Source organism: Myodes glareolus, chromosome 14 (genome assembly GCF_982192425.1).
Source record: "Myodes glareolus chromosome 14, mMyoGla1.1, whole genome shotgun sequence".
NCBI lineage: Eukaryota > Metazoa > Chordata > Mammalia > Rodentia > Cricetidae > Myodes > Myodes glareolus.
Genome location: NC_142039.1, coordinates 60,311,013 through 60,383,101, shown reverse-complemented (window position 1 = coordinate 60,383,101; position 72,089 = coordinate 60,311,013). Strand labels below are relative to the sequence as shown.

Sequence of the window (72,089 nt, the reverse complement as noted above, 5' to 3'; positions counted from 1 at the left end):
GGTCCTCTTCCCTCCGCCTCTCTAGTGCTGGGATTACAGCTGTGAGCTACCACCCCAGTCTTATGTGGTGCTCAGGACCGAACCCAGAGCCTTGTGCACGCTGGTAAGCCCTCTACCAATTGAACCATTCCCCAATCCAGGAAACTGGCTCTCTTGGGGATTCAATAACAGAAATCTAAAGTCAAAAACCTAATTATAGGTGAAGCTTACAATCAAAATGGGTCTGGCCGATGCAAAAGGCCACTACTCACCCTTCTTTCTAGAACTTGGTTTCCCATTTTAGCAAAGTGGGTCACTCTAGGGTTGCAGCCCCACAGAGGACACCAGCCCTGAAATCTGAGAACATTGTCTTATCCTAAAAAGAAATGTTGCAAAGGCAAAGAGGTTTAGAACCTTAAGGAGGCCATCGTTACGAGAAAAAGACAAGGTATCGCACACAGAAGAGGCAAGGATGAGGAGGCAATAGTAAGATGAAGACAAGGAATGGAGAGCGCTGCACACAGAACAGAAAGCCTGGAACCATCAGAGACTCGAGGAGGCGTCTGGGAAGGATCCTCCCTGAGTCAGAGACTGTCAACGTGGCGCCCAATACCTTCAGCCTCCAGAACTGTAAGAGAATATATCTTGTTTCCCACGCTCCATGTGTTAGACTCCATATTTACAGCAGACACAGAGAAATCCTGCTACGTGAAGCTCATGGTTCATTTCATGTCTCGTATACAATCATGCTGTGCTGACATTTCTGGACCACAGTCCAAGAATCATTAGCCTCTCATCCCAGCCAGATCACTCCAGCCCCTCTGAGCTGTCGCAGACCATGCTGCCTGCAGACAAAGCCTTGGGCAGCATCAGGAGTCTGAGATCAGCAGGACTTGGGCTGTCCAACTGCAGACAGAAAAAAAGGCAGGGGTGGCTGACGGCAGGGATGCAGGCTGGCAGACACTCCACATCTTGTTTTCTAACCTGCAAGATCCCTCACCCAGCCTAGGGGATTGAACCTGAACAGGTCCCTGCCCTTACTCACTGGAAGAGCATTCACCATCTTGGGAGTCAGGCTGTAACCTTGGGTTACCCATGGCATATTTACTGGAAGGAGCCACAATTGTGGACAGAGAAACATCTACAGGAATGGGACCGCTCAGAGTCAGCTCCTTATTATTTCTCAGAAGCCCATAAAGGAGCCCAGTTTCCAGGCACACGTACAGCTACGAACGACCCACGCCCTCAGTTTCCCAGCACTTGGTGCCTGTGATTCTTTATAACGCCCGAGCTTTCTATGACAGCTTATCAGCCTTTCTGTGTATTGGTGGGGGAGGCATTCCTCCCCTGACTCAGACGCATCTCTCCCTTTTAAAGCTTTCCCCTTAGCCCCGTGTGCTCTTCATTCAGACTAACAATAGCCCCGGCAATAATGAGGTGGCGGCAGGGAAGAGCTATGGTTTAATAAAGCTGAGGCCTAGCAGCCTCCCACTCCCCACAGTAAGGCTCTAATAAAGCCTTTTCATTGTTCCAGGGCTGTGGTTTCCACCCTGGCGTTTGTGAATGGCTTTCTCCACTGAAAGGACTCTTTATTTGTTCTGTAGGATGCAGTTTAGAGTGGCTGCAGATTTCAGTTGCCTGGCAGGGCACCAAGGGGAGTCAGATGTGGAAACTCTGGGGTAGTCAGACAACAGGTCACACTGGGATGTCCCAGAATCTGGAAGGTTCTAGAAGTTTCTAGATCATGTTCTTGAGTAAGAAATCCATGTGAGTTTTTATCCCTAGCTTAAAACATAGCTAATGTATTACTTGGTACTCTATATAAAAGTAGCCTTTTTACTCTTCCATGAAATAATGGGCTAGAACAAAGCAGGGACCCCTTAGCAACAAGTCTTTCTAAACACCACCGTCTGATAGCACTTTAGAAAATGTGAGCCAAGAGCTTTCGTCACCTCTGTGTGTTTACTCAGTAAATTGCTTATGCTGTTACTACGTGTGTTTTTAGAAAGTATTTTCTGTGCTGTTTTTATAAAGTGTGACTTTTTAAAAAAAAATCCACAACGCCATATATGCCATTGGTTAAAAATCCAGGCACTCACGAGATGGAGGGTTTAGAAACAGAAAGACCCCTGGAACCCCGCCTTTCCAAGATGTTGCTGATGTGTGTGTGGTTTTTGCTTGATTTTTCCTTCTTAGGTCTGAGGAAATTAAAAGCTGTCTGGAGGGGAAAGCACTCCAGGCACAGGCCGTTCTCCACACACCTCACTGCTTTCCACTCAATAAATACCAACTTGCACCAGGCCCCCGGTGTCCTCTGCTAGTGTGAATGAAGGGCCAGTGAGACATTGTGACTGCGGAGTGTATGTTACAGTCTTGGTGTGCTCTCTCCCATTTGTAGGTGGGTAAGACATTTAAGGGAGTGCCTGAGATTGAAGAGTTTCAGAAGGGTGAGGTACTGAGGTAACAGCCTATGTTTTTAGGGAAAGATATGAGGCTGAGGGTTTTACTTGGGTAGAGCATTTATTTTTATAGCATGGATCAGGAACTGGGTTCCATTGCCAGCACTGCAAAACCTCAACCAAAAAAACAACAAAACACCAATGAGTCCAAAACCCTTCACTCTGTCTAACAAGTGTGAACACAGCAGGAAGGCGACTGGCAAGAGAACTCCCCTCCCCCCCAGCCCCAGCAAGCTGGCTTCCTGATCTCTGCCTTCCCAACTTCCAGAAGTAAAAAAATAAATACCTGCTTTTGAAACCACCAGTTCATGGTATTTTGTATGACAGCCAAGCTGACTGATGTGGAAAGTTGGGGTGCGGTTACAGCCCATGTAGCTGTGCCCTGCCCTTGCCTTCCTGTCTTTGGTAAAGTCACTTTCTTTGCTTATTGTCACTAGAAGCACTCTGGAGAAGGGAGTGGCAGCTCTGACAGCAGTGTTGGTTACAGACACACATATCAGGACTCAGCCTCTCTCTTCACACTGGAACATGGGCTTTCCCTTGTTTTAATGGTCCACATGGTCCCCACATATAGTCGGAGACTGCTCATTCATTCCCGGCTTCTCAGACCCAAAATAATCACACAGAAACTGTATTAATTAAATCACTGCTTGGTCTATTAGCTCTACCTTCTTATTGGCTAGCTCTTACATCTTAAATTAGCCCATTTCTATTAATCTGTGCATCACCACGAGGTCATGGCCTACCAGCAAAGTTTCAGCGGGCTCTAGCGGAGGCGGCAGCTACATGGCTTCTCCCTGACTCTGCCTACTTTCTCTCTATATATCTTTTTCAGCCTGGCTATATTCTGTTAAGCCATTGGCTGAAAGCAACTTCTTTATTCATTAACCAATAAAAGCAACACATATACAGAAGGACTTCCCACACCACCTGCATACCACTGACCTTGACCACAGTGGAAGGAAGCCAAGTCGAGGCTACACATAGAGACCTTTGATGGACATCCATGCTGTGCTTTAATCAATCCCTCCACCAGCTTGGTTCAAATACAGATGTTTACCAGCACCAACGGTAAGGGACGCATGCTCCCTCGGATGCCTCACTTTGAAAGCAACCATTCCTAAAAGCTACAAGTTCGCACCATACATAATATTTGTGTGACTGATGACCTAGCCACGCTCCTTTCCTGATGTTCCCGCAGGATCCGTGTGGGGAGCCAAGATTGAACAGCCCCAATTTTGGAACACACAGACCCTGCAAACAGCAACAACACGAGGCTCACATGTGATTCAAAAAATAAACCAAGTCCCAGGAGGCATGTGGAGTTGAAAGAAAGATTTTCAGGTTTTGCTCTCAATCTTTAGCACAAACACAGCTAATACCACCTACGTGTTATTTCAAGATGTAGAATTTTTTTTTTAATAAATAGAAGTGGGGAGGAGGGCAAACTGGAAGGTGCTGAATGTAAAGGCAACCTGGAGTTCACATCAGAACATCTCAGACCTTTCTGCTGTGACCCAATGGAGATTTGACATTGCCACCCTGAAGTACTTGCATAGGCTGACAGATAGACAAGCAGGCAGGCATGCATGCACACACATGTGTGCATGTATAGATGTGCACATGTACACGTGAGCGCACACACACACACACACACACACACACACTACATTTAAGACAATCTCTTCCCCGAAAAATATCAGCTTTATTGTCTCTGATAGTATCTAGGCTAGTCTATTTCATTTAAAATATTGAGAACGAAATTGGTGTGTAGCCAGTAGGCAGTAGCATGTGTTAGTATTTTTCCAAGTGTGTGAAAGAGGGACAGTGTTTTCCAATTAGGGACAAAGGCTGGTCAGAGAGAACCCAGGAGACTGGGGAAGACGCTATATTTGGAGTTCTGTGACCTGGGTTCAGGTGGCAGCCTTTCTCTTTCCTGGGTTCTCTGAACGCTCTGTTCGGTAGGGAAAATGAGACTTTCCTCCTGGGGCTGTAATGAAATCTCTAAAAGACAAGTTATGGAAAATGCTTAAGCATAGCTCCTCACGAACGGCAGACTGAAGAGACAGTTGCTGCTGTAAGTGGGCAAACACCCCAATGCCATGAAGCCCCACTTCTGTTCCTGCAGGAAGCTGGCCTTGTATGGTGAGGGTAGCCAGTGATAGCTGTTTCAGATGCACCTCTGTGAGGTGGGTGCCAGGGTGTCCACTGATAACCGTAAATGGAATATCACAAAATAAGCTCACTCCAAAACAGACTCGCAAGCGATGTGATTCTTGGTCCTGGAACTCTATTATTATTTTCATTTCAATCTTGAGTAGCACTGCCTTTCTGGGATGGGACAGCAGGAGGCTGGCGTTCTAACCTGGCTCAGAGGCTAATTCTCAATGTGAGTTTCTGTAAGCATTTATTTCATCCTTATGTGCTGGCCGGTTCTTGTGATAATAGAATGGGAATCAGAACGCCTGCCCACTGTGTCTCCCAGGCAGGTTGAAAGGCCCTGGGTACATTAAAAACACAGAAAGAGGCTTTGAACCTCTGGTGGATAGGCATATCATCAATACAAAGGTTTAACTATTTATTATTACCGTCTATCTTGCCTGGGAAATCCATTGTGCAGAATCGCGGTGAGCGCTTTATCGTTTTCTCTTCTTCGTTCCTTTTAAAGAAAAAATTCATTTCTAACTACCTTTCAAAAGCAAATTTATGCTTTGGTCATTTGATTAATAGGAATGGAGGACACCAACTTCTCAATCAAAGTGCTATTGAATAATTCAATGCCTGATATTAAAATAGAGAGTCACTGCCCGGTGTGGTTTACTTTGCATTACGAAGAAAATCCGATCTGCCTGTCCACACGAAGGACACCTCGCCTGGTTGGCTACTCAGCTTCTTCGGTCCAAGTCTCTCATCAGATCAGCCCTTCCAGTCCCACAGTTTGTGTGTGCCATGAGAGCCCCAGCCAGGACTACTTCAGTCCTGAGATTCATTAGGGCCTAAGGCAGCAGACCTGGAGGCAAGGACTGGTTGGTTGGTTGGTTGGTTGGTTGGTTGGTTGGTTGGTTGGTTGGTTGGTTGGTTGGTTGGTTTCTCTTTCATCTTTCTTTTGTTTGAGATAGAGACCTCATGCATCCCATGTTGGCCTTGAACTTGCTATGTAGCCAGGGTTTGGGGCCTGCTAGGCACTAAGGCACATCTTTTCCAAATAAACCTCCCAGAATGGAACCTTTAGTAAATCAGCACCAACTCTCTGGGTAGATTAGCTGAGACCTCCTACCAAGTGAAAACCCTTAGGGAAACAGGAAGCCAGGCAGTGACCCTGTAGGCACTTGTGCATGTGATCCCAAACACAGCGCAAACACCTGCATGAAAGGAACCATCTGAACCCAAGTCCTCCCGCCCACAGGTGGCTCAGGGTCCTCAAAGCATCGAGGGCAGCAGGACACAGTGCTCTTCTCATCTTTGCCCTTTGGTGGGACAGTTTCTGCAGTCCTAAGGACATGGTCCTGGGTGTGTGTGACCTGACTCAGCCTCCCAAGGGCCTTGGAAGCCAAGAGGGTAAACACCAGTGTTGTCCTTTCAAAGAACGATTAAATGAGATGGGTGGGGTCCCCTGCTGCTGCTCAAAAGCACCTACTCTTGCCCCTTCCTTCAGCCATTCCTGTCTACCTCTAACACCCTGTCCCCTGCCCCGTCCTCCTCTTCTCTCTTCCCACACCCAGGCTCTGCCTAGTTCTCCAGCTGTGCTGTGTGGCTATAATTATCCCCCGACATCCGTGTTCTAATTCGCTTCATCCTTCCAGAGTCTTCTGGCTTTCTCTCTTGTTTACCAACTTCCTTCCCATATTAAGGGCAAGATAAATGAGGCTCCAGATGGTAAATCTTCTCTTCTAGAAATGCTAAAGGCTTTGGAGCAAAGGTCGCAGTGTCTCCAGCATCCTCTCTTACGCTGAGGCCTGTGCAGTTCATTTCAACACTACTTTTGGTACAGTGGCCTAGGGGGATCTACGGACTCCATATAACAGATGTGCCCCGATGAACAATGCTTTACTTTAGGATTTTGGTTTGGCCTTTAGTTGGCTCAAAAAGCCTCATGAATTCAACAGAAACTGAATTTGGATCTCTTCTGGAGCATGAACACATTCTTACTTCTTTCTCCCTCCCTCCCCCATTTCTAATAAAGAAAATACTGACCCCAAGCAGGCTGCTGAGGTGTTCTGTAGGTGAAATGTTTCCCATTCATTCTCCGCCCCCTAAATTTCTTTTAAATCTTTTTAGGTTTATTTTATGTTATGTATGTGAGTGCATTGCCTGCAGGTGTATAGCACATGTGTTCCTGGTGACATCCGAAGAGTCAGCTCTTCAAACTTGGGCAGCAAGAGACTTTACCCACTGGCTCATGTCACGGGTGACAATATTCTTGGCTTTATAAGGATAACATCTGTAGTGACATTTCATTTGTATTTTAGTAAATAAAGCTTGCCTGAAAATTAGAGAGTAAAATAGCCACACTGGTCAGCCTTACAGACCAGGCAGTAGTGACACACACCTTTAATCGCAGTAGCCACACTAGTTTGTCATGGAAACCAGGCAGTGCATGCCTTTAATCTCAGTGGTGCACACCTTTCCTCCCAGCCCTAGAGAGGAATATAAGACAGGAGGAGAGAGATCACAGTCACAGTCTCATTCTGAGATTCTAGGAGGCAGGGTCGCCATTTCCGACTGAGGTAGAGGTTAGAGCCGTCTGTTTGCTTTTCTGACTTTCAGGTTGAACCCCAATTTCTGTCTATGGGTTTTTATTAATCTTGCTACATTCATTATACTGAGTCAAGGGCATACTTTACTTCAATACGACATCATAATAAACAAATTACATTGCAATAATTATTTCCAAATGAAGTCATGTCCGAGAGGTTAGAAATTCATGTGTGAATTTTGGGGAATTTAAATCAACCATTGGTACTCACTGATCTCTGAAAGTCTCATCAAGGAACCCTAACAAAAACTCCTTAGTAGAGTGGTAATGGCGCATGCCTTTAATCCCAGCACTCAGGCGGCAGAGACATGTGTATCTCTGAGTTTGAGGCCAGGTTGGTCTAAAGAGCAAGTTCCAGACCAGCCAGGACTAAACAGTAAAACCCTGTCTCTAAAACAAAACAAAAGCCAACAAATAAAAATGGAAAGTAAACCAGACTGAGAAAGATAGTGTTACTTATGCTTCATTAGCCCCTTGTGTTTATCATGCAGTCAAGTTAAAAAAATACAGACATATTACTTGCCAGTGGGGAGAACCATATGGAAACAGGAAGTTAAAAAATAAGCATAAAGCCAGCCCGGTCTACAGAGTGAGTTCCAGTTCAGCCAGGGCTTCACAGAGAAATCCTGTCTCGAAAAACCAAAACCAACTACAAACAAACAACAACAACAACAACAAACTTTGAGCACAAAGCAAAATATGCATGTGTTTATGTGTATACAATTTATTTACATGAACCTTTGTTCTAGTAGACATTATTCCACTGAGTTAGATCAGTCCCCCAGAGATCAGGCTCTGGGGCTCTGAGATTTGTGCGCAGAGTTCTTCTGCAGAGGGCAGATAGCATGGACTGCTCTCCCGAGCCCGGGTGCCAAGTGGTTCTTCAAAGCTTCCCCAGTTGGTGCAAGGGAGTTGGTTGATCATATGTTGATCAGCCATCATTGCGCATTGGCTGCCCATGACGGGCTAAGGGGAATTTCCTGGCAGTCGCTCACCAGGGAAGCCTTTGGTAGCCAACTGGTCTTCTGTAACTTATCATAATATTTTACTTTGACCCTTAGTAAGTACAAAGTCCAAAAGGGTAACCAAAAGATAAAAGAGTGAAGAGATGTGTATTCTGTGTAGCAAGTAAGGAGCAGACTGGAAACCATTCCCAAAGTCCTGCTTCCTTATCAAAGCAAAGCAAGAGGCTTCTAAACAAAATTCATACGTGTTCATGTAGGAAGCATCCATAACCATATATGGGGGCAGACCCATTCTTTAGCAGGCCCAGTTGAAATCATGCTTCTTCAAACGTTCTCCATTCAACAAAATGATTGATAAAATTGTTTCTGGGCAGAGAAATTAGGATTCTGATGAACCAAGTTTAGGTCACCTAAAAGGATACAGGCAGTATGATTTGGTGAATTTAGCTAGTTCCTTGTAAGTTACTCTGTTGAGTATTACGTGAGATGAAAAGCAGTTATAGAAGCAGACTTTTCAGTTGTCCAAGGGTCAGTGGCTTTTTAATTCCATAAACTTAGGTCTGGTTGTTCTTGAAATGACAGCAGTCTACACCATTACCTGGAAAAACGGAGATTCTATCCTGAAACGGTATATACACAGAGCCCTGAAGCATCCTCCACAAAAATGGACCCTCAACAAGGAATTAAAGTTAAAAGTAAATAGAAGGCTTTCCATTTTTCAGGATGCTTAGTGAACCTTGAGCATTTCCTGATAAACACAAAATCTACTTTCTTTCTAGAACAGTGTTGGGTCATAAATGACGTACAGTTTATGTTGATAGGGCCTGGCAGTTGTCTTCCTTGTTGGTCCCATTCCCATTTCTTCCTATCATTACATACGTGTGATACTAGCAGACTACACTCCTAGCAATTAGTGGTGGCTGTCCTGGTTGTTTCTGTCAATCTGCCTAGGCATATCTGGGAAAAAGGAATCTAAATGGAGAAAATGCCTCCACATGACTGGCCTTTGGCAAATCTGTTGGATATTTTCTTGATTTGTGATTGTGTGGGTGGTGCTACCCTTGGGCAGATGGTTCTGGGTTGTATAAGAAAGCAGACTGGGCAAGCCATGGGGGATAAGTCAGTGGGCAGCTCTCCTCCATGGTCTCTGCTTCATCCCCTGCCGGGGGTTCCTGCCCTGACTGCTTCAGTGATGGGGTGGGACCTGAAGACTTGTGCGCTGGAACAAACCCTTTCCTCCCCAAGTTGCTTTTGCTCCGTGTTTCATAACAATAGCAAGCAAACCAAGACAGGTGGTACAAGGATATCTCATTCTGTTTAATTAGAAAGGCTGAAGGTTTTTCTTTTAGGAACTTCATAATTATAGCTTTGTCTGTCAATTATTCTCGGTTGTTGGTTTTATTTGTTGTTTATTTGTTTGTTGCTGATTTGACATGGACATTCCCAGGGGAAAAGCCAGATGAACCCTTTTATTTCACAGGCCCTTGTTGGCTTAAAAAAAAAATCACTACTTTTGGAGGTCATAGACCTGTCCAATACATTATTAGTCTCCCACCAGCTTTGCTGAAGATACCACTGCTACCATGTGGGTGGCAATTCTAATAGTTGCCTAGGTAACTTTTCAGGGACTTGAAGGCCACTTTTGCTGAAAACACCAACTCTTCCCTTGGACCTGCAGGTGTCTGGCGGGGTGACTGGAGCAGGAGGAAAAGGCTTGCTATCTCTGTCTTCATTCTGTGTCTGTCTCCCTCGCAGTTGTAATCTTTTAGCTAAGGACACCTACCAGTTGTCTTAAATGAAAACTCCAGATTATAAACGAGATGAAAAGAGGTGTCACCTGAGTTCCTGGAAGATCACTGCCTAGTCCCCAAAACATGACTAACCCCTCTGTTGCTAACTGATCTTTCTCCTTCATTGTCCACATCCAACATCTGTACCTGTTCAAGTTCCTGGAGCAGAGAATGATTTAAGGCCCAAAGTCCCCCTCTCTATTTGCCAGCTACTGAATAAAGTAATTCTTTCTTCTGTAGTCTTGGTAGCTGTCTTTCCAGAGGGACAGCAGAATTAACCTCCTTTCTGCTACATCGTTTATGTCTGTTATTACTTAACCCTAATTTACCTTAAGCAGAATAAAACCCGATTACCACACCCCTGTCTTTTCCTCTGGTGCTCTTCCCACCTGCCTGGGCTGAGCTGCTTCCAGAGGCAGATCTAGTATAGTCTACTTGTGGATGAAAGCTATGGAGTCTCAGTGTTAGTATGGCAATGTATTAGCTGTGCATGTTTTGGGATAGGTTATTATAATTGCGTGTATGTGTGCACATACACATGCAGACACACACACATACACAATAGACTTTTTTCCTCTACTTGAAATTCATTCATTTGTTCATTGCTCACCAATAGATTTGAATCTAAAATGTCAGGTTTTGAGCACTTGGTCCCCAGCTGGTAGTGCTAATTTGAAAGGTTGGGGAACTTAGGAGGGGACGTATAGTTAGAGAAATGAGTTCACTAGGGTGTTCCTTCAAAGACTGTATCTTGTTTGGAGGTCCTTGGCCTTCCTGTCTCTCTCCTTCCTTGTTGCCAGGAGATAAGCAATGGTGTCCCACCATGTACTCCTGCCACCAAGGATTATGCAACTGACCATGGGCTGGAACCTCTGAAACTATGAACAGAAGCTGATCTCTTTACTTCATTTTACCAAGTATTTAGTCTAATTAGTGCAAAGAAACTAACAGCATGGTAGGTGGCTCCAGGACTGGTTGGGCTGAGTGCTTCCAGCAGGCTTTAGAACGTAGCTTCTAAGTTGTCTGTGAAATGGTGATGGGGGAGGGGACTAAGTGGTCTGAGCAGGTAGAAGGTGGCCCAGACTGTTGGAGCTCTCACTGGGGCAGGAACTCTGGTTGATCTGAACATAGAAATAGCACTTACAGGCCTATAACTGGCGGTTTCTCTGTCTGTTTACCAGTTCCTGAATAACCACTCAGAGACTTAATATTACTTATAAATGCTTGGCCGACGACTCAGGCTTAACACTAGCTTGCTCTTACAATTAAATTAACCCATTTCTATTAATCTATGCATTGCCACATGGCCATGGTTTTACCTCATTTACTACATGTCTTACTTCCTTCGTGACTGGCTGTTGTCTCTCAGACTTCGCCCTTCTTCTTCCCTGTATTTTCACTTTGGCTTTCCTGCCTAGTACCATTCTGCCCTGCTATAGGCCATAGCAGCTTCTTTATTAACTAATGGGAGGAAACATATTCATAGCAGACAAAAGTATTATCCCACACCACAGGAAAATCTTCTGAACTCTAGAAACTGACTCACTTAAGAGGAGCAGTGTCTTCAGAGCCAGCAAGTCCCCGGGATACAGAAATATCAGCATAAAAGGATGTGACAATATATGAAAACCTTAATAAACCAGAAGAATGCTAAGCACAGTGCTTCATATATTTACACCAATTCCCCCATGTATCACTACCGTGTTCTATTTTCCCCCACTGTTAGCCATAAGATTATTTCTCCCTTAGATGATCTATCTCCTCTCAGGCGACTCATGACCTTCTCTCCGCCATCCCTTCTATTGACTTTTGTGTGACAAGGCACAAAAGGATGTCTGTCCACTGTTATGCATCCATTCCTCCCTCTGTGGGTTGAAGGAAGAGGACAAGTCTTAGGCATTTTGGCCATCCACTCTCCACAGTGCCTTACAAATCGTCAGGAATCAACAGATGCCTGTTAAAATGCTGATTAAGTAACATATCTTATGGTATCATGTCTAGATTCTTTCTGGGCCAACAATCCAGCTATGTTAATAAACAGAAAGTCTTGGTGGGTGGGGGAGAAAACTCCCATACGTGAAGAGTTGCAGCAGGATATGTTTGTTGGAGATAGTACATTGGAGTGCCCTGTAAGTTGTGAACTTGCCAATATGGGTCTTGCCCTTGAGGAGAATTGTCCTTAATTAAGGGGAGGACCTATCCTGTGATGTTTTATTCTTTCGTCTTGCTCACCCTTGATGTTTAGCAGAAGCCACCCTAGTCCCTGTTTCAGAGTCTCCCAGAAAACCATGTTTTTAAACTGAGTTCCTCAGATTCCATTCAGAGAGCTAAGGCAGTGTCTTCCCTTTTCCCCTGTGTTATGTGTCCCAAGTCCCAACAAAGCCTTTGTATAAATACTTGGAGATCAGTACAGAAAGCTGAGTAGCTCGCTCTGGTTTTCATTACTAATCTGTGTTTGCTCTGCAATTTAGGTTTCCTGCTTTCTTCTTGGGGGTAGCTACTTACTGACCCAAGGATAATTTAGAACCAGAGTCAGGATAACCCCAGGGCTAGGCAAGAGCACAGAGTGGGTGCTCATGGTGACATTGAGGATGCCCTGAAGGTAAGTAGACAGGACACCTAATCTGCTTCCTGGTTTCGTTCCACATCAGAGCCCTCCTTGTTGAGGTCGTATTTCCTTCCACGGTGACAATAGTTACTTTCTAGAACTCATCCCTTAGCATAGATAAGGATTCCTTGCTTAGCATAAATATTCTTTCCAGAACCTGAAAGTCATTGGACATGCTTTGACATATCTAACCCTGCAGTAATAAGAGGCTAATTATGTCACCCAACACAAACACATTTTAATTTTGTATTGCGTTCAAGTATGTAGGCATGGCTCTGTGTACACATACATCCACGACATAATCAGATATCTGAATTAAAAATGGCAAGTTGGAAAAAGAAAATTGTCCATGCAAAAGTGTGGCTGCTGCGAAAACAGCCAATTTAGAGAAGAGGTTGGCCTTTAATTGGCCAAGCTAAACTGGCACAATTGCTACTAACTTGATCCCCAAAGATCGACTCTAATCAAATCATGTTTAACTTGGCTGGTTAAATTGCAGACTGCACACCCCTCTTCTGCTTTGGTTCATTTGGCTAACATATGGCCTTTCTGTGGCTGATTCTTCCTTCCCTAGGAATGAAAGCTCAATGGATTGTGAACCTGGGTACCTACGTGGTTGTTGTTGTTTAATGGCAAATTGTGTCTACGGGGTTTGTTTTTGTTTTAAGCCCTCTCTGGCAGAACTCTGTGAGCCCAGTCATCGTAAGTCTGTCATGAAGTAAGAGTTTGTCAAAGATCTTTCTAAGCCCTTGTCTCAGTATCACAGAGAGTTCCTGCATTGTTTGTTTTTGCTATGTGTGGCAGCTGAAGCGGAAGGTTTTGTTTGTAGGTTTTGATGGAGTTTTGTTTGTTTCTTTGTTTTTGGTATTTTAATCTTCTATGCGATGGGGACAGTTTTTTGGTTCAACCTCCTGCATTATGGAGAGATGAACAGTTTAACTTAGACTCTAAATTAGCCAGCTCAAGGATACTGCACAGTTTCGTGGAACTCAAAGAAGCATGGTTAAATATTCATCTCCATTTCTGTCTAAGAGTGTCTGACTTCAGAGAAGGCTGATTTCTTAGTTCCGAATAGTCAGCTGCATGTATGCTGGATGAGAAGACATCTAACTTCATACCTACCACCATGGACACATGACCTAAAACATAGGAAATCACTTTCTTTGGTAAAGAAACACATGTGCACACATGTATGCAAGCAAGCATTTGTTTACTGAATAATGAATAATCATTCCATTGATTACACATGCTGAGTTCTCTAGTAGGACCTGAATAAGACAAAATAAATAAAATGAGCCTTTGTCTCTTCAAAACCTGTGTCGTTTCCAGTCTGTCTGGACTGGGTTATTAGCATTGCAGAGACTCAGGAGCAAAGTGGCCTCAGACTCTACTTCGGCTCTCATGCCTGTTCTTAATTCATGCTATAGGAATGGCTAGTCTTCAGCCCCCCTTCCTCTCCCCCCTGTTTCTCGCTGACACCTCCTTCTGTTTGTTCTCCCCCTCACAGTGATGTCCCCTCTCCAGTCTCAACTCATTCTTAGTCTCAACTGCCCTTGTGCTCTTTCCAATCTCATAATGAACTCTAAGGAAAGAGCTAATTAGTCTACCCTAGTTATAAGGACATGCGTAGTCAGAAGGCTCTGTGGTAGCTGTCCCATGGTGATTAGCCTTGAGGCAGAGCCAGCAAAACTCTGTTCATGGAAGGGAGAGAATGTTCCGTTGCCTTCGTGGATATCACTTGCTGTGAATAAGCCACAGCTCTCAAGCCCAAGTTCCATGCCTAACATAGGTTCTATTATACCAAGTCAAGGCCTGCTCTCAGATGGGAGACAATTGCTGAGAAGGTACGGTACTCTGGGACACAAGAGTGATGTTCTGGTTCTCTCTTTTGTCCCCGGAAATCTCCATTCTGTACACTTATTATCAAAAGAAATATCCTGATGGTGAGTCTTTATCTGATGCATTACTGTTTAGGGATCCAAGCCTGTAGTCCAAACTAATAAATTCTGTGAATTGGCATATTGCCCTGCTATGAAGTTTGAACTTAAAATAGCACATGGACAATAACGTGATGCTGTGTATTAAATGTCTCTTTGTCACGTTGAACAGTAAGCATACAAGAGAGACAGCCAATGAAAAACCAGCCAACAAATAATAAATGGACATGAAGATCGGAAATCCCAAGAGTGTCAATAACATTGATTCTGTGCTATAAATAATAATTTTACAATTAGAATGAATTTCTTCCCGTCTGGGATTCAGGAGATGATATATACAGGATATGGTGACATTTGCTCCTGGGAATGTCTGAGATCACAAACGCTTTTTTATTACTGTTTTTCCAACAAAATACTACTTAAAGTTAGTAGATCTTTAAAAAGAAGGTCGCCTTATCAAAGTCAAGGGATAAACCAGACTTGATAGTGGACACCTGGAATGCTAGCCCTTGAGAGGTTAAGACAGGAATAAGTCAGCCTGGGCGGCATAACGAGACTTGCTTTTAAAGACTGCTGATGAGATGTTGAGCCCTCCACCTATCATATGTGGGCACACACGTACACTCAACTGTGGCTGTCATGGTGCTGTGGTTGCTGAGGGACCTTCATGGAGTGAGCATGCTGCTCTGTATAATATTTGTCCTGTTGGAACCTCAAGCACTAATAGTCAGACTCGGCTCAATGCCTAAGCTATATGTCCAGAATTAATTCCATGGGGGATAAAATCTAAAAATGACTTGGGAAAAGGGAAGAGAACTATGCCTGTGAATGTACGTGTGACATACTGGAAATCCGGAGTTCTGGGTTTGACTTTGGCTCCTAACAAATCCATGACCTCGGACAAGTTGCTTAAGTTCTTGGATTTCTCAGATGTATGCTTTGCTTTTGCTCATAGGTCTAGCAATGGACTTCAACAAGCAAACTCTGTCTCTAATCACGCATGCAGATGCTTTGTGTTACCCTGTAGTTAAAAAAAAATACACTCCAAAGACAAATATGAGGACACCTAAAATTCTTTCCCATGAATGCATTTTACTGAACAATACAGAAAAGTAGAAACAAGGTCACAGTACAGAATTCCGTCTATCATTTCCAATGACTCTGAGTCATCTTTCATGAACAAGGCACCTCTGGTTGACAGAACTAATTCTCATATTTAAAAAGATAAAATAGCGTAGGCTGCAGTCTTCATTGGTTTTCTGTTGTTATAACGAAGTTCCAGAGACTGAATCACTTATAAAGAATAGAAGCCTATGTGGTTCCTAGTTCTAGAAGCTGAGAAATCGGAGGGCCTGAAGCTAGGACCTGGAAGAGGCCTTCTGGATACATCATGAGATGAAGTATCCCATGGTGAACCTGAGCAAATGCGTCCGCCCAGATGTCTTGTTCTCCTGTGAAGCCTATAGCTCCCAACACACACCCTCCTCTAATACTAACTACTCCCAGAGGTTCTACCTTCAAACACTATTTACAAATAAATTTGGGAATTAAAGTTCCCAGCCCTGACGTTCTGGGGGACAGGGTCATGCCATAGAAACTGCCATCTAGACCCAAAGGAAAAGGTTCCAAGAACGGAGTCAGAGTCTAACGCCTACCACTCTATGCACTTTTTCCAGAAAGCCAAAGAAATCAAGAAAGTAGCCCCAACTAGAGCATTGCTGGGCAAGAGGAACCCATCACTGGGTCAGACCAACGCTGAGTAATATTGTAAAGGACTCCATGCAGACACACAGCATTTATTAGACATTGATGCAAGACAATGGTGATACACAGAGCTCTGAGCATATCAAACCCAGCCTGCCCCCTCTGCCTCAAGTTACCATGTCCAGCTCCTACCAAGTTCCTGATCTTCAACTCTCCTGGTTGCTTCCTGTGACCTTATCACTCAAGTCTTCATTTTCATGATTAGAAACAAGGAGTTGAGGATCGTTGTTCCATCTGCACAGAAGATAGTATGTACTGAGTGTTGCAACTGACCCAATGGAAATGAAATCCGTGGTCAGCAGACATGCTGAAATATGCTTCGGGGTGGTTCCAAATATGTTTACATGCCATTCAGCCTATCCTTGGCTAAATCCTGCCTTTTGGGAAAGACCGTTTGTTATAGCTTATTATATCAACTTTGGTGCTATTAATTTGTGGAATTATTTGAGAATTGGCCTTTTTTAATTAACTCAGGTAATGGAAATTTTCTTATGTAAGATTAAAAATGTTCACCTTGACATTCGATTTTATAGGTTGTGTAGGTCAAGTGAATAATCAGGGCAGTTTGTTTAATTTAAGATTCTCTACCTGAAGAAAGAAGAAAAGCTGGGTCTTTCCTTCTAAACAATGTTGAACTGTGAGTGTGGGGGTGCATGCCTAAAATCACCACAATCAAGAAACTAAATCAGAAGGTCTGTGAGTTCAATGCCAGCCTTGGCTACACGGCAGGACTGTCTAGAAATAAAAAGTACTGGAATGGATCTCTTACTCATTCAATATTTATCCAACTAATATATGCCAGGTATTGCCAGAGATACTCAACAGAGAGAAAACAGTTACTCAGAACTTGTGAAATTTTGTTTATACAAAATTGATTTTAACTTGTGAGATAGGGTTCTCCCTGACTAGCCTGGACTTGTGATTGTAGCCCAGGCTGGCCTCAGACTCAAGATCCTGCTGAATGCCAGGATCACAGGCTTACACCATGACACCCAGTTCATCTTGTGAGTGCTTCTGTGAGGTTATTTTAGATCTAGGTAGCATGGGGGTAGAGAAGGATAGAACCAAAATGTTACATTCAGGCACACCTTAAAACTTTAGGGCAGTTATATATAATAGAAACAAAAACTCTGGTCCGTTATCAGTGATTATCAGTAAAATAAAATTGAATTGTAAAACAAAACAGAATCAGCAGGGGCAATTACTTAGACTTAAAAAATGCTAATAACATTAGTTCTTTTTTTTCAGCAGAAATTCTCATCTGAACTTAACATCTGGTGTCAAAAAAAATGTTATCTAAGAAAATAATCAAATTGAAGATTTTTGTCTTAAGAAGTAGAATGACATGCTAGGAAGGAGATCACTCCGACTCTGAAGGGCGTAAGAGATTATCCCTGAACCTCAGTGAAGTTCCATGTTCTCCTTGGGCATATGAAGAAAAGAAACGGTTCTCAGACCTCCGCCTTGGCCTTCATCCTCATCTGTGGTTGTTTTCTTCTAGGACAGGCCAAATTGGTGAGAACATAAGTACCTGTTCCCCTCCCCTGTTCCAAGGGCCTTGTTTAGTTACGTAGTCTAAAAGGCCCTTGGAAATACTTGTGGAAAGGTAGCAAGCATCATGAGGTGAGTTGAGCATGCATGGTCCGACACTGTGAACCTCTGTTCTTAAGGGGAACAGCTAACCCCGCGTGGCTTTAGGTTTTGCTCGATGACTCTTCAAGGGATACTAAACTGCTTCCAAGGGAGACCTTTAACCTGCGAAAGCCCCAAAACAGGCTCGGTGTTTTCACCCTCATCTCTGACACTCCCAACTCGGACTTCCAAGGTAACTTCATCATGCTTCTGAGACTGTGGTCCACCCACACAGGGGTGCAGTTTTCAATGTCTAGCAGTTAAGGTTATGCCTGGCAGTTTAGTCTAGTCTGATAAAGTACAAGACAATGACAGAGATCCACAAGGACCACCCGGAAGAGAGGATCTAGACAACCCCAAGCATAGCCACATGAGTCATGTTACCTTCGTCTGTGGTTAGGCCTCCCCTGCTGCTATTAGATAGCAAATTCTTTCCCAGCGACTGACCCCAGCATTTCTTCATCCAAAGCCTACTACAGCGAGTGTCCTCCAAGGAGGTGTGGTCACCACCCTCTGCCGTCTTCCAGGCTCACTCATCACTCTAATGAGTTCCATGTTGGAGGGAAAGGCCTTTGTCATCAAGGTTTCTTCAAAACAACTGCCCTCGTCAGCTGCCTGCTGTGACATCTCTGGTCCTCGTTTTCTTCTCTCCACACCACCCCAGATGCCAGCATCATGTCTGAGATCCATAAACCTGACCTCCTCACCAACGGGTGGTGCTAACTCTTTCTGGGGAGATGTGAACATCGGTTTACCTCAGTGGGGACCCAAGGACCAATCAAAAGATGGCTCTACCAAAGTTCAGCTTGAAGAACCAATGGGTTTGCTGGATTTGCTGGCAAAACGTGGGTGATGGATTACTGACGGGAATGTGAGGGACTCTCAAAAGGCCACATCATCTCAAAGTCCCACCCCCTCCTGGATAGGGACTTTATGGAGCCCCCCTTTCAGATAATCTTCCCATTCCTACGATCCTCCTAATCCAGTTGCAGCCTGGGGAGAGGCATGAGGGGGGGATTAGCAGGGATCCTAGGTGAAGGTTTTTTGACTCTCTCCTCCTCCATCTACCTGGGGGTGGCAGTAGCTTCATGACATTATCAATGACTGTCTATCTCAGTGTTATTCCGCTCTAGCTGCTGCGATTACCAGGCCAGGTTAATATCTACTTCAAGATGGCTTCATGTTATACTCAGAGATAAAGTATCATGCAGTACCAAGGCCAGTCCCCTTTCCCTCAAGACTGAGGTTGCCTCCCAGACACAGCTATGTCTACCCCCCAGTCTCGCCAGTCAGTGTGGTTCCCACTATGCTTTGTTCCAGACAGTGACTCACTGGACTCCCTTCCAAGAGCTGAGTGCCGAACAATAAGGGCTGGCTCCTGATGTCCCCGCGTCATTGCCCAAATCAAACTGTACAGTGACTTTGTGATGACCACATAGCCTGCCATCATGTCTGAATTGTTTCCTTTATTTCCCTTCAGGGACATCAATACATTTCTTTTCTCTAACCCTCCATGAATGCCCTATTGGAATCCCCAAGGAGAGAGGAACCAACTTTTAGGACACAGGAATTCCAAGGTTTTATTGTCTGTCTGGCCAAGCCAGACACAGATACCATATACTAAGCCCTTCTTATTTCTTGAGAGGCAACATTATTCTGCTGTCACCTGGGTCCTGATAACCGTACACAACAGAGGTAGCAACCATGTGTCACACTTAACTGTTGATGGTCAGGTGCTGGGTACCAGATAGTATGAAACTGAAATTTATCTTCCGGTCTTGGTAGGAAGACATGCTTAGTGTGTTTATGTGCATTTATGTGTATAGATGGGTGTGTACATGCTCACACATGCCTGAAAGGGTATGCATATGAGGAGGAAAGATATATATATACATATATATATTATTAATGTATATATTTATATATAATTTATATATATATATTCCTAGGAAATGATAGAGCTTTAGGAGTACCAGAGAGTCCCAAGGTAGCTCTAGCTAATGAACAGCCAGTAGCAGATGTCCTGGTTAGTTTTCAATGTCAGCTTATCATAATCAAGAGGGAACCTCAGCTGAAGAATTACTTGAGGTAAATTGACCTGTGGCCACATCTGTGAGAGACCATCTTGATAGATGATTGATGTGGGAGGGCCTAGCCCACCGTGGGCAGCAGCATTCCTAGGTATATGGACCGGGGCTGTATAAGAAAGTTAGCTGAGCATGAGGCAGTGAGAATCGAGAAGGCAGGTCCCTCCGTGGCTTCTGCTCCAAGTTCCTGCCCTGACTTCTCTCGATGATGAACTGTGACCTGGAAGTGGAAGCTAAAAGAAACCCTTGCACCTTAAGTTGTTTGGGATCAGGGTGTTTTATCACAGTGGCAGAAAGACAAACTAGCACCATGGGAGAGTCTTTGAAATGTATCTGAGGTTGGGAGGCCACCCTGCAGAGGGGACATGTGTGTCTCGCTCCCATCTCTCCTCCTTCCCACAGCGTCATATCCAGCTCTTTACAAGGAAAAGGATCTGCTCTCCCTTATGCCAGCACAAGGCTGTCCTTCGTCACCAAAAGTCTTAGAAATTGTAGAGATGGCCTGGCTTCCTGAGCGGCTGACACACCGAGCCCTGTGCAAGCAAGCCTCAGCTCTCTCCCGGGTGATTATTCACATTGACACAGCCGGAAAGTCCCTTGGTCCATCCACAGCCTGGGCGAGGCCAGCACTGACAAATGCCAAGTGCTGGGAGAGGAGCCGTGGGGTGGGAAATGAACTGAGTAACCCCTGGGATTACAGACTCTGCTGGAACAAAAATGCCAGTTAATCAACTGCCAGATAAACAGCCACTATTGCTGGCTCCCAAGGAATATGAATGACATTTCTTTTTTTTTTAATTTTAAATAATTCCAGGCCCAGAGAAAAATTGAACTAAAATGAAAATTCCCATAATGACCTCACCCGTAATCCCCAACTGTTAATATCCTGCTTTTACCAAAGTTTCTTCATAGTTTCTCTGGTTAGACATATACTGTAATTTTAAATTATATCTAATATATGTTTGACAAGCAGGGTCTCGCTCTGTTGTCCAGGTTGGCCTGGTACTTTCTATGTAGTGAGTGTGGTTTTGAACTCATTTGTTTATTTCTCCCATGTACTAAGATTACAGATGTGAACAACTACATCTGGTTTAACTATTAGAAATTTAGTTGCAGGCATTGTGTCCTTTTGTTGCTAAATCCTTTGGGTAATACTATTTAATTTATAGACTTTGTCTAATTTTCTTTGATTGTCCTAACATTCTTTCAGAGATAAATTAAAAAAAAAAAGAGAGAGAGATTTTTTTGTAGTTGAGAATCAGTTCGGTATCTTGTGCTCAAATGGATTATTTTCTTTTCATGTTCCTTTCCGCAGGAATTGTGGAGTCTTATTGTCCTTCATAAACCTAACTTCTTTTTAGACATTCCCTCAGCTTGGGCTTGTCCATTGTTTCTCCATGATGCGGGTTGGACTTTGATGCTCATTGGGCAGGAACACCTGACTGCCGTGCGGTCTTCTGGTGCATCATGTTGGAAGGGCCCAGGATGCGGGTCTGAAAAAAGCACTTGGTCAGATTTCTCTACTACCAATTCCCCGCTTTGTTCCTAATAACTGCCTCACAGCAAGATCCTTTTGAGCAAGGTGAGTATTCTATTGGTCATTAGACTCTCATCCTCTTGTTTTAGCATCTGCCAATGAATTCCACCTCAGTCAATTATAGCTTTCACATTTATAAAATGTTTCCTAACATTCTCCCTTTTACAATTATTATTTGACTCTGAAATTCCTTTATTTCTTTAATTTTTTAAAAATTTTATCAGTGTGGACATGACCAGAATGATTGTATTATTTCGAGACATTCATTCTACATGTAGCCCAAGCCAGTCTTGAGTTCATGATCTTCCTGCCTCAGCCTCCTGAATGTTGAGTTGACTATTGCTCACTGCAGTGCCCGACCATGATTAATTCTTGAAGGGAAACAGTAACCGCTGGGATCTGAGAGGCCACAGGGAAGCACTGCCTGCCTTTGGAATGACCCTAGAGTCTGGTTTCCTGACAGCTAACCAGGAAAAGAAGCTGGTGAGATGCCGGGATGTTTCTCAGACTCTTAACCAGCAAACCAAATCAGTGACTCAATAGCTTTTACTCCAAAGCTGTGGTATTACTATATCTGTGTACCTTAGACAAGGCGAGCTAGCCTGGAGCTGCCCCCAATTCAGGAACAATCAAGCATCTCCCTCCCAGGAGCTAGACACTGAGTCAGCTAGACTCACCATTTCTGTTGAGATCATTTGAGGCAGCTGTGGACAGAGCCCGATTTTCCATGAGAGAAGAAATGGAAGTGAACGGTAGACTGAGGTACAGTCGGGGAAGCATCGGATGGAAGTAAAGAAGCTCTTTAGTTCTCGAGGATTTTGTTGTCCTGTTTCAGTGTGAAGTTAGAATTCAGCACAGTTCTAGAGGATGTGACACACACAAAGCCCTGCATCCCATCTACCATGGTGTGAAGAGGAAACTAAGCAGCTTCAGTCGTGTGTTGGGTTGGTCCATGAGTGCCCACCCAAATCCATATCCACTGGAACCTCAGAACGTGATTTTACTTTTGAATATAATGTTTACCAATATGATGAATTAAGGGTCTGACGATGAAATTATTCTGAATTGAAGATGAGCTTTAAATCCAGTGCCGAGTGTTCTTAAAGGAAAAGCACACCAGACCCAGAGAGGGTCACGTGACACAAGGAAACAGTCCGGCCTCTAGAAGACGAGAGTAGCAAAGATTCACCCTGTAAGCCTCCAGAGGGAGACATCCCTGCCAAAACTTCACTGGATTTTGTGCTCCAAAGCTGCAAGGGAGTCCACTTCTGTTCTCTCAAACTACCTAGCTTATGGTCCTTGGTTATGGGAGCCACAGGAAATGAAGGTAGGTCCCTCCTGCACCACTGCCCTTGGATTCAGACAAAAGGAGGCTCTTGCTCAAGCCCCCACCCCTGATTCACTTCTTAGTTACTGATCAGTTCTGTGAAGAGATACCATAACCAAACAACTCATCAACTGGGGACTAAGCATGCAGATATATGAATCTATAGGGGGACATTCTTATTCAAATTACCCCATTCTTCAAGCCATCCCACAGAGATAAAAGTTGTGCACCTGAGAAGTTTGGGTCCTCTCCTCTTAGTCACATTTGAAACCAATTCCTTTAAATCTCCAAATGATCAAGGAGGTTTTGAGGACTGTTGAAAGCTCAGTCTCTCAACCTGCCTTCTCAAGGACATTCCACATTGCTGGTCTGTGCACTGTGCACCCTTAGGCCTAGGGAGGGTCCTGTCGGGGGTCGGTGTCGATGGAACGCATGGGCTGTTGGAGCTACTTATGCACAATGTGTCAACAAAATTCTTCAGATGTGAGCAGGTAGGAGATGAGAAGGAGAGAGTGTTAAGGCAGAAAACCAGGGCCCACCTCTCTGCTAACCATACTTCTAGAAGTTTCTGAGAAGTCTGGTGCTCCAGGTTGATTTAAGGGAACACTGGAATAGGTCAGAGCGCAATGTTAAACTGTTTGTCAACCAGGTGTAAACAGTTTTAGATCTTTAGAACTAAAAATTTCAAGGACGTGGCTGTCCAGTGTTGCTTGAAATCTACTCTCTGTCACACGCTAATCTTTAGATCATCAACTCTCCTCTGGTTTTGGTGAGCTGGCATGTCTCGATTTCTGTTTCTTTCCTCTATAGAATGTTGGTAAACTTTGCCATTGTGGGCATTCATGTTGACTTTAGTTTTGGGCTAGTTAGAGCTTTTATAAATATCACCAAAAGCCCCATGTGTTAAATGCCCAGCCCGTAGCGTCATGGGAAAGTGACAGAATATCTAGGTGAAGCCAACGGTAAAAGGAAGTTAGGTTGTTTATAGGCATACCTTCATGGAAATATTGAGATCCTGGCTTCCTCATGTCCTTTTTGCCTTTCTGCTCCCTCAAAGGGAGCATCTTTGCCCACCAACCCGTACCCACCCTGATTTGCTGCTACACTACAGGCCCAAAAGGATCAGGGGTAATTTCCTGAGGTCTGGAACCTCTGACAGTGTAAACCCAAATAAGCTTTCTCAGTTTAAACTTGTCTCCAGCATTTTGTTAAGTACAGAAAACTCACAAAACGTCACAAATTAGATTGCTGTGAGCACCCAGTGCGTACGATTTCATATAACTCCAGTCTTTTCAATTAGATAAAGTACTAGAAAGGGGATTTCTGAACCTATGGGAGTACAGGTTTTTAAGACTTTTATATAGAGAAACCCCCACCTCCATGAAGTGTGAAAGAGAAGAGCCACTATCTCCATCACTGACAACAGTTTTTAAAAAATCTTTAAGATCTCTTTATTTCTGCAGGGTTAGTAGCCAAACCCAGGACTTCAAACATGCTAAGCAAGCAAGCAACCACCACCCTACATTTTTGACCTTGGTTGTTTATTAACTTCAAGTGAATTGAATTTTGTCATAAATGAGTTAATCTCCTCACTTTTCTAATGAATGGAACATTCTGGAAAACATTCTGTCCCAAGAGGAAGATATGCAGGACATACTAAACCTATTCGTCAGGAAGAGACGGGTGAAGAAAGAAGAGACAGACATTGCTTCCCTTCCAGCGGTGTTCAGGATGCTCATCTCCATCTCAGAGATGCTGGACGTCTGCTCCTGAGCCTGTTACTGAAGGTGATCTTCAAACATCAGTTCTGAGGAGGACACACATGCCTGTCCCCATTGGGTCCCATCCCCACCCCACTCCCACTCCCAGGGTTTCTGCCTGTGGCCTCGTGATTTCACTTTGTTTCCTAGAGAGTCAAGGGAATATCAACTGTAATGTGATGGGAAGACACTCATCTCTTTCAGCTGAGAATCAGGGTGGCTTCTGTCATTGCTGCAGTGCCAGGACAAGAGTGGAAATACAGGAGGGGTGGCAGAGTGAGCAGCCTTTGCGTGATTCTTCTCCTGAAGTTCGTGACAAGGCTTCTGTGACATACAGAAGGAGGGGGACGTTAGTTGAAAGCCAGAGATATTAGTCAACAACCTGTTTTACCCTCACATTTTTAAGGGTTTATTTATTTTTATGTGTGTAGGTATTTTACATGCATTCTTTATGCTCACTACATGTGTGCCTTGTCCCTGAAGAAGCCAGAGAGGGATTCAGAGGTCTTGGAGCTAGAGTTTCAGATGACTATGAGCCACCATTTGGGCGCTGAGGACCCAAATGCAAGAGCAACAAATGCTCTTGGCTGAGCTATCTATTCATTCCTGTCACCCACATGCTCTTCCCAGGCTTTCTCTGTCTCCCCTGCCCCCATCCACACACCCATTAGCTGCACATCATCCCTTAACCCATCTGCCTGTGGAAGCAAAATATTGCGTTGCACACAAAACAAATCTAAAATGGCATTTATAGTCTTTTACCAAAGCAGAGTAACCCTAAGTCAGCAAGGCTTTCTGTTCTTCAAGCTGGGCTTACTCTTAATTGTTCTCCTTGACAGTAAACATGTGAATGGGTGTTAAAATAGTCTAGAAAGCTTTAGCAGGAAACTGTAGCTTGGGGATCCAAGGCTGTGTGCACATGCACACACACGTGCACGCACGCACACACGCACACATGCGTGCATGTGCATAGCCCAGGTATCACATAGTTAGCTTTCTGTTCTTTCAGTCACTGTAACAAAAAGAATGAAGAAATATAAGTATTCAGAGGTGTGTGTGTGTGTGTGTGTGTGTGTCCCTGCCATCCTATGAATTGGTGGAAAATGGGTGACAATCTCAAAATTGTAGGCATGGAACTACAACAGTGTCCATAATGTGTGTTCTCTGATTTAAGGACCATTTATTTTAGTAATCTTCTATTTTTTGGTCAGTCAATTGTATCCTTACAAGGAATATCACAGTCCAATATCACTTTTATGTGTGAAAAGAGCATTTTGACAAATAGCACTTAAGCAGAACTATGCTGGGCATTAGGAACACCTGTCGTTTGAAGGATCCGAGGTTTACAAAAGTCCCCATCTGTACTTGCAAGTGGCAGCCACAAACTCAGCTCATCCACGACTGCCATGAGAGGGTAGCTTTCTCCACTTCATTTGAACCTGATTTCTGATGGGAGCTACCGTCTGTCCAGAGGTAGAACGTGTTCGTGGTCAGTTCAGGATTTTCCCCTCTCCCATATAATGCCAGAGTGGTGATGCCAGACAGGACGTGGGTCTCTGCCGACATCCACATCAGAGTCCTCCAATATTCTAACCTCTCCACTCTGAACACTTAGGCAGTCAGCAGCTGAGGGCCCTCGTAGTGATGACTTGGGCTGAGCAGAGTGTCTCACCTACAGCAGGGCCCTTTTCAAGGCAGCCTGAAATGCATGCATGATCCATGCAGGAGTAGCAAGACCCACACACTTGTTCTTAGTTTGGGACAACACTAAAAGACCACTGCCACTTGAGGCCTTCTGAGAACTCCACAGCTCAAGTCTGTCTCCCACCCGGTTCCACTTAAATTCCACTAATATCAGGTGTTTCCACCAGAGGTTGTATCCTGGCCCTATGCAGAGACGGAAGAATTTCCGCCATTCCCCTGTGAACTTCCTGCATGTTAATGGACAGACAGATGCAGTTAGTTAGGGATGGAAACTCCAGAGACAGAATTAGTAAACCAATTCTGACGTCGATAGATGTAGGGGCATTTCAACTGTATTTTAATAAATAAAACTGCCTGAAGATCTGAGAGTAAAACAGTCCCACTAGTCAGCCTTAGAGACCAGATTATGGTAACACACACCTTTAATCCTAGTAGCCACACTAGTTGCATTAGATTGGGTGGTGCACACCTTTAACCCCAGTGGTACATGCCTTTAATCCCAGGCCTAGAGAGGAATATAGATGGGAGACGACAACTCTCAGACAGTCTCATTCTGAGATTCTGGGAGGCAGGATTGCTGTTTCAGACTGAGGTCGAGGTAAGAGCCCGTGGCAGGCTGTTTTACTTTTCGGATCTTCAGGTTGAACCCCAATTTCTGCCCCTGAGTTTTTTGTAATTGTGCTTCAATTGCAGGTGCCATGCTTGACAAGACAGTCTGTGCCTCTGCACCTCCCCTTTCTCATCTGCGAAATGGGAGTAAAATATTGTTCTCATCTTACTGAAAAGGAGAGAAAATGAGAGATAAGAACATATACCAATAGGGCCTAGCACATGGAAAGTTCTCAGTGAATGTTGGCTGTTCTATAATGCACTCGCAGGTCTGTGTGCTTTTTAGAGGGTGTCCTGGCTGGTTTTCACATGACAACCTAGAATCATCTGAGAGAAGAGCTTCAACGGAGGTTTTGGTTAGATCAGATTGCCCTATGAGCGGATCAGTGGGGGGCGGGGAAGATTGTCTTGATTACTGATTGATGTAGCAAAGCCCAGCCCACTGTGGGTGTTACCATCCCTAGGAGGATGGTCCCAAATCATACAAGAAAGCTCACAGAGTATACACCAGGTGCCCGCAAGCCAAGCAACAAGCAGCATTTTCCATGGTTCCTGCTGTGCTTCTCGGATAGAAAGAGGTGTACTGTGGTGTGGGATGACAGCAGACTTGCCTTCAGTGGTGGACTCTGCCCTGGAGTTGTAAATAAACCTAAATCACTTTTGGTCGGAGAGTTTCATCACAGCAACAGAAATGAAACTTGAACAGAAGGGCAAGAGCTGAGAAAATCAACAGCCATGGAAAGACCTCGTGTGTCGCCTTGGTTTCTGCTTCTAAGATAACGAACTTGGAATAGTCTAGGAGACCAGATAAAAGGAAGAACCAGCAACGGGTAGAGGAGGAAGCTGCTAATATTTCAAAACAATATCCTGGTAAGTAGGCTGAGATCATTTTGCCTTGGAGTAAGCTTGCACGCAGAAATTGTCGCCTAGTTATCTTGAGAAAAGACTTCCTTTACAGTCAGAGATCCTAATATTGGTGACTATTTTCAGATCTGTAAATGCTTCCAGTCAAACTTCAAGCTCTAGAAGTTTTAATTGGGCTGTTCCAAATCAGAACAGTAAGTTAGGAGAACGGACTGCATAGAATCAGGGAAAACAGTATACAAATAAAGTCCTTTAGTGAACAGAAGAGGTTGGACTTTTGCAAACTTACCAGTGAATTTTCCCTGTGATCCTTGGCTTTCATTGCAACTTGAATGGGCTGGGACATACCTAAGAGGTTGCTGAGGAATGGGTGTGCTATGAAGGATGTTTCCAGGGAGAGTTATCTGAGTAGGGAAGGCCTGCCCTATTAGAGAGCACCATTATCTGAGCTGGGGGTTCAAACAAAAGAAGAAAAAGAAACAAGCGAGCTCTGAGTGGAGCCAGTGTCCCCTCCCTCTTTCCTCATCCTATTTACCATGACATGAAGAAGTACCTTTGCCACCCGCTCCCACCACCATGGTGTCCTGCCCAAACACACGTGCTAAGTGACCAGGGACTGAACTCCCAAAACCATGAGCCAAAATAACTTCTCTCTTCTCTTTCTAAGTTGTTAGTGTCTGGCATTTTGCCACAGTGATGAGAAAAGACAGCTAATACGCTCCCTGATATAAAACTTGCTTTAACGGTCTTGGATTCCTCAGCAGTGACGCTGTAAGTCCTCTTTTCTCCTTGGCAGGTGCCGAAGACACTCAACTCCCACCTCACAGCCTTCCCTCTTACCTTACCTCTCTGGCATGAAGTGGGAGTCTGAGGAACTGGCAGCTAATTGAACAGCAATTCTGAGACACTTACCCCTGCTAACCTTACCGCTGTACGAATCATCCAGTTCTAAAGCCAGCAACCTTGGGGGGAGGTGCCGTATTGACAATAACACTAGAAGTATGGCTTGGCTTCAGGATAAAATATTTATAATCCCTCTCTGGGGGAAGCGAGCAGAGCAGAATGAATCCACGGGCTTCGGCTCTCCTGAGGTATTTTTCTCATTCTCCCTGGCACGGATAAAATCTAAACTGTACTTAAGAAACGGTGTTAAATGTGTTAGTTGACTGAATCTGGCATTTATAATGCAATTTAGCAAAGTTTTATATTGACAGCATGACATTTTTAAAGGGCCCTTTCTGATTAACAAGGTTCAGAATCACTCCCTTGATTATGCTCGCAGAGGAGTATAAAACGCTACAGGCTCCGAGAGCAATGAATCGGGGCTCTGTTAGCATTAGACGCATTTCGTTTTGTTAGTGACCATTTCCAGGGAGCCTCAGACTGCAACGGCATGTTTCCCTGACCAAAGAAAATCTGTTTGTTTTTTTTTTTTTTACTTAGTGAGGCCTGCCTGTGGGGAGTAGGCCTCAGTAGGCGGGGGAAGATGTATAGACTCCAGGTCAAGACCAGGAAACCTGTCCGTAGAAGCTCCATCTTGCCTCCAGTTGTCCCATCTGGACAAAGCCAGTCTAAGAAATCCAGGGAATCAGGCATTCTTCAAAAGTGCAAATTGGGAAAGATTTGATTTATCTTAGCTTCTTTATTGTTTCCGTGAGTGTCTTCTGCTTATCCCCTAAATATGTGACGATTTCATTTGGATCTCAAGATGGGATGAAAAACACCTCAAGAGTCTTTGTACCAATGGAATAAACGCAATGTAAGAAAGTAACATAAATTATCCCTGCTTCATTCACAGAAGGCTCCACTGTGAGTTCTAACCTCTTGTCACGATGCTTGCTGAACATCTTTCAAAAAGCAAGACTCTGTGAAGGGCACTACAACTTCATGTGTGTGTATATAAGTTCTCCTAATATAAATTTCTTTATTTATATTAAATTTATATTTATTTATATTAGATTTACACATTTAAGTGTGCCCTTCAAGAGCTTGAGAGAATTTACTGTTACGAGACCATCACCACCATCCATCTCCAAAACTTTTCAGCATCCCAAACTAAAGCTCTGTGCACATTCAGCAGTAACTTTCCCTCCCCATCACCATGGCCTTGATGACCATTCTACTCTGCCTGTGACTTTGATCATTTTAGGTGCTTTATGTCAGCAGAGTCATACTGCTTATCCTTTAGTGCCTGGCTTTCTTCTTGGAGCACAAGCCACCATTCGCCCATGTCACAGCATGCGTCCGTCAGAACTGCCTTCTTGGGAATGTTGAGCAATGTCCCTGTAGGTAAGTGCTGCAAACTGCCAGTTCCTTGTCCTTCCACAGACACTTGGGTTGTGCTCCTTTCTTTGCTCTAGCAAGCAATGCTATCTCATAAACGTGAATGTGCAAGTGCATGTGCACAGGTGTGCAAACTGTCTCACCTCTGATTGTGATGCTGACCCTGTAACTAAGATACAGCACCCACTTCCCAGGTGAGAAAAGGGGTTTCCACAGAGATGGGCTGTGCTCCTGGTAGGTGGAAGTCCTGGGGTGTGAAGCCATGTCTGCTCAACATCCTCTCCACCTCTCTCCTGGCTCAGTTCCATCCGTGTGTGATGTCCGCTCAGCAGTAACATGTCATTAGATGGCGACTGTCCTTCAAGACGGCGTCTTCTTTATCACCAGTTGTAAAGCGAACTGTCCTACCAATGAGCTAACAAGAACCTAGTGAGGTGTACTATTCTAAGACATCGTATTTCAAGATTCTAGAGAGGTTTGAGATGTCACATGACCCTCCCTCAGCCGACAGATAATTAATGACCTGTAGAACTGGCAGAGGATTCTTGTGCACACCAGTAGAGTGGAGTCTATCTGAACAGAGGAGTGGAAGCCACTCCAGTTTCAAAGCCATTTGTCAGTCAGCCCAAGGTTCTGAGACGACACACCCACCCCGGGGAGGTATGATGGCATCTGGGTATCACTTCTGTGCCGGCTTAAATAGGAATGGCCCCCCATAGATTCATGTGTTTGAATGCTTGGCTCATAGGAAATGGCAGAGTGAGGAGGTGTGATCTTGTTGTTGTAGGTATAGCCTTCTTGGAGAAGTTTGTAACTGTGAGGTCTCACTTTGAGGTATCATATGCTCAAGCTAAGCCCAGTGTGGTTCATAGTCTCCTTTTGCTGCCTGTGGATCAAGATGTAATAAATCCAAGCTCTTCCTCCAGGACCATGTCTGCCTATGTGCTGGCCTGCTTCCCACCATGACAATAACCAACTAAACCTCTGAAACTGTAAGCCAGCCCCAATTAAGTATCTTCCTTTAAAAGAGTTGGCATGGCCATGGGGTCTCTTCACAGTGGTAGAAACCCTAATAAGACAACTTCCTCCACTGAAGTTCACCTAGGTTTAGGAAAAGGGAAACTGATATTTCATTGCTGGGCTGTGACCCTTACTGGCATTTTGAGAATACCATCTGTCCTGACTAATAGAAAGTTTAATGTATCTGAATATTTATGGCCAGGTCCAACAAAAATTATTCTATTTGCTGATTTTTTTTGAGACAGGGTCTAATGTAAGAGCTCAGGATGCCTTCCAACTCACTCCATAGTCAATAGCGACCTTGAACTTCTGATCCTCCTGCCTTTATGTACAGAGTACAGGAAAAGCAAGCATTCAGCATTGTACCTGGTTTATTCAGTGCTAGGGATTGAACCCAGAGCCTCACACATGCTGGGCAGGCACTTTGCCTGCTGAGCTCCATCCCCAGCCCCAGAGTCTACTACTGTCATTTTTGTTTCAAACTAAGAAAAAGGAAGCAGAAGACAGAAGTCACAAGGGACAGGGTGAGCCGGCTGCTGCCTGCCCGCCTCACCCAGGAGTGTCACTGTGGCTGTGGGTCAGGTAGAGGAGCAGATGCAGAGATGCAGTTCATGCCCTGCGGTAAGGGGAAGGCATTCCTCCCTGACACCCTAGGTCCCAAGGCCACAGGGAACACAACTTGTGACATTCTGCAGTGAGAATGGGCAGTGGTAGTGGGGCGGGGCCCTGACAATATTGGAGGCAGGCCATCATTTACTGCAGCAGTGGCTAGAGAGAAAGACAACGTATTAGGTAAAAAACTGATGAATGATGAGGGTTCCCCAGACTGGACCACAGGTTTGCCAGTCTACCTGTATCACTAAAGGCTGTGGTCCAGCCTGAAGAAAACAGATATATAACATATATATATTTGACATATTTGGAAACTACACACACACACAAATATATATATATATGTATATATGAAAATGATACAATAAAACCCATTTCTCTATGTGCTAATCAAAAAAATTAATAAATTGAAAATGAAAAATCCATGAGAAAAATAAACCAGATGACTCTAGTTCCTCTCATCCCTTACAACCTGTGATTGAAATCGGCAGTATTAACGAAGTGTAACTGGAAGCCTGAGAGGAGAGAGGGAGAGTTGATAACACACACCCTGGGGACCATGACCACGTCAGTTCCTGGGAAACAGGCTCCCAGACATGTTGTTTCTGACCAGCCCAGGGTACACGGCTCTAATATGAGACTCCTCCCCACCAGATCCAGGCCCTGAGCAATGTGTCCTCTCCATCATCCTGTGCATACCATCCAACCCCCCAGGCACACTGTAGCTCCCCAACTCAAAGCCTGCCTTGGCCAAATATCACAGTTAAATGACCTATGAGCATCTCCACTCTAGGTACTTCCTTCAGAAGGGCGTATCCCTTTGCCAGTAAATGAAAGCTTTGATGGAATGCAGGGCCACAGAATACAAGCGATGTGTAAGAGGGGCTCTGTCTCACTGGACGTGCCTGACTCTGTGTGTGCACATGGGCACTCTTGTGTGTGTTCACACGTATAGTGTGAGCCTAGGCTCAAATCCAATGTATTTGTAATGTGAAATCCCATCAAGAGAGGCCTTGCCAATCAATATTCATTTTTTTTTTTGTTCTAGAAACAATAGCAAAGGACACTCAAGAAATGAAAGTCTCATCTGGAAAGGACTGGTGTTCTTCCTCCCGGATACCAAAGTTATGCCATCTACAAGGCTCAGGCATAAAGCATCAGTTGGCTGGATGTTTACATGATTAAGCTGCAGATAGGTGGTATCCAACACAGGCAGTGTCCTGCATGGTTTCCAACTGATGTTAAGGAAGCCCCCTAGCAGCAAGGACACTGCCAGAAAAAGCATAAAAGAAACTCGAGGCAGAAAGAAGCCTCTTCTGTTATGAGATGCTACTGAGGGCGAAGAGCATTAGACCCTAGTTGTGAGATGTCTTCAACAACCAGTGCACACATTTCTCGTGTCTATGTTGCCTAGGGATTTGGGGCTGAGGCGAAGGCCAGTCCTTTCCGTTCATTTCGAAGCTAAAATGTGACTTCGCTACTGCCGAATGGGAAAGAGACTTGCAAGGAAGTTCCAAAGATTGTTGTTAGCACACTTCTTAGCCCGAGTTGGCAGGAGGAAAGCTGTGATGTAAAGAAACGGAGCTCAGCTTGGGAAAGGAAGCCAGAGCCTTATCCAGTGAAGGCTTTGGGAGGCAATCACGGCGCACACACTGCTCTTTCTGATGTCAGCTGACAGGGCCCCCTCTAGAAGCTTCCTCTGTATGAATACAATGAATCCTAACGAAAGCTGCTGGCCTGTGGACTGCAGAAAGGATGCTGAGCCCTTTGAGGTTGAACGACTTGTCCAAGGACACACACATACGCATGCTCGCACATACACACACACACACATGCACGCACACGCATACGTACACATGCATGCACACACGCGCGCGCGCACACACACACACACACACACACACACACACACTTGATATAGAGCACAGGCGTGTAAGCTCCATATTCCTCTGTCAGCAAGCACTGGCCTGCTTCCTCTGACTGCTACAGAAATACTTCTCTTACAAGGGCAGCCTGGCATATTTTAAGGAAAAGATGATTTGATCCTTTATTTTTTTTTTCTACCATGAAAGTAAATTTGTCCACTTCCTTGGGTACTGGAAGAAAGGATGTGCAAATCAGTGTGTGTGTGCCTGGCTTTGCTTTGGATGACCACTTAGCATTCTTCATACGGTGCCTGGGAAAACAGGAGAAGGCGTATATTCCAGAAGGTACCCTGCCGGCCGCCTCCCTTGCATGTCCCTATGGGGGCCTGGGGAGTCCTTGCTATGGTTTGAGTGACTCCTCAACACGCTCGTGTGTTGGAAAGTGAATCTCCAGGTTCACTCGTTAATGGCTACAGGAGGTGAGGCCTTTGGGAAGTTATCAGGGCAAGATGATAACTCACCTCGCAAGGGTGAGGTGGTGTTCATGGCTCTGGGAGACAATGAAAAGCCCAAGCTAGCGGTCTCTCCACCCTATTAGAAACAGCGTGAGGTACTTAGCAGCTAGCACCGTGTTCTTGGATTTCCCAGCCTACAACACCAAGAAATAGACTTCTTTTCTAAGTTTCCCTTTAATAGCATTTTATTCCAGGGATAGGAAATGCAGCCCAGATCTCCCCCTCAGCCCCTAGCTCCTCTGACTACGTGAGTGAGCAGAAGTCAGACAACAAACCAGAGTCAGTTTTCTCCCAATACCAGGTGGGTCCCGGGGCTTGAACTAAGGTCATCGGGCTTGACTTTAACCAAAGCACCTAGGCAGCCCTGCTTGTATTTCTCATTGATCACTGCTCCTTATTTATACTCATTTTTTATAGGAGCTGAAGTTTTAATTTGCCGAAGATGATGTTGACAGATGTTGCACAGTGTCCCAGCAGTCCTTGGACGTCTCATTTCTTCTCACCTCCTTGAAGCTCAAGAATAAATATCTCTTCCCACCTCACCCACCCCTTAGCAATCGTTCAGAGACCCTGGCCGAGGATAGAGAAATTCTGCAGCCTCCATTTCTCTAGCAATGAACAGTATTGGGCCCTATGTTACTGTCAGATTTCTGTCACTATAACAAAGTACTCGAGACAATTAAGTTATGAAAAACAGAGGTTTATTTGGACTCATAGTTTCAGTTTCCATTCCAGGATGAGGCCAAGCCTTTACCTTCAGGCCTCTGGTGGGAGCCGGATGGTAATACCCGGAAGCGTGTGTAGGGAATAAACAGCACATCTCATTGACAGGAAACGGAAGAGGAAGAGGCCAGAGTCCCACAATCCCTTTCACAGGTACACCCTCAAAACCCCCTATGAAAAAGTTTAATTTATAAATTATTTACAGTAAGAGATGAGCATTTAAATAAAACACATTTAGCAATCCACTATAACAAAGGTTATATAAACCCGGCCCCTCTTCAGATATCCCTGTCCCATGCTTGCATTTGCTTGCGCTTACATGGAAGGACACATAGCAATAATTTCTTCAGTGTATCTCAGCTGCCAGCATCGCTCCGCTTGTGTTTGGGGTACACTGTGAAATAAAATGAAGGTTGCTTGATCTGATAGTCAATATGGCAACTGAAAGTGATTGATGGCCGGGTTAGAAGGGCATACAGCATGGATACAGGGAATGGGGAGGCGGGTCCTAGCTTAGCTGAGGTGGAGCCAGAGGACATCACAACATGAGGTTTCCTCACACCCCTCAGAACTCTATGCAATTAAAACCCTGTTAATTGTTTCTTTCCAGAAACTTTTATTTAATGTATCTGGGACATGGTTGACCAGGACGCTGGTGTACAGATTTCCAGAAGACGGAAGTCTTCACTTCATTAGTTCACTGGTGTTTCTAAAGCTTCCAGAACATTGCCTAGTGAATGAACATCTTTAAAAATACTTATGGAATGAACAGTGCCCACTGAACAGATACTCCAGAGATGGAATGGCTTCAAAACGGGCTGGTTCCAGAGCCACACCCCACCTCTACCACTTACAATTTTTTCTTCTCACAAATTCCTTATTATTCCCATATTCCCTTCCTCCTAAAGTAGAGAAAACCCAGTTACAGCAGGGATGGTCCCATGGGTTGAGAGCAGTCTAGGCAAAGAGCTAACAAAGAAGAGGGAAACAAGTACCTTGGTATCTTAGATGCCGGGATTGAAATGAAGGAGTCTGGCGGACCCTTCACGGAGCAAAGCGCCATACGATGCTGATGAGCTTGAAAATGTAATGTGCCACATAGCATCCAACATCTCAGAGCAGAGATAGAGCCCAAGACATGGGACTCCAACTCGAGTGACCCCAAAATCTTACCCTTCTGCCTGTGTCCTTGAAACAAATGATCATTATTGGCTCACTGTTCTAGTCATTGTCACTGGAACTCACAATCACTTAGTATCCATCACACTTCCTCTTAACTCTTCCTAGCTCCCTCTTTCCCCTCCTTTCCCAGCTTAGTGACTCCAGGCCAGACCTACCTAGAGAGTGCATATTTATCCTTAGTGAGAATTGCTTGGCTAAGTTATAGTCTCCAGACATGCAAAGTTCTGTGGCTTTACCTGTGAAGAAGAGAGAAAAGTATATAGTATATACCATATATATATGTGTGTATATATGTATACACACACACACACACACACACACACACACACACACATATATATATATATATATATATATATATATATATATATATATATCCCTCCCTGCAAGATCAAACTATTCCCACCATGTCAACACTGACAGTTTCTTTGCACTAGTATGACTTAGGTAGAATTCGTATCAGTATAAATATTACTTTAGCTTTACTGCTAATTATATCAACTTAAAGTCAATTTATAGTGATAATCACCATCATAATGGGTTGTTGCCAAACCTCCCCACTGATATTTTGCAGCATGGTGTACACTCAGCCATTAGCAATCACAGGAATGCACCCATCACTCATAATACTGGCTAAAGTATTTCCCTAATTGTCTTCTTCCTGAAGTTCACAGGAAGCAAGAACATTGGAAGACTACACAAAGTTCCAACACCCTATTAAAACAACCTCATTCTTCCCAGCATCCTATGTAGGTAAGTCCAGGCTGCGGATGGGGACTTCTCCATCCCCCTAGTATGGCACAAACATATTATCAACTTCAAATTCAGTTTGGGACACACTGATTGAATCACAACCATCACACTCAAATGGCAGATAGCTCTTATCGTCGGCGATGTACCACCTCTAAACCCTCATGTCAAATTTTTGTTTTTAAATTCTGCTGCTTCCTGTGAACTCATTCTACCTGTTAATTTAAGGTGTTTAGAGAGAAATGAAGCAGCACATGCAGGGGTTGCTACTCCCTGAGCTTTCGGGGGCCATGCAGGCTCTTGGAACATAATCTCTGGAAATAAGGGACACTTTAAGTAGACGTGCAATGGCTGGAGGAAATCTGTACCGTGCACCCCATGCTTGTTGAAAGCCCTCCCAGCTCCTGCAGGACTGTGTGGGTGAACAAGCTCTTAGGGGGGCATACTGTGCGCTCATGTCTCCCTCTATCTTTAAAGTTAAGAGATTCAAGGTGTTTGCAATTTAAGTCATTGCTCCGAGTCACTCTTTGGGTAATCAGTCTCCTGTGATAAATCAGTGGGTTGCTGTTGCTGTGGATGTCACCTTTTGTTCATTTCTGCACCACGAGGCACTAGGCTTACCTTTGCCTGAGGGATGCCCCACCCAACTCTCAGTTCATATTGTTCTCAAGCAGCAGGCCAGGATCTGGGCATGAAGTATGTGATAATGGAATCTGCATGCAGATTTCTCCATGACAGTGAATAGTCCACGGCTCAATACTGAGCCAATCTAGTCAGTCAATGTGTGAGCCAATCTAGTCAGTCAAAGTTATTGAGATTCAAGCTTAGGAAACAAATTGTTTTCTCCTCTGCCCTGGGTAACAGGCTCAAGGAAGATGTTGCAGAGTCCTGCCCTGATCTCAGTTGGAATTCCAAGAACGAAACATCTTACTGGAAACAGCCTGGGAAAACGGAGAGCAAGATAGCAGACTTCATGACATTTGAGCTTTTGAATAACATTGCACTTGACACCAATCCGTTTCCTGATTTTTAAATGAGAGATATCAAAAATCTACTTTGCTTAATGTTGTTAAGGTCTTTGCTGTCAATCATGACCAAAATCCTCCTATTGGATGTAAGAAGTAAGTAGCCATTGAGAGGATTAGACCCATTCTAAGATGGAAAAATGGACAGAAAGAAAGGAGACCTTGCCAGTATGAGTCATAGGGTTTAAATATAGATAAAGGCAAATCCTGAACATTCAGTTATGGTTTGAGTGCAAAAACAGTCCTTGTAGGCTCACATGCTAGAATTCTTGCTTCACGGTTGGTTGCCGCTGCTCTTGGAAGCTGTAGAGCCTATGGGAGCTGGGACTCCACTGAAGGACACAGGTCAATGGTGTGGGGGGGGAGTCTTAGGGGTCACAGCTCAGCCTCATTTCCAGCTCAATCTCTCTCTGTTTCCTGATCCATCAATATGTAAGCAAGTATCCTCAAAGCCGGCATGCCGCAGCTCAGAGCTACCAAGATCTCTGCCATACTTCCTCTGCAGTCTCTCAAAGCCTGAGCTGAAACAGGCCCTGCTCCTTTGTGTTGCCTCCGCCAGGCATTTTGTCATAGCAACAAGAAAAGTACCCCGTAGACATCCCAACACCAAAGGGCTCTTGAAATACAGCAGAGTTTTAACAACACTCAAAAACTTGGCATGAATTCCTGATATAGAAACTGATGTCTTTTGTTTTTCAAATATTTCTGAGTCTTCACTTTATTCCCTAGCAAAGAAGGCAAGTCTCTGGGTAGACACACAGAAGCCAGGAGTGGTGCAAGAAATTTGGAGGGTGGGTAGTAGATGTATAATCTAGGTGATGATCGATCCTCAATTCAGAAAAGTTAGAGAGAAACAGAAAGAAAATATGAGAAACTAGATTCATACAATCCCCTTGTCCTTAAGAAATCGAGTTGAAGGTGGCAAGCTAAATAAGTGTGAGAAAAATCAAATCCTGAGGGCTTTTGAAGACGCCATGTTTTATCTCTGAGTCTCTTCTCCCAGCACTCCACCTGCTGCTCGGTGTAGTGCTGGGGCCCGTTAGCTGTCATGGTCTCCCCAATTAGCACTTTGAACGCAACCACAACAATGGGGGCCATGCCCTCTATCTGCCATGGGCGGGCTGGTTCCTACAATTAAGCTGAAGTTCAGATTTTGGCTAATAACAGGCAAGAGATGTGGCGGCAAGGGAATGCTTATTCATTAGCTCATGCTAATGGGTGCTAGAACCAGCCCCGCCGCCACCAGCCTGCTAGTGTGAGAGCCCAGGCAGGTGGCGTCACTCTGATCCCAGAGTGTCTGCGGGTTTATTTCACAACACTGCTGCAGGCTGCCAGTTATCAGATCAGGAACAGGTTTTAAGGGAAAAGAACAGGGTAATTTGTTTTAAGTGCCAGGCTTCAGTCTCTGTCTTCTATGAAGCAGTCATTCATTATCAAGACAAGGCTGATGGTCCTATTATGAGGCCTGTGTGCTTATAGGGACTGATTTTTTGCATTGCACTCAGCGTTTGATGAGTGTAGGGAAAATAATTATATTTTATTTACATAAGGCAAGCGGTAATTATCACATCAGTCTGATGGTTCTGAAAAGAGAGGTCACTGCAAAGAAAGAATTGGACTGACTACAGTCATCGCTCACTGTAGGATCCAGACTCCCACTTAGACAGCACAATCCTCACATGCTCGAGACTCGCATAAACTGGCACAGTGTTGGCATAGAAACTGTTTATAGACCCGTGTACTTTAAGTTGTTCCTAGGTTACTTATGACACCTTCTATAATGTAAAGGTTGTATAAATAGCTGTTATCCTGCATTGTTTAAAGAATAATGGTAAGGAAAACTACATATACATTCAGGATCCCCTCTTTCTTTCTTTCTTTTTTAACAAATGTTTTTTCAATCCGTGTTGATTTGGTCCCAGGATGAAGAATCCATAAGAGCAAGCTTCATCTATACCACACTGGACAATGGTAGGTGTGGAAAGAATGAAGCTGCTTTGCTCATGGATGAAGCTATGGCTATGCACATAGCCATTCTTTTCACACGGAAGCATTGAGGGCTGGGGTAGAGAGACAGGTCAGTCCACAAAGCACGTGCTGTGTAAGCGTGTAAACCTGAGACCCTCAGACTCCACGTGAATGAACAAACAACGGGGCATGCTGGTGTACATTTTTAATCTCTGTTGGGAAGTAGATGTGGGTAGTTCCCTAGGGCTTACTAGTCATCCAATCAAGAGGAATCAAAGAGTTCCATGCCAGTGAGAGAGAGAGAGAGAGAGAGAGAGAGAGAGAGAGAGAGAAAGAAGATACCTGGTTTTCTCACCCATGCCCACATACATATTTATACATACTTGTACTAATACATCCACATAAACATGCCCCAAACACATATGTACTGGGCACCTACCAAGTGCCAACCACTCTAGTAGCTGTGTCGTGTTTGATAGTAAACAAAGCAGAACCCCCCTGGACTTCTTCTGCCCACTTGAGTTCTTCTGGCCAAGGAGAATTAGATTTCAGGAGGCCGACCCTAATTAGGTTTCATGTAAAGAAAAAGTTGTAATGGAGCATTTGCTACTCTCAGCGAGACATTGACTACCTCTCTTAGGCAGGTCATTCGCACTTTGGCATTAGTGACCTAGATAAAGTACTGAAGGTCACGTAAACAGCGTATTTGAGCATTTGGGATTGCAAGGATTAACCTCCAGGCGTTGATACGGACTTTGTTCTTTCTAGGTCAGTTGGATAAAGCAAGCGCACAGCCCCTGATCCCCTTTGGCCCAGTTAGACCATTATTCTCTATCGCTCTGCCAGGGATTGTGCTCAGCCCTGGTGCCAGTTAGATGTCTTGTGGGACCAAGATAGAAAGCACACAAGGGTGGTGCATGGATAAGGTAATACTTGCCAATGACTATAGAGTAGACACCTTAAAATATATGGTCCAAACAGAACGAGTCATTTTTCAAAAAGAGGAATGCTTGTACAAGCCCACTGAACAGCCGTAAGGACTATGCAAATCTATGGTGATGTTAAAATCAACTGGGGGGGGAGGGAGTTGTCATGTAGGTCGGACTCTATTACAGCAGCTGCAGATGTCTTTCTAATTTGATGCTTCCATTTTAACTATTAATAACGTGGAGTCAAGTCCCAACTTCCCTCAAGAGCACCATCTATTCCAAATTAATTTATTAAAAATGCATTCCAGTCATTAGTGCCAGGCAGATTTATGAAAAGCGGATCATCAAGGATCTACAGACACGTGAGCCATGATCAGGCCATGCGCTCTATTATTTGTCTAGAGTTCTGGTCGCGGGCGGCCATCCTCATAGGCACCCTCACTGGAAGCTATTTATTTCTCTTGATGCATTTCTCGTGGTGACGCGGCTTTCCAGCAGTAACTGACAGGCAGCAGCTGACACGGGTCTAGGTTATCTTCGGTTAAGGCCGAGAGTAAGCGAAGGTTCTGTGCGGATTCTTGCGGGTGCGTTCGTTAAATGTTTAGAAGATGCTGAAAGTTTCTTCATGTTCCAGTGATAAGCCTTGGGGCTTTTTTTCTTTTAAACTGGATTTTTTTTATGACTTTCGTTTTCTTTTTGTAGGCTGTGCACTGATTTAATGACAGTTGACAACACCAACTATAAAATAGACTTCCAAAGGGAAAACTTAATAACAATCTTGCATGAGTTTCTTTATTAACTATTTTATCAATGGACACTGGGTTATGTTAATAAAAGGATTGATGGAAAGAGTCCCCCCAAAGACTCCTTGCTTTCAACCAGCAATCATAAGAAGAGTTAATAAAGGGCCAGTCTTTTGTGATAGCAATGTGTTTTCCTTGAAATCACATAATCCAAAGAGTTACATCCTTGAGCACCTCTTCGCCAAGATGCACGGGCCTATGAGGTTACTCTTTCTCTTGGTGCGATTAGGGGAAAAGAGGGAAATGCAGAGTTTTAGAAGTGGGGAGGATGCATTGACAGTTCCACAAGGCATAAGTGTTTCTTCAGTCAATCTCAGCTACGTTTTAGAGTTTCCGCTAGACAGAGGAGCTGCTGTGGAAACTAGCGTGAGTTATTTTCCCACCTAAGTTTTTCATAATTGAGATTTATGTTGTGTGTATGCATGCATACATGCATGCATGCATGCGTGTGTGTGTGTCTGTGTTTGTGTGTGTGTGTGTGTGTCTGTGTCTGTGTGTGTGTGTGTGTGTGTGGTCAGAAGCGACAATCACCTAAGAAGAGAAGCAGGGCTGATGTGCTGATATGCTAGTTACCAGGGGATAGCAGGTACACAGTGAAGAAGGAAGCTTGAGAGCTACACCCTCCAATGTGGTCTACTACCCAGAGAGTTTCTTTTCCAAGAAAGTAGTGTCCTGAGCCTGTCTCGGGATCGGTATGGTAGAATCTCCAGAACTGGGGTAACAAAGCTGCTTTTAAAACATGCTTTCTGGTTAGCTTTGGTGTAGATAATCTGTTTTATCTCAGTACTTGAGAATCTAAGGTAAGGGGGTGTCTGCAAGCTCAAGGTCAGCCTGGGCTACAGAGTAAGTTTTTGGCTACAGTATGAGGTCTTGACTCACAAAGCATAAAATGAAATAAACTGTTTTCTCCACTATTCTGCTGGATGGACAAAGTTGGCACCATTTGTTCTAGTCTACCCAGGGCTTAGGCACTGGCCAGGTGGATCTGTAGGGCCAGTTGTCTCTCGAACTAAAATCTGAATGCTGGCAGGGGCCTTTCTAGGCTCCTAAAGAAGACCATGGACCCCACTCAGTTATGGCCTTCTTGCCTGCAGTTTTGCTGTCATGTAACCCACAACAGTCTTGGCAGAACTAAAGCTGAAGGGTCACTGAACCCAAACCCAAGGTCTGTGTGTTCCTCTCTGGGCAGGGACCTAAGCAACAAGCCTGGGGAAAAGCCTGGACAGGAAGACACGGGGTTGGGTGATGCCAACCTAGAGCACTGGATTTCTCAGCAGGATCACAAATAGGCTTCCCTGTTCATAGCAATTCCAAAGAATCACGTGCTTTTCGCTGCAAACTCAAGCAAAAAGAGAAAAGACAGGACAACCAGGTGAGCCTTTCCAAAAACTGCACATGCTCAGACTTTCAAACCTCTCATTAGAGGATTCTCTGATGTGGAAAGTTCTTCTGTATATGTGTTGCTTTTATTCATTAATGAATAAAGAAGCTGCTTTGGCCTGTGAAAGGGCAGAGTAGAGTTGGGGGGGAACTAAACTGAATGCTGGGAGAAAGAAGGTGGAGTCAGTGAGAAGCCATGTAGCCACCACAGGAGAAAGACGCCTTCACTGGAGCCCACCAAAACTTTGCTGGCAGGCCACGACGTCATGGTGATGCACAGATTAATGGAGATGGGTTAGTGTAGAATACAAAAGCTAGTTAGAAATACACTTAAGTTTTTGACCAAACAGTACTGCAAATAATATAGTTCGTGTGGTTATTACGAGTCTGAGTGGGCAGGAATGAACGAGCAGCCTCCATCAACAATTCTCTACTCTTTAGAAGTATGCAATATAACATTTAATAGCATTTAAAAAATCCATATTTTGAAAGGTAAAAGTCTGACCACCATGGGTCAGTTTCTGAGTTACTGGTTTGGTTTTCAGGCATCTTGAAACAGCCAATCCCATGTCCTAAACACAACTTCTTGATTACTCTCTCATCTTGCTATTTTTTTTATTCATACATATATGAACATCACAGTGTTGATCATGCCTGACCTTTATAAACCACCTTTTTAATACTATGTTAACAAACTTTGATTTCTGTTCGATTTGTTTTATTCCCCATGACTGCACTTGCTGTACTCAATCAGAACACAGATGTAGTGGTATAAATGAGTTATGAAAACACGCACTGGGGAACTCGACAATTTATCTCGCACGCATACCCAAATTCACTAAACAGAATCTCAGAGATATTAATTTTTTTCCACACCAATAGGAGGTAGAAAGAGTATTACTCTTCAAATGAGCTTTCTCTGCAGAGAGTCTTCCATTGTTCCAAGCACAATATTTGATGTCAAAACCTTAGATCCGTGGGTAGAGGAACGCATCTCCCTCGTGGCTGGGGACTCAATTTATGTGGATATGAATAAGATTTATGATGTGTAATAAACATTTCCAAAATGTGGCAAAAGCGTGAAGATTTAAAGACACTTACTAATTTAGGTTGACATTTGGAACCCTCACAGCCTTTGGAGCAATTCATATTTCAGGTCCCGATACAGGTTTCCAGGCAGGATGCCTATTAGGAAATGAAAATCATGTGTGTATCTTTCTCTCTCTTCCTTCGGCCCCCATTCCCATTTATCGCTGCTCAGTAGCTGCCCCATTCATCAGTGTTTAGCGGTGCCTTTATGTTCAGTACCTAAATGTTAAACAAATTAGACTCTTAATATATGAGGTATGACCATGAGGTCTAAAAGAACTTAAGAAAAAAATACATGGGGGAAGAAAAGGTGGGCAGAGCTTCACTATGGTTACTTCTTTAGAATTCTACGTTTTCTAGAGCCGATTTTGACAAAGATCTAAGATTTTTTTTTTTTTTTGAGAGGGGGATGTCTATGCTGTTTGTCCTCTGACATGGACAGTTATACAAGTAAAATTATACAATTAACCAAGGAAACATGGGATGAATTTGGAAAGCTGGTGCTGACCAATTTTCACACAGCTGGTTCACCAGGCATTCATCCGCTAATAAGGACTTAGGTAAACTCAGATTAGTCTGGGCCCGGCCCTCGCATCTATATTTGATCTCGCCCGGATGTCAGTACTCAGAGTTGGCCTGGCACTCTCCGTTCAAGACCACTTTTATTTCCAACACAAAATGGTCTCGTGTTGTTAAATGGTCTCTAATTTTTCTAATAGTAGACAGGAGCGTTTCTTGCTGGTTTTTAGTCTGTGTGCTTTATTTCACCTCCCTAATCTGTTCCCAGTTGACTCCAGTTGCATTTACTTGCATAGAAGGGAGGGGCCAGGGCTACCCTGAAAGCCAGGTGTTGTGTGTAACGCAAACCCCAGGTTTCCTCCATTCTGTGGAGATGCCAGTCTTGGTGACTGACATGGACTCAAGCCCTCACGGCTGCTTTACACTCTCTCCCTTTAATAACCCAGAAGGCAAGCCCAGAACACCAGAGGTCTGGCTTTCGGGACACATAAAATGCACCAAGGAGTGGGTCACAGTGTACCTTGTCACTCTGGATTCTAGGTTCCTTCAGAGAAGGAGTCCCTGACAAGTCTGGGGTGAGCTGATCTCTACATTTTTAACACACACACACACACACACACACACACGCACACACATGCACACACACACGAGAAACAGTAGTGCTGAATTATGGTCAGTCTTAGAAGAGACTTTAACTCATCCTGGGGAGTCCCATAATGTTTGATTGCCCATATTATAGACAACTATTTTCTCTCCTCTCACACACGTGCTCCTTACACTCTATGCATGTTTGTGGAAGTCCCATGGACTTGCTTCCATGGGAAGGCCTCACTGCGCTGCCATCCAGACCCTGTCACAGACTCATAAATAAACGGAAGTTAAGTCAAAGTTACCTCAGGCTCTCACAATCAACACAGTATTCAGATTTGGTATCACGAGAAATAAGTTAAGGATGCATAGCTTACATTGGTGCTATATTCATCAGGGGGTCTCCAGAGCAACTGAGCCCAGGAGAGAGAGAGAGAGAGAGAGAGAGAGAGAGAGAGAGAGAGAGAGAGAGAGAGAGAGAGAGAGAGAGAGAGAGAGAGAGAGAGAGAGAGAGAGAGAGAGAGAGAGAGATTGCATACAGGCATTGTTTTAAGTCAGTGCACATCATCAGACGCTGGAATTTCACCCTGTGTGGAGGGGTAGAGAGCTAGAGAAAGCAGTAGTTGCTCAGTATAAGAACGTGGATGTCTCAGAACAACTCACGACACATTCTCAGTCTGAGGCAGAAGACTAGAAGTAGGCCTCTAGTGTGAGTACTTGCTTAAAGATTGAAGAATAATATAGAGTCTGATAACCAAAGGTCCTGGCACCAGGAAGAGCAATCTTGTTCATGTACTTCCACTTTCTTCCACATTTTCTTCTGTTTAGGGGACGAAAGCTTCAACACATCGACTCTGGGGGTTATATTCAAACTGAACCAGTAGATGAAGGGATAGAGAAACCATGTTATATCCAGACAATAGAATAGTATTCAGTGCACAAAAGAAATGAGCCTTTGGACTGAGAAAGAATCTGAGTTTGGATTCCCAGCACCCACATACAAAGTGCAGGCACATATTGCTGTGTCTGGAGCCCCAAGAGATGGAGATGTGGAGAGAAGAGCGGTGGGGTTACTGGTCGACCAGTCCCACTCAGTCAGTGAGCTCCGGATTCAGTGAGAAAGTGCTAAAGACACCTGACCTCAACTTCTGACCTCTGTGTGCATGTGCACTCATGTCCACACACACACACACACACAGAGAGAGAGAGAGAGAGAGAAGAAGAAGAAGAAGGAGGAGAAGGAGGAGGAGGAATAGAAAGTGACCAAGTCATAAAAGGACTTAGACACTTAAATGCTTATTCTGAAGTGAAAGAAGCCAACCTGAAAATGGTACATGCTGTGGATGTCAGCTAGATGACATCCTAAAACATCGGTACAACTATGAAGACAGTAAAAGAATCTCTGGTGGCCATAGATTTGTAGGAAGAGAAGGAGACATGGACAGAACGGGATTTTTAGGAATGAAGCCACTCAGTGTCACATGAATGGGGAGTACACACTATTACACTCCCGCCCGCCCCAGATCTATAAAATGTATAACACCAGAGAGAACTCTGAACCATGGACAAGGGTGACAATGACTCATGGGCTCTGGGTCAGCAGCTAAAACAAAGGTGCCCTTTCAATGGGGATGTCGCTCAAAGTGGTGGCTCTGCCTGTGTAGAACCGCAAAGTTCAGGAAACTCTATACCTTCCACTCGGTTCTGTTGCGAACTCCAAACTGCTCTTGAAAATCAAATCCTTTTCTCTTTAAACAGTAAGGTCCAGTCCTGTAGTCTGTTTCAACCAGGAATGGGATTGTAGACCCAGAAGGAAGGGTGGGAGGCTGTGAAACTGATCTGGCTGAAATCCCCGTGAGCACTAATGGGAGAGGATGCTGGGAGTGCCTCCTTCATCCGTTAATTGCTTTGGGAAAACCGCAAAAGCCTCCTAATGTTTTTACTGACGTCAGAGCTCCCCCTTGGAGAAATAAACCCATCGCCACATCACAGCTAAAGGTGGACCATGAACCTTGATGAAATCAATTAGACAAAGCCCAGGAAACAACTCGCTTCTGTTTCACAAAAGTTCGCTCGATCGTTCCTTCCCCCACGGAGAGTACTTTATTGTGCACGTGTGTGCTATGGGGTTTTCCGTGGATGCTTCTAATGTGGTCTCCGAGGCCAAGGGCAAGGCTAAATTGGGTGAAGAAAGAAGACTTCCTGCTAAATATTTCTTCAAGTGCCTGTTTCCTTGAGTAGCGTGACTCTAGTCTCTGTGACCCCTGACTGCAGAGGGCCTACTCCCTGCTAATGGCGGAAGGGATGTAGGCTGAACGAGGTTAAAACAATCCTAAAGAATGAGGCTTATCAGAAGTCTCTAGAGAACATGCAAACTCTCAATGCAATAGTGTCAACCAAAAGAGTGCCCTCCCTGGGCCAGGGTGACATCTTGGCCGTTCAGATTGTGTACCACTCTTTCGGAGACAAGTTCTGGTGCCAGCACCCACTTCCTTGGTGGCTCCCAAATACCTGTAGTCCTCAGTCCTGAGCTCCAAGAAGCTCTGTCTGGGTCACTCCCAGAAGTAGGTAGCCGAAGACTGACTCATGAGCTTTCAATGCTGGTCCCTCAACTTTTTTGTATACAGCTATGTATCTATCTATGAGTGCTCCATACTTTCTATATTATAATCTAAGGCTAAGTGCTTGCAAGAATTATAATAATAAATCTACCATCTCTTCAATATATTTTCAGGCCAGGATTTGTGTGTGTGTGAGTGAGTGAGTGTGTGTGTGTGTGTGTGTGTGTGTGTGTGTGTGTGTGTGTGTGTTTGGGAGGGATTATGATTGGATTTGTTTTGTTTTTGTTTCATTTGGTGAGGTTTAATTTCAGTCATTTGTCCAGTCACCAATGAAATGCCTCTCTGCTTTCACGGTCCTTCCAGACCAGGAATTTTGGGGTTTTTTGTTTATTTTGGTGTTCTGTTTGGTCTAGTTTTTGTTTCAATGTCCAAGACAGTGGTTGGTTTTTAGTGGTTGTACATTATATCTCTGTTGTTATGAACAAAAGAAGCTAATGTTAGGATTCAGGCATTATGCTAGGCCCTGTCACCTGGAGGGATGCTTTCAGGCAGTACCCTGGCCAGCCAGGCTCCAGTGGCTGCTACGTCATTACTTAGTCTGTATTGTACACAGGTGCAAAAGGTCCATGTAAGAGAGAAGCTCTGCCCATTCCTGTTCTCTTCCTGCTGTTCTTCTGAAAAGGCAAGCAGGTCTTTGTCTTTGTCTCTGTCTCTCTCTTTCTCTCTTCCCTCCGCTTCCCTTTATCGCAATAAAACTCTTCACTTAAGCGTTCACTGCATGGCGTATTTGTCTCTCGCCCACCATGAGGCCTCTGGCTCTCACCTGGCAAGATCTCTTGGGAGCAGAATCTCAGTGGACTCTCACCTGCCGTGGTTTGGACCACTGCCACAGTTCCTCTCTCGCAGAAATCATTACAACCAGGGTCACTCACACTGAATGGTGGACTCTGGATGAATCATTTACTACAAGTGATTCCTGCCTTCTTCTCTTTCAGGAGACAAATCTAATGGAAATGACAGAATTTGTGAGGCTAAGGTAGGAGGATTACTGCAAGTTCAAGGACAACCTGAGCTACTCAACAAGAACTCATCTCAAATCGAGGGGTGGGTGGGCCCATTCAGCAGGTTTTCAGACTTCCCCATTCCGTTGTCTCAGTTTCCTCGCTCCAAAGTTCTAGCTTTGACTCCACAATGTAATATCACACCTGAAATCCACTAGACCAAGAATTTGGTAGTGGCAGGTTCTAGAAATCATTGAGAGTCGCCAAAGTGACCCAGGCCTAGCAGTAGCCTGGTGCTGATGCTGAGAAGGGGTGTGGCTGATCATGGGCTAGGTAGAAGATCCTTCTACCTTGTCCTTACAGAAAACGGTGCCTGAAATGGCCCACTGTCCAGCAGACTGTCACTAGTCCGCTTCTCTGTATCAGTAACCCAGCCTTGTTAGGAATGGGATGTGGCTAGGACAATCTGCTTCCAGTGTTTGGTTTCTGATTTCTTCAGATATTTCTAGCTGTAACACTAATAAAGTCTACGCTGTTCACTTATTCTCTTGCTTATTTTATGAATAAAGTCTTGCCCAATTCTAGAACTTAAATAAAGGCGGTTAGAATCATTCAACTAAATTATTGAGATTTTTATACTTTTATACTGCTATTAATATTAGTATCAGCCAATGAAATTAACAATATCATTATCACAATCACTGCTCCTATTTCTGTTGTTGTTAAACCTGGAACTGCTTCATGTGGTCTATTATTTGTTTGTAGTGTGTGTGAGTGAGAGAGGCATGGTATTGTGTGTGGTGTGTGTGTGTGTGGTGTGTGGTGTGTGTGTGTATGGTGTGTGGAATATGTGTGTGTATGGCATTGTGTGTGTGTGTCATGGTATGTGTGTGTGGTGCATGTGGTATGTGTGGTGCACGGTATATGTATGTGTATGGTATGTATATGGTATGTATATGTGTGTGATGGTATGTGTGTATATATGGTGTGTATGACATGATATGTGTTTGTGTGTGGTGTGTATGTGCATGGTATGTGTGTGTGGTGTGTGGTATGTGTATGGTATGTGTGTGTGTGACATGGTATGTGTGTGTATGTGGCATGGTGTGTGTGGTGTGTGGTATATGTGTATGATGTGTGTGTGTGTATTAGTGTGCTTTTTATAGCTGTGATGAATACTACAATAAAAGCAGCCTGAGGAAGAAAGGATTTATTTCCGTTTACAACTCTGTGGCCTGCTCTACATTTAAGGGAAGTCAAGGCAAGAACTCGCTGCAGAAACCTGGAGACAGGAACGGAAGCAAACACCACAGAGGTTTGCTATCTACTGACTTGCTCCTTGTGGCTCACTCAGTTTGTTTTTTTATACAACTCAGGACCACCTGCCCAGGAGTGGCACTGCCCACATGAGCTAAGCCCTCCCACATCAATCATTAATCAAGAAACTGCCCCCCGACTTGCCTACAGGCCAGTAGGATGGAGGCATTTTCTCAGCTGGTGTCCTTCCCAGATGACTGCACTGGTTCTCAGCCATCCTAACACTGCGACCCTTTAATCCAGTTCCTCATGTTGTGGGGAACCCCCGATCATAAGATTATCTTCAGGCTACTTCATAATTGTAATTTTGCTACTGTTATGAATCATAATATAAATATCTGTGTTTTCTGCTGGTCTTAGGCAACCCTTGAAAGGGTCATGACTCACAGGTTAAGAACCACTGCTCTAGAATTTATCAAGTTGACAAAAAAAAAAAAATTAGCACGCTGATTGCCTAAATTAGGGTTTCTATTGCTACAATAAAACATGACCAAAAAAATCAAGTTGGGGAGGAAAGGATTTGCTTGGCATACACTTCCACATCACAATTCATCACCAAAGGAAGTCAGGACAGGAACCCAAACAGGCTAGGAATCTGGAGACGGGAGCTAATGCAGAGGCCATGGAGGGCTGCTGATTACTGGCTTGCTCAGCCTGTTTACTCACAGAACCCAGGGCCACCAGCCCCAGAATGGCACCAACCACCATGGCCTGGGCCCTCCCCTATTCATTGCTAATTAAGAAAATGTCTTTCAGACCTTCTTACAACCCAATCTTATTAGGCATTTTCTTAATTGAGGTTCCTTTCTTTCATGTGACTTTAGTTACGTCAAGTTGACACAAGCTTATCCAGCACGGTGATGCATGTGTATATGTGTGTACAGGTGACTTGTAAGCACACGAAGGCTAGAGGAAGCCATCTGTCGTTCAGATCCCGTCTTTACTTCCTTGAAACAGGATCTCTCACTGAATTTGGAGCTAGGCTGCTGGACAACAAGCTTCATATCCCCTGTCTCAACCTGACAGAGGCTGGTGGACAACAAGCTTCATATCCCCTGTCTCAACCTGACAGAGCACTGGGGTTGGTTCAGGCTTGTGCACAGCCATGCCTTGTTTTTTTTGCGTGGGTGACTCCTGGAGACTTGAACTCAGGTCCTCACGCTTGCACATCAAACGTTCGGACCCAGGGCAGGTTCCCCACCCTCCTGCACGCTCATTAGGGCCTAAGTTGATGTTCCAGGGATTTGCTGGTTTTGCTGTTTTCTCTTAAGCAACTGCTGACTTCTCCAGTGGCCAGGGCATAGGATTGCTGAGATCTGATGCAGGTTTAGAACCTGCTGTCTGGAGCTCATCTCCCATCCTTTGGCTTCTCCATCTCCACTACCGTGGAAAGGATAGAATAACTGGGATGCCTAAACAGGGCTGAAACAATACTCGTAAGTATTGTTCTTCCAGAACGGCACAACTATGCAGAACGAGCAACTACGGAATTCCGGGGTACGGGGAGTGGAGCCTTAGCAATATGCACCAGCCCTGACTTAACAAGCAGGGAGTATTGTGCCTGCCCTGTTCAAAATTCACTGACCATTTCCACAGCTTAGTTATCCTCAGTGCATATTTCTTTTCCAGCGAAAGCGAGGGGACAAAAGAACTTTAGCATTTTTTTTCTCTTTACTGAATGCTTTTCACATCACTTCTGAGGCCCATTTCCATATACAGAATATATTTAAGGAACTGCCTTCTGATTAAAGAGAAAAATATATATCTAACTAATTTCCTATAGACTTTTAAAACATTTTCTTCATCTCGATGTGTATATTTCTGCTCTAATTGAAATTCCTAAATAGTCACTTTCTGAACTGTCAAAATTGTAAAGCTGTTGATGGGTGCAGCTCTGGGGTTTCCATGGTAACTACTTTCATTGCCTAGGAGACGCTGGTCTGCTGATGCTACCGCTGAACTGGCTCAAATCTTGAAAACTTGGCGGTACCCAAAAATGTGCAAACATGTCCTGAAAGTTTAACAGGCGTTTATTTTTAATGGCTGGCATCAAGTGTGGTTGTATCGGGGCTCAGGCTGAGATAGCTGTGTCTAATCTGAAGCTCTTCATTGTGTAGATGATAGGATATTTGACAACCATCTAATGTTACCAGGTCCTATTTGGATTGTGATCATTCGCATGAATAACTCCCAAGTTACATTGCCACCATTCACTTTGGCTGGAATGGAAGGTGAGCCAGGATGACAGAATTTTAGTTCATTCATGGGACAGCAAGATGTTCCTACAAATAAGGCATATGGGCACACAGACCATTGAACAAATCTGTTGGTCTCTCTCTCTCTCTCTCTCTCTCTCTCTCTCTTTAATCTTTCTACATTTTCACTTTCTCTCTCTTGGCCAAAGAAACAAGAGACACTAGAAGTTACAAAACATCATGGTTTGCTATCCGTTCTCCTTGTTTGCTGGAATGTGGCCCACCGTCTCTAAGCTCTCTCCTGTTCAACGGTTATTGGGAAAGATACATTAAAAATGAATCATTTCTTGATTTGTGGTTTTCCTGGTGAGTGACTGAAATATTATTTGGAGAGAGGAAATTCAGTTTTCTCTCTCTCTCTCTCTCTCTCTCTCTCTCTCTCTCTTTCTCTCTCTCATCCACAAAACTCAAGTTTCTTCTAATTACATCCAAAGGAACATTTAAACAGGGTGGTCCATTTTAAGGCAGTCACATTTAAAGCGATTTTGCACTAAATGAGTTTGCTTTTAGATGAGTTTGGCTGGCTCAAGAATCCATCACCACATGCAAATGTGGCGATAAATAAAGCTTTGGCTGCATTGTGGAGATGAAGAGCATTTCAGAAGCTGATGTTAGCGCTGTCTGCCGAGTGAAATGTCACCCCTCGAACACTCCTCATATTTAAACATTCAAATGTGTGCCACCGACTCCAACGCATCCGTTTGATGTCTGTCAATTCATGGGTAACACAAGATAACATGCGGAAGTGTGAGTTTTCCCTCGCAAGTTAACGCTGGTGAAAATACAAGGGTGAGGTGGAGGAGAAGCTTGTGAGGAAACGGCTCCCCGTGCTTGCATAAGGAACCATTTCAAAGTCACCAGCAGGGGACGTGTGAGCGACTGTGAGCCAAGGACACCACATCTCTTTGGGATCCGAAGCTGTTGTTCGTTCTTCCTCTGGCTTGCTAGTGGAAGACAGACATCAGGAAAAGGGAGGGATCGCAGAGGTGCAGTAAACAGCCTTATGGGCTTTTAAATCAACCTTTCCAGACTCCGTACACCAATCACGATTGATGCTAGGCTCTTTGCTAGCTGACTTAATTGTTGCAATGTAACGGCTCTGGGTCAATTGTATTTTGAAATGACAATTTTCCCAACTTGACTTCAAAGACTGCAACCAATCTATGACACGTATTTTTAGTTATCTACCAATTCCAGTATTTCTTTCCCGCTAGTAATTTACGGGAGTTGAGTGCGTAGCTTCAACAGTAATAAAATAACCCTGGGCGCACGGGCTACCCAGTTAGTCACTTCCAGGTGTGGCCACATGACTAGGTTCTCAGCGGAAGAGGGAAGCGCTCTGGGTTACTTTCAGGCACAGTGGAGAATACTGCACAGGAGATCCTCGGGGACCTTTTCCGTCTTCCAGAGGCACAGAAACCAGCAGAGCACTTATAGGACGGAGCCTGGATCCCGGAATAACCGCATCTACCAACCAGGTTTGCCCTGCCAACCAGGTTCTTGCCTCTTGAATTTGTTGAGTGTACATTATTTCCTTTAAAAAAAAAAGAAAAAACTAACTTAAAAAAATGATAAATACTTTTACATCATTGGATCTTTGGATATAAAGTCCTAAAGAACACGGGCACTGAACGTGGTAATTGCAGAAGCCCACAGAGGTGGATCCATTCCACCTTGACCAAAGGTCAGAGAGTTCAGGCCGATTCCTGCTCCTTCAAGGATACGACGGGAAGTTTGACCCAGGGAGTGGCTGCCTATAGGATGCTTGGCCTAAGGTGTGGTCTCTGTGTGTCCTGCCTAAACAACAGAATGCTCAACTCAGTGTATAGTTGCCTGATGCTTCAAGTATTAAAGAGGTGATTGTTCTTTGTATCATGCTAAGGCAGGCTTTTGCCTTCTTTCCCCCTTTTTGGATTGGGTTCTATAAGCATATGGAAAATAAAAGCAAGCAAATTCAGTATTCACTGAATTGCCCTCCCGGGTCTATTCTATGTCTCTGTCTATTTCTTTTGTGTCTCTGCTCTGTCTGCCTGGTGTTTCTAATCCATACACCCCTTACCCTGGAATGTGTGAACCCTCTTGAGGCTGGGCCTCAGCAAGTAATTATAATTAGAACCAAGATTTGCTTTTATAATGAAATCCTTACCTACGATGTTTTGGAGGACTTTTTTTTCTTTTTGAAATGATTATTATTATTTTAAGTGTGTGTGTGTGTGTGTGTGTGTGTGTGTGTATACATGCACACATGCATGTGCTTATGAATGTTGGTGACCAGTGGGACAGAGATAGCAGACTTACAAACAATAGTGAGCTACCTGATGTGAGTGTGAGGGATCAAATAGAACTTACATGGTCAGGACGAGCGGTGCATGCTCTTAACTGAGAAGTCAGCGCTCTGCCCCCATGAGGAAGTCCACGAAAGCAGTGGACTCAGAAAGAGTGTGACAGGAAGACACACAGAAACACCAGGCAAACACTGTCCAAGTGAATCAGGTCCAGCACTGTAGTTTCTAATATAGAACATGTGCCTCTCGATTCATTTTATTAAATATTGACTCTGACTTTAACATTCTTCTGTATATAATAGAATTCTGCATAACCAAGAGGAGTCTGACATTGCTTCACGAGGTTCTCACCCAAATATAAGTTTCTCAGAGAGCTCTCTATACAGTATGTAAAAAAGTGTTCTGAACTATAGTGCTTTGTTACTTGCTGTAATGCTATGAAGTGCTTGGCTCAGCCAGGAGGCCCTTCTGCTACAAGGGGTACAGTCATATCCAGTGGGCCCTGGATCAGGACCCGTATCATTCGAGCAGCTTCTCTGCCTTCAAGATCTCACTGAATGTAGTTCCCAGGCATCCCAACTCCTAACTTGAGCATCCTAAACCCTTGACTGCCTCTATCTCTTTTAAAGTCTGGACGTAGACATTAGAATATCACTTTTGTTGGTCAAAAAAAATTATATTCAAGAGACGAGGGGGAGATCCAGCTCCTGACAGAACAGTTTGTATTTACAAAGGAGAAGGGCATTGGCTGCACTTAACAGTGTACCTACTAGAGAGCATTGGAATATAACAAAGAATATTTCTGTCCTTCATCCCCAATTCCTAGAACAGAGCTTCAAAAAAACTCTTGGATGTTTCAGAGTGACGCGTGTCTAATGTCTTTTGTTGTTCATAGCAAGCTTCTTTCTACCGTCTGAGCATATGCTAATGAGGGGCTCATTATACAGAACTCTCAGACAGCATTAGGGTAATCCCCAGAAAAAAAGCAACCACAGGTTCAGAAGTTTGGAATTTCAGCCCTGCCTCTCAATGTCCTGAGTGGTGAGAGGGATGGGAGGTTGAATTCAATTACTAATAACCTGTGATTGAATCAGTTATGCCTATATAACGAAGCCTTCACACAAACTCCCCAAAACGTGGAGGCTTGGACAGGTTACTGCCTGTAGCACACACCCTTGTGCTCCAACATATCCATGAGTTTCAGGAAGAGCCAAGTCTCCGGTCCCCAGGACCTGACTCTGTGAAACTCTTCATCTGGTAATTAATTTGCATGCTTCATAATCAGATAACAGCAAGAGGGTGAGTGGGGCGGTCCAGGGGGTCAAAGATGGTCGCAGCTATGCCTGCCTGCAGACCGAAGCTTGATCGCCAGGAGTCACCTCGTGGAAGGAGAGGGCTGCTTCCTGGAAGTTGTCTCTGACCTTCACATGTGCCCCATGACACGCATGTGCCCACCCACATGCATACACATATACACAAAGTGAGAGAGAGAGGAAAGAAAGAAAGAAAGAAAGAGAGAGAGAGAAAAAAGAGAGAAAGAAGAGAAAGAGAGAAAGAAAACAGAAAGAAAGAGAGGAAGGAAGGAAGGAAGGAAGGAAGGAAGGAAGGAAGGAAGGAAGGAAGGAAGGAAGGAGGAAGGAAGGAAGGAAGGAAGGAAGGAAGGAAGGAAGGAAGGAAGGAAGGAAGGAGGAAGGAAGGAAGGAAGGAGGAAGGAAGGAAGGAAGGAAGGAAGGAAGGAAGGAAGGAAGGAAGGAAGGACAGTAAGAGTAGTTCTTTCTTGGGTTATATGAGCCAATCTAGTGACTTGTTGAATTGTTGGGAATTGGAGAAGCCTCCAAAATTGTCCAAGTGTCAGACAAAAGTGCTTTGTGGGACAAGGCTGCCGAACTTGCGAGATGAAAGCTGGCTCTGGTTCATTGGCCTCAGCATGCAGTTGTTGGATACCCACTTGGTGTCAGAGGACAGCAACTGCCTTGTGCAACATCACCTGGAGGGCCTGAGTGGAGCAACTTGCATTGCCCGTGTGCCTCTTGCAAAGATATCATTTTCCCCTCAGTTAATGCTGGCGTGTGTATTTGTGGTTAATAGGCAGTTAAAACGTGTAGGAAAAGCACTTTACAAACTGAAGAACACAAAGCAAGTATTAGCTATAATTATGCACCAGACTCTAATGCATAGTCAAACACCTCAAGGCATAAGCACTTGGTGCCTAGAGCCTTACCCGTGTGCCAGCCAAGTCAGAGAAGTAATGAATGTAGATTCCCAAGCTAAAGATAGAAATTTCATTCTACGTGTCTTCTGTCTTCTGTGTGCATGTCTGAGGTCTTTTTTTTTCCCAACGAAAAAAAAAAAATTTTCCATTCAGTCCCAGGCAAAAACTTGGCAATTTCTCCTCATGAATCATCTTTCAATGGCACTATTCCACACTCGCAGAAGAATTATGTGAGGCCACAGTCTTGGCTGGCCTGTACTCAAAGAAAACACGCAACCCTGAATTCCATGGAGTGTTTGAACTGGCCCTCAGATCCTGCACCCTGTCAGCCCTTGAGGCTGAGTTAAGCAGGAATCCTGTCTAAGGCTGAGGGGACGTCTGTCAAGACCTGGCAGAAAGGGACGGTAGCATCTGATAGCAGAGCATCCAGACCTTTGCTGTGCACACTTATGAAGTGGAACATGAGCCTGTACCACTTTTAACAGCTCGAGCATCCAGCTATTGCTTTTCCAGGTCTGCTGTACACCAGCGGAAAAGACAAAGGCAGGCAAGATGCCACTGAACAGCAAAGTACCACTGTGAAAATATGGTACGGACAGACGGTGTCCCCATGGCTATGGGGATTAGAAAACATTGTGGAGAAATACCCATCAACTTAACTCAAATATACAAGGAGTGCTTTTTCTCAGCACGGAGGAGGAGTCCATGACGCAGTCTCCAGCTTTAAATGTTTTAGGTCCACACATAAACAGACGTCAGAATGCACACGCACTGAGCGCCTCACACTTCACATGATTTCAATAAAGTTCTGATAAAGGAAAACTGAAGACTAGCTACTTAAAATTCCATTCTCAGGCTTTGTTTGGTGGGACATAATTGTGAATCCCGGCGTTCAGGAGCCCGAGGCCAGCCTGGCCTGCGTAGTGAGACCCCATTTAGACAACAACAACAACAACAAGAACTAGCTAAAGGTTCACCCTCACAGACAGGCGTGCAAAGGAAACCTCTTCTCTCCTATTAAGCGGCCTCCTCTCTTTAGGTAGCTTCAAAAAGGAAGCTTCCGGAACGTTTGTCACCATCGCAAAACTTATAAAAATGAGATGGAGTGGTAGCAGTTATTTTGGCCCACAGGCTTCAAGTGGAGTTGTATATTTCCCTAAGGGGGCAAAAATAGAACATTTATTAAATGGCGAGTTATTCGAAAAACCAGCACAGGCCCCAGTTGTCTTTCAAAAGCTCTGATTTACTGCATACTTCTCCCTTGAGAAAGGCCGTTTCTAAATGTTCATTTCCATTTTAAGATGCTTTGGCTTTGGATCTGTTGGGAGTATTCTTCTCTTTCCCTGACTGGGGCTCCTCAGTACTTGAGGCAGAACTGGGGCCTTGCTCTAGGGGCCTGTATTTTTCCACCGGCCTGCGCTTGGCATCAGAGCCTCAACCCCTGCAAGTTCGGTCTCACCCTACTTAATTTGGAGGTCAGAACTGGTGTCCCTCTGCCAGGTGACATCTTCACACCCCAGTGAGAAGCCTGCCACAGCAACTAAGAGACAGGTGAGACAGGCTTTGGTATTCTAATACCCCAAAGGCTGTGCCAGGTGTTTCTTTCAATGTTAATCCAAGATCTCATGACAAATTTAATCTTGTTGCTAAAGTAAAATTACAGCCATAGAGATCTTAGGATGGCTTTCACATCAGGAAATATTCCTGTCTGTTTTTACTGTTCGGGTAGCACGGACAAGTGTGGAGAGCCAGTTGACCAGAGTGGCTGGGTTCTAGACAAGTTGAAAGACAAAGGCTGTTGGCTCCAGCCAGTTTTAATATCAAACCTGGGGGATAGGAGGATGGCTTTTGGGGGAAACTGCTTGCTATGCAAGCACAAGGATCTGAGTTCCAATCCGCAGGACCCGGTGAAAGTCTGGCATGGTGGCCAGAGTCTGGAACCCCAGTGCTGGGTGTAGAGGCCGGGGTAGCCTTAGAAGTCCCAGGCCAGATGAGCCAAAACAGGAGTTCCAGATTCAGTGAGAAGCCCTGCCTCCGAAAGTACTGTAGAAAAGGATGTGAGCCCATGTATCCAAGTGCCTACACATAAACATGTCCTCTGTCTCTCTCCCTCTCTGTCTGTCTCTGTCTCTCTCCCTCTACACACACATACACACACACACACACACACACACACACACACACACACACACACACTGTACACACTGTATCAAACCTGTTGTCCTACTTGGCTTTTACACTGCGCTGATCTTCCTCGGGCCCCACTATGCCCTTAGAGCAAGCTTGCAAAACCTGCCTCTGCAGAGCCAGATACAGGTCCCTGATAGTGTCCATCTTAGTCACAAACCCAAGGCTGGGTTTCAGCCTGCACATGCCTTCAAACCATGGTAGTAGTTGTCTTGACTTCCCACTTCCAGTCTTCTGTCCACATTTTCCCCCTCACACACACATACAAATCATTGTGGTTATATCAAGGATCCTCTCCAGAATGTCCTTTATGTCTCCTCCCTATTTCTCCTCCCCCCCCCGCACTGTTGTTCTAAAACAACAGTGACCATATACATATACCAATCTAAAGAAAAATCCACCTTCTATGGCACAGGTCCCTTCCTCCAGGTGTCTGTCCCTCAGCAATGTATCACTAGCTATTCTAGCAGAGCCGCTGTCACATGCTAAGTGGCTGTTAGTGAAAATGGGATTAGAGGGAGAGCAGAAGCAGAATGAGCCATCGATGGCCAGGCAGCCACCATTCTTCACAGGTAAATGGCATGCCCAGCTTAAAAGTCCACCAGGCTCCCATTGCCTCGTAGCGCATTTCATTTGTTTGTCCAGTTCTGTGTCCGGTTGATTGTGACAAGCCCCTACACTGTATAAGGTGTCCCATGATCCATGAACACTTGCAGCTCTGCAGGCAAAAAGAAGCTGGCCTGAGACGGGTCCCTATTTGGGGGACAAAAGGGGACAGCAAGGAATTTTTCATTACTGACTTTCTATGTTAGTGGATACAAGAAATTGTACCCCCCAGGAGGAAATGACTTTCTTTTATTTCATTATCTTATTGTTTTATTTTATTTTATTTTTATAGCAGTAGGCAATCAGTGGGGTAAGTGAGTATTACGATCCTGGTACATCTCTAATTAATAAGATCAATTGCTACTGTATTTTCTTTTACAAACTCATTTAGATATGTCAGGGCTGCAATTATTTTGAGAATGATCTGGCTTTGAGCTCATTCATCTTTCCTCTTCCTCGAGGAGGAAATAAAACTGTCAGCTTGAGTGCCCTTTGAAGTCCCTTTCAGATACTTGATTGAAAATGAAAAACAAAGCTCTCTAGCCTCATACCTTTTACAGGGTCAAAGTTCCTGTTTTCCACCGGTGTGTGTGTGTATACGTGTGTATATGTGTACACACATGTGCACGTGTATATATGTGCATGTGTATGCACGTGTGTGCATGTGTGTCTGTGTGTGTGCGCATGTGTGCGTGTGTATGTGCATGTATGTGTCTGTGTGTGTGCCTACATGTGTGTGTGTCTATGTATGTGCCTACGTGTGTGTGTGTGAATTTTGTTTTGTGCTAACTTTCTAATCACATGTTATCGCTCTGTACTTTCAGTTACTTTGAGGCACAATAGTTCCAAACTCTGGGCCTCAGAAGCACAGGGCATTGCACTTGGCATGTTTGTTGACTTTGGTTTCTAAGCACTTCTCTACCAATGGACCTTATTAAAACCTCAAGCACAGTTTAGGTAGTGACGTTCACCGATGTCTTATCAACTGCATTAATTAACATCACTTAACTGAGTGTAGATCGACAACCTCACTTTCATTTACTTGACTTACTGTGTAGCCCAAGCTGGCCTGAAATCTGTGATTTTCCTGTCTCGATTTCCCAAGCGCAGGATTGAAAGGGGCATGCAGCACCACACGCTGCTCCCATGCCTGCGCTCCACAACCTGTACGCCATTCCCTCAGGTCCTGCTAAGATTCCCTTTACTTTTCCATCAAGGCAACTCCAAGTGTCTCTCACAAGAAACTGCCCAAATCTGCCTGCTTGTAGGAGTCCCTCATTCTGAAGTCTCCCACGTGTGCAGACAAATACGCTTGGCTATCCCAGAACACCAGAGAGATGCTTCTAGGCTCTCCATCTGGGGAAGGCGAGCCCACTTATCTGAAGTCTCTTAGAGATGGCATAGTCTGGCATGAGCCTCACAAATCAAAGCAACAGCTCCAAGGCAAACTGCCGTCTCTCCCAGGCCATTCTCCGCGAGTTCCTGCATCCCTGGCTTCTGCCTGATTTGTCTTTAAGGTTTTAACATTATCCCTCTGTTGACAAATGAATGCTTTTCTGGAAAATGAGGTATTTCCAGAAGCTGGCAGACAGAGTGGAGCAGAGCAAGGGTGCAGTAACTCTCTGGCTCCCTCAATTCATAACGAACGGGAGAGGCCTGGAGCTTTGCGCGAGCCTCGCATTCAAGGTGATGATAAATGAGGTGTGGCTGGGGTGGTAACACAGGGATTTCCAGCCAGGTCCTGTCTAGACCATGGTTTGTTATGGAGGAAAAGCCACAAATGTGGGGGGGGGGGGTGGCTATAGAAATCTGTTCCTTAGAGACTCCATCCTCAGGGAGCGACAGCCACATTTCCAGTCTTAGCCTTCGCCTGGCCCCTCATGGGGACTGCTGTAAATAACATTAGCCTGTCTTTCAGCAAGCTTCGGGGAGCTTATAAACCGAACATGGTGTTTGTTGTCTGTAGTTGTACATTAAGCTCGGTACTGTCAAGTCTAATTATTCTCATTAAGGCCTGAAAGTTTTAGAGATTAATTAAGCAGAGAGCAAGAGCTTATGCAGAACAGCAATCTTCTCCCTCCCGCAAGGATTAGCCATCATTCTAGTGGGGTTTTCCATGAGTCCTGCCCATTACGTTGTGAGATAGCAGAGTGAGAAGCTCATAGAGTGTGGATTAGAAATTGCCCACATTTCACATGTGCCATTCAGCCATGAAAATAAGCCCTGGCCCTTGTGTCCATAACCCAGAAGGCTCGCTAATGAGAACCAGGCAGTGGGGCTAATGAGAAATTCAATCCTCACTGCCTCTCCTTCCCATTTCCTTTAATTTGCTTTCCATGGGATCCGATGTGAGCAGGAAGGCCCACGTTGATGCGTGTGCGCTCTTCTCTCACGGAGAGCTTAAGAATGATCTAATTCTGGGGTCTCCTCCCACACGCACAGAAAACGGGATCTGTCAGTGGGTTTTGAGTTACTGTGACCAAATTCCCGGGATAATCAACTTAATGAAAGAAATGGTTTATTTTGGCTGATCCTTTCTGGAGCTACAGTTCACAGTTATTTGGCCTTGAACCTATGGCAGCCAGAGTATATCATGGCAGGAGTATGAGGCCAAGGACACTGGCTGTCTCGTGTAGCTAGGGAGCAGAGGCTGAGGGAGGGGAACTGGGGTTCCAGTATTCCTTTCAAAAGCATGTTCTCGGTGACTTAACTTCTCACTAGGATGTACCTCCTAAAAGTCCTACCAGTTTGAGGAGAGCATTCCTGGGGACCAAGCCCTTAAGTCATAGGCATCTGGGGAACCCTGAAACAAACCATTATTTAATGTATATATATCTTCAAGCCTGGCTATGTTCTTAAGCCATTAAGAACTAAAGCCATTAAACTAAAGCAGCTTCTTTATTAACCAATAGTATTCATAGCATACAGAGGGGAATTCCACATCACACAGGGTGCTCAACTGGTGTGGGGAGTCCTTCTGTATATGTGTTGCTTTTATTGGTTAATGAAAGAAGAAGCTGTCTTGGCCCATGATAGGGCAGAGTAGACCTAGGTGGAAACCCTAAACTGAATGCTGAGAGAAAGAAGGCAGAGTCAGTGAGATGTCATGTAGCTGCCACACGAGACAGACACACCGGAACCTTGCCAGTAAACCACGAGCCTCGTGGTAAAATATAAAATAATAGAAATGGGTTAATTTAAGATACAAGAGCTACCTAGAAATATGCTTAAACTATTGGCCAAACAGTATTGCAATCAATATAGTTTCTGTGTGTTTATTTCTGGTCTGGGCAACCAGGAAACGAAGGAGCGGCCTCCACCAACACTCACTAAACAAAACTCTCAGGAAGAAGCGAAGACACAGAAAGTCCTGTGAGCTCCCAGGGCAGAGAAGACTCGTGCCAACAAGCAACAGACAGTGTGGCCACCCATGATTACACAGGTGTGCTTATCAAAGCTGCCAACTGACTGGCTAGGATTTCTGTCACTCGACAGTGCCCTGAACAGGCCATGCACAGGTGTCCTACTTCTGCAGTAGGAAAGGCCCGGCGCTGAGCAGCCCAACAGCTATTTAAAGTTGCTTAACACCGCATTCTTTTCTCTCAGGTGGAGTGTGCTATTATGCTCGCGCGTCTAATTAATCATATTTGCAGTTCAAACACTGACTGGCCCGAGAAAAGAAATCAATGACATGACACAAATCCACGCTTCTAATTTGAGGTCTTCATATCTCAAGGTTCGGGTTTTAAATCAGAACTGTTTAGCGAGACAAGTGAGGAGTGGGAGGGTGGTGTGATACGGAAATGTTAAAGAAACTCAAGGGGCAGAAATGTTGGCAGTCTGATCTGTTACACCTTTCCCTCCCTTTTAGTTCCTCACGCGTCTAAGGCGAAATAAATACTTAATAAATAAAATGGCTGATTGATGGGTCTTTTGTTGTTTCTAAGTCTATCCACAGAGCTGTTGACAACACCTGCCCAAGGTTTCTCCAAGGCAAAGCTGCGAGTACTGACCCCGGGGCTGGAGGATGCAAGTGCAGGGGGAGGGAAGTCCACAGAGGTTGCTTGACTGGCAATGGGGTTATGAGCCCCGTGAAAACCCCACTGTAACCTGAAGTATGACAAGTTGACAATACATCCAGCATCAGGACACATTCTAGAGAGTAGACTGCTTCCCTGTTGCAATAAGAAGCAGATTGGAAGCTCTAGTTTTCAGCACCTGACTGACATCACCAGAGAGGAGGTTCGGACAACATATCACTAGCCCAGGAGAAGATTTAAGTTCAAAATTGCCAGTATAGTTTCACTATAGGAAAATAGTTAAGTGGAACACCACAAAGTCATGGCGGCCTCTGTAATAGCCTCCCTGTTGCTTGATCACAAGGTCTCCTCAAATGCCAGGGGCTGACGTGCATTGTCCTGTTGTCTTTAATTAGCACCATTCACTTGGTTTTCAGCTGACAGGTCTAAAATGTGTTTGGCGGTATTTAGCCAATGACACCAGAGGATGGAGAGCTGGCAAAGGCGAAGCTTTAGGACACTGTAAAGCTTCTGAGATATATGGGGGATTATATGCACTTTGCCAACAGACACACTTCCTTGCTTTTGGAGCTGTGGTTGCTAGGGAGCTGGAATGTGACAGAGGGTTCCACAGCTGGGAGATCAGAGGAACAGGAAGTTGCAGGATGCTGCCAGTGGGAACCTGGACAGCTAAAGGCCAGCAATCCTTTCCTCTTCCTGGTAAAGTGGCACTAAGGAAGCTACCATCTTGTCTTCCCCTCCCCATCATCCTGTAGACCCAGACTTAACCGGAGTTAACCTGGAAGTGTGCTGGGCCATTGAAAGGACTCTAACCTATCCATACTTTTCAAGGAAGGCCCATTATCTGGGCATTACATAAAGTCACCAGTTTCTTAAACACTGATGGCTAATTGAAGTATTTTGTATTTATTAGTTTCTTTTGTGTGCATTCATGTTTATATTTGTGTGTGTTTGAGCATGTGTATGGAAGCCAGAGAACAATCTTCGGTGTTGTTTTTGTTTTGTTTTTTTTTGGGGGGGGGAGGGATGGAGGTTGAGACAGCATTTCTCTGTAGCTTTGGAGCCTGTCCTGGAAACTATCTCTTTAGACCAGGCTGGCCTTGAACTCACAGAAATTCACCTGCCTCTGCCTCCCAAGTGCTAGGATTAAAGGCTTGTGCCACCACCACATGGTTTGTTTTGAAGTTTTAAGACAGGGTCTCTTCACTGGTCTGGAACTTAGCACGTCAGAACTTACTGGCCATCTAGCCCAAGCAGCCATCCACCTGCATCTATGCCCAAGCAGCCATCCACCTGCATCTATGCCCAAGCAGCCATCCACCTGCATCTATGCCCAAGCAGCCATCCACCTGCATCTATGCCCAAGCAGCCATCCACCTGCATCTATGCCCAAGCAGCCATCCACCTGCATCTACTCCCTAGCACAGCTACGTATTACCACACCTGGCTTTTTCTTTCCTCGAAACATGGGTTCTGTGTTTATTTTGGAGATTGGTCCTCTGATCTGGTTGGTGATCTGGTGGGGTTGGTGAAGATCTTTTCCCATTCTGTAGGTTGCTCTTTTGCCTTGTTGATTGTGTCCTTTGCTTAACAGAAGCTTTTCAGTTTCAGGAGGTCCCATTTATTAATTGTTGCTCTCAGTATCTGTGCTACTGGGATTATATTTAGGAAGTGATTTCCTGTGCCAATGTGTTTAAGTGTACTTCCCACTTTCTTTTACTTCAAAAGAACAAATAATCCAATAAAAAATGGGGTACAGACCTAAACAGAAAACTCTCAACAGACAAATCTCAAATGGCTGAAAGACACTTAAGGAAATGTTCAACATCCTTAGCCATCAGAGAAATGCAAATCAAAACAACTCTGAGATTCCATCTTACAACTGTAAGGCTGCTTTGTCAGGCAGAAGGGAGGGAGGCAGCAAGCAGCAGGAGGCCCTGACAGTAGTCGAGATTGGACCTAAAGATGGCTATCCAATAAGTTTCAGAATCCTCCTGTCTTCACCCAAGTAGCACTATAGGTATGTGCCTCCATGCCAAGGTTTTTCTTCATATGTGGTGTAGAGGTTCAAATTCAGGCCCTTAGGTTTGTACCACCAAGTCATCTATCTCCTCAGCTCCAGTTCTTGGTATTCTTAATACCCCCCCCCACCTCACAGCTAACCCCCTTTGTCCCTGACATCCCATGGGCTAGACCCATGAGTTTCCTACTCTAGTCTGTGGGGGGTCAGCCTTTCTCCCAGGAGGCCCCTGACTTTGTACATTTCTGCTGATGCAGAAATGGGTCCATATCAATACAGTCCCAGGAAGATGTGAAGGGGTGTGTTTGCAGTGTCTAGAACCCTGCTCACATGAACAGGTGTTAAAAGTAAAACCTGCCAGGTAGCCGGGTGGTGATAGCACATGCCTTTAATCCCAGCACTCAGGAGGCAGAGGCAGCAGGCTCTATGTGAGTTCAAGGCCAGCCTGGTCTACAGAGTGAGTTCCAGGACAGATGGTGCTACATAGAGAAACCTTGTCTCAAAATGCAAAAAAAAAAAAAAAGAAAAAAGAAAAAAGGAAACCTGCCATGTAGGTAAATGAGAGAAAAAACAAAACAATTTAAAAACAATTTATCAAAAGACTCAAAATCATAACTCAGCCAGCTCCTTAAGTATGTATTCCAGGTTGGGCCCTGATACTTGGTCTGGTTGATTAAATGCTTTTATCATCAGTTCTTATACAGGACACTGTGGATGCTGCAACCCCATCTGCTACAAGAACAAGTCTGACAAAATAATAATCCTGAACTTGACGCTCAATCTGAACCACAACCTTGTTCTTCTGCATCTTCTGTTTCACTGGGCTCACCCTTGGACTTCCTCCCCTACCTTTGAACTGTAGTTTGAACACAAATCTTGCTAAATCAGTGTGGGGACACATCTATGCTGTCTGAACCCCCACAATATTCCTCCCCCTGGCTGCTGTCAGCAAGGATCTTAGCAAGGATGTTTGCCCAGATCCCTTTGCTTCTGATGCTTGCTCACAGGACCCGACTCCTCCTTGGTAATAACCCCCCACTTATTCTTTCCAGAGTTCAGTCTCCCCAGCTGCACAGAGCACAGTCATGGTGCCTGGGTCTGTCACCACGGTCCCCTGAATTAATTCTGTCTCGCCACATTGCTTATTTTTTTTTCCTTGAACAAAGTAAAGCAAGGAAAAGCTAGAAGAGACGAGGAATGAATCCAAGCCAGATGAGGGAAGCTGTAATGACTGCACACCAGTACTACAGGTACAAAAGTGTGGGTGAGAGATGACCAACGGGTGTGACAGAGGGATGGACTGTTTAAGATTTCTCTGGCTCAAAACTGGAAGATGGCACCACTCACTAAATTCAAGAATATATCAAGTATAAATAGCGGTCCACTGTGCCCTCCAGCCGGACTCTCTCGGCAGTGGCGTAGCTTGACTCCTAAATAACATCCAGTAAGGACTTTCTCATTATCTGATCAATTTGATGGCGTTCTACAGATCCATCTTGGCTAAGCCGAGCCATCAAAACGAATGCCCTGTTGAGAGTAATTCATCAAATGTCTACCTTGTTTTCCTCTCCCAGACGTATGCACTTTTTAAAGGTACTGTCCCGCAAGTGCCCTGGGAACAGAGGCAGAGCCAGAGGTCAGAGCCCAGCAGGGCCTGTTGTCCTCCACCAGCTGTGAGGGGGCCCACGTGGGCCAGAGGTGGCTTCTCTGGTCTGAGGCGATCCTTGACGTATTCAGAGTACATGCCGATAGCAGTTGCTTTTCAAAGGCCTGTAAATTTCAGTTCATTGTTCTGCCTCATTTTCCATTCAGAGGCACAGCAAGAGGGACTTGGCAGCCCATGAAACAAAACCCCACACCGGCCACACGTGCACTCTGATTCCTCAGAGGCCAGGTCTCAGCCTGACTCTCTTCCTCTCTCTCCTCCCACTCATTGAAGTTTTCTGCTTCCTCCCCGTTTTCAGGCTCCTCTTTGACTTTTTGGTTCCATGGATGTCGCAAAGCAAGGTTTGAAAAAGAGCTAGTTATTCCTGCAGCTGGAGGAGTTAAAGAATTGGCTGGAGTGTTCCCAACACAAATCCTCATCCTGGCCCTGTGCAAAGGGGATCCTGGGGTGTGACGGATGAACAACAGCAGTGTGGATGGCAGGTCTAGAAGGGCTCATTGGACAAGTCCTTAAGCAGCTCCTCTCATTATTGAGAACACTGGCCACACTGCCATCCTCCTAAGAAGGAAGACAAGCCAAGAAGACAAGTTCAAAGGGGAGCATGAAGGCACCTGCATGCAGCTCTCCCATTCAGGAGTATCAGGAACTCAAGGTCATTCTTGGGTACACAGGGAATTTGAGGCTAACCTGCTCTACATGACACCTTCTCTCAAAAAACAAACAAGTAAACAAGACATGAGAAAGTTCAGAATTGGAGGCAATAAGACTTCCTCTTACATTTCTATTGTTTTGAGACAGGGTGTGGCAGTTGGAATAGAAATGGCCCCCATAGACCCACAGGGAGAGCCACTGTAGGAGGTGTGGCCTTGTTGGAGGAAGTATGACTCAGTCACTTCCTGCTGCCTTCTAATCCAGATGTAGAACTCAGTTCCTTTTCTAGCACCATGTCTGCCTGTATACTGCCATGCTTCCTGGCATGGTGACATTGGACTAAACCTCTAAACTATAAGCCAGCCCCAGTTAAACATTGTCCTTTATAAAAGTTGCCATGGTCATAATGTGTAGACAGAGGTTTCTGTCCCACCCAGTCCCACAGCCATTCAGTCCCAAATAAACACACAGAGGCTTATATTAAATTATAAACTATTTTGCCTGCTATTCAGGCTTGTTAGTAACTACCTCTTACAACTTAAATTAACTCAGAATTCTTATCTATGTTTAGCCACGTGACCTGGTACATTTTTTCAGTAAGGTATTCTCATCTTGCTTCCTCTGCGTCTGACTGACGACTGCATCTCTGCCTTTTCTCTTCTCAGAATTCTCCTACTCTGCTCACCCCACCTATACTTCCTGCCTGGCTACTGGCCAGTCAGCGTTTTCTTAAACCAATGCGAGTGACAAATCTTTACAGTGTACAAGAGCATTCTCCCACAGCAATAGTGAGTCTTTACAGCAATAGAAACCCTATCTAAGACACAGGGCCTTAGAGAGTATAGCATAAGCTGTCCTCTAACCAATGATCCTCCTGCCTCCACCTCCTGAGTGCTGGATTTACAGGTTTGCCATCATTCCCTGCACCTTCCTAAATATTTGTTAAAAATATTCAGGACAAGAATTCTTGCCAGCCCTTCATTATATATTTCATGTATAAATTTGAATCCTACCAATCCATTTAGAAACAAATGCAGAATAGTTTATTCCATAAACTTGATGACTATATATGGCATTCACCCCCGAGACCTTCCTGCTGTTGCTACACAGGGCAGACCAAAGTCTTTGACATTGTCTACTACAGCCCACCCTTGCACTATACACTTTCTTCTCCCATGGAAAAAAAAATCCCACAGAGCCCTTTTCTTCATTTTATACATGGTCCACACATACCCTCCGATTGCCTTGGAATACTTACCTCTTTCATCTCTTACTTCTAACTTTTAAGCTCCAGTCTTCTGCTCAGAGGTCCTACTAGCTCACAAAGAAGTTGTTCACTCCTGCTCCATGGTCCCTTCCCACAGTGCATGCCCAAGACCCAGCTTCACAAGGGGTTTGCACAGTGTGGACTGAACTAATTCTTTTTCCTCCTTCCTCCTTTCTCCTTCCTCCTTCCTTCTTCCCCCTTCCCCCTTCCTCTTTTCTTCTTCCTCCTTCCCGTTCTTCTTCTGTGATAAAATACCTGGCTAAAGCACCTTAAAGGAGAAAGTCCTGTGGCTCGCTGTTTAGGAGGACACAGAGCAGCATGGTGGTGGGAGCTTGCTCATATCTGAGCGAAAGGGGAAGGAAAGATAGAAAGGAAAAAAAGGACAGGAAGTGGGGCCAGCCTATAAACCTCAAAGCCCACCCTGGAAGAAAACAGTTTTCTCCCAGAATCCCGCAGAACAGCACCACCAGCTGGAGACCAAGTGTTCAAAACCCTGGAGCTTGGCAGGGTGGGGTTTTACATTCAAATCATTACGTGGGCAGTGTCATTGAGGTCTTGAAACTGTGCCTCATTCATGCTGAGAGGTGCATGTTGAGCTTTCGGGTCCCTTGCTGCATTGCTGACCCTTTAATCCTTCCAGAGTTGAAGAGATGTTAGACATAAACATCCCTGGACATCCTGATGAGGTCTGTTATCCATACTCAGAGATTCCCTTTCATTCAAATACTGCTGACCTGGAAGGAGGTCACGAGGAAGAATTTGCCAAGTGTTCTTGAGAGAAAACACCCATTAAAGAACATCACAGCAGAGGCCTCCTCAGCATCCTCTTCTCCAGCCTTCCAGCTATCCGGGCTCTTCTCTCCAAAGAGGACAAGGCCTTGTGAAATAAAGGGCTAGTAAAACCCTGGGCAGAAAAACAACCTGGGAAGTCAGGACAGCCCCTCAGTTTGGTAAGATGAATGTTTGAGGGGTCAGATAGGATCATTACACCTTGCATAATATCAAAACATCATACTGTATCCCATAATGTAGTTACATAATCATTAGTGGCAATTTAAAATACAGTAAAAGTTTAAAAATACTGGTTAAAATGGTGAAATTTCTATTGCATATGTTTACTGCAATGTTTAAAGATGAATATTATGACATACCAAAGGCCAATGAACTGTTACTTCACATGGATGCGGTGGGTGGTATACATACTAGTAACGTTCCATTACTGCTGCAAGGGGCTTGAAATGAAGGGGAAGAGTTAGTTCATTTTGACGTAGAGCTTTGAAGGCTTTGGTCCACGGTTGGTGAGCCTGTGGTGAGACAGCATTTTGTGGCAATGCTGCATGGCTGGAGGCCTATTCACCTCAAGGCTTTGTGGAAAAGCAAGAGAGGGAGAGGCCAGGGCTCTCTGATTTGCTATAAGGACGCCCCTCCAATGACATAGGAATTCAGGTTAAGTCCACTCTTGAAGGTTTCATCCGCCTCCTAATACTTGCATGGGCTATGGGTGAAGTATACAACACATGGACTTTTAAGGAACAGTCTAGATCTAAACTATTACAGCAGGTGAATTCACTTCAACAAAATCACCTTTAAAAATGTAAACAAGGTTGAGTGGTGGTGGCTCACACCTTTAATCCCATCACTTGGGAAGCAGAGGCTGGTGGATCTCTGTGAGTTCAAGGTCAGCCTGGTCTACAGAGCAAGTTCCAGGACAGGTTCCAAAGCTACACAGAGAAACACTGTTTCAAAAAAAAATGTAAATAAATTAAAAGCACACTAGTAACATCAAAACCAAAAGCTTAAAGTTCTAGTGAGTTGAACAGTGGGTAATAGAAATTAAAAAGAGGGCTGAAGGGACGGCAGCCAGTAAAGTGCTTGCTTTGCAACATGAGGGCCAGAATTTGATCTCCCCAGAACCCATATAAAAAAGCCAGGCCTGTCCTGGTGGCATGCACTTGTAATCCCAGTGCCCCAGTGCTGGAGAGGTGGGGACAGGCAGATCCTTGGTGCTTCCTGGCCAGCTAGCTTAGCCTACCTGGTGAGCTCAAGGCCAGTGAAGAGACCCTGCCTCAAAACTCAAGGGAGTCAGCACCCAAGGAACTAAGGAACTATAGCCATGGCGTCCTCTGGTTTCCACAAAGGTGCACACACATGTGTATATGCACACACAGACACACACACACACAGACACACACACACACACACACACAGAGAGAGAGAGAGAGAGAAGTTGAAAAGATGTTTATGTCCTAACAGGACCTCTATTTCAGCCTGATTCCCCCTGTAACTAGCCAGTCCTTGTGGCCGCCTTTGGCAGCTTTTGGTGACTGTTACAGCCTCAGACTCCGGAGTTGGAACTCTCCTTCACTGACAAGAGCACAGGTCAGGATGCCCATCCATTGGGCTCTGACCATTATAGTTACATTTTCCCTCTGTTCTCTGCCCTGCGGCCCTATGTGCAGACCGCTCACCCTTTCTCCCTTAGTAGACCTGGAATCTTCTAAGACTCCGCTCCTATGCCTGGCTTGTCCTTCAGCCTTCAGCTCTTCACTACCTCATTGCTTTGACATCTTGAAAGCTGAAACAGAGTCACAGAAATTTTTGACTGAAATAGTCCCAGGACAGCAGCGAGTCTCAACACATTTTGTGTATTTCCACACGTAGGAAATACAAGTAACACAAAACCAAATACAACTCATCAATTAGCCAATCTAAATGCAATCTAGAAGCAAATTCTGACACACTAGGGTTGCTGTAAAAGTGTTACAAAAGAGAAGGGAAACTCAACTAACAGGCAGGAAAACAGTGTCCAGGAACAGCTTAGATAGCAAGCGAATCGGATGACCATGGGAGGTGTCATGTCCAGACCACAATGCTCACACGTTCACTGTCATCAGATCTGGTATTAACACAAACATTCAGCATTCTGCCGTTTTCTTGGATGGATTTGTGTTTTGCCCATATGAAGAATAGCTAAGAAGCACTGAAGGCTGGG

General features: G+C 44.6%; 1 long non-coding RNA gene across 3 annotated transcripts; it reads left to right on the top strand.

The window, feature by feature from the left end:
- The first annotated feature begins 27,400 nt into the window (after positions 1-27,400).
- On the top strand, positions 27,401-41,502 carry LOC146892057 (uncharacterized). 3 transcript variants are annotated; one of them, XR_015005166.2, is made up of 6 exons: positions 27,401-27,784; positions 29,928-30,067; positions 34,491-34,949; positions 36,646-36,731; positions 37,593-37,849; positions 39,676-41,502. It is a non-coding gene; the product is annotated as an uncharacterized LOC146892057 (long non-coding RNA). The 3 variants fall into 3 exon arrangements; XR_015005167.1 differs by lacking the exon at positions 39,676-41,502 and adding an exon at positions 34,268-34,374 and having other exon boundaries at positions 37,593-37,742; XR_015005168.1 differs by lacking the exon at positions 39,676-41,502 and having other exon boundaries at positions 36,653-36,731; positions 37,593-37,742.
- Positions 41,503-72,089: the final 30,587 nt, after the last annotated feature.